Raw genomic sequence first — 51588 nt, 5'->3', positions numbered from 1 at the left:
ATACCAGTTAAGTGAAAGTCTTGGAAATCTGCCCAGCTATGATATTGCCAGGAATTTGGATATAAGTGCAACGTGACTGTTTTGGATAAGAAAGAGATTAGGGAAAGTTGCTTTGATTGATAGTTCCTAATAATCGTGCTCTGAGCGCCGGAACAGAGTTTGCTCTGGTTTTGATTTATCCATTCCCTTGAAGCTTTTTCCATTCCTGCAGAGGAAGGAATTGCTGGGCACTGGCTGCCCTGGCAGCCCCTGCTCGGCCAGACTCGCCTGCAGCGCTCGCTGCTTCCCAATAAATACCGTTATTTGGGATGCCACAAGATGGTGCCAGCAGCCAGGGGAAACCAGGGCAGGACAGACCCAGGGAAACCGGCCTGATGTGAGGTTGTCAAGGGTTAGTTAAACACGGCTCCCGGGAACTCTTCTCTCTCTTTCTAGTAGAGGACGGCAGTTCCAATCTCTTCCAACTGCTCTTAAAATATTTCTCATGTTGCTGCACCGCACTTCAACAGCCTATTTTAGGATTCAGCTCAGGATGCTGTTGGGCAGTTGGCATTCCCTCAAAAATTTAATTTTTATAAAAAGACAAGTACTTCTGCTGTTTCCCCTAGTTTCTAACAACTGTTTAAAATCAAGTGATGTGGAAAATCTAGTGATCTCTGTGTCTTAATCCTTCATGTCTCATTTCTTTTGGATTAATGTTTGGCTGTGACTATTTTTGTTGCTTAGTCATTGCGAAATCAAACCAAATTCCAGTGTTCCTTTTAAGAAATTGGTTATTCTTTCTGAATTATGATGATGGGCTTCTTGAGGGAAAATGTTGGGATCCTGATGACAAGGGGGACCAGAATCTTTCTGCTGAGCAGAAAGGTCACTTCTTAGTAAACTGCTGCCCAGATATTTCCCATCCTTGAGACTGGATATAAAATTAAGCCCTGCACGGACTTAAACTTTAAAACTCATCTGCACTTCTGTTGGGAAGCCTGGAGGTCCGTATAGAGTGGAGCTGTAGTGTTGCTCTTGCCATGGGGTGGAAACAGGGCCAGGGAAATACCCTCTACAATAGAAGCTGGGCAAAAGGATGAGGGACATGGACTGTTCCTCAGCCTTTGCTCATACAGGCTGAAATAACAGGAGCATTGCAGTGGATTGAGGGAAGGCATTATCCCCGCTAATCAGCACATGCTAGGCCATGTCTACATGCTGCATCCAGTTTTGGATTCCCCAGCCCAGGGAAGTCATCAACCAGCAAGGGTGAGTTCAGCAGAGGCCACCAAGTTGTATTCCTGGAGGTGCTTCAGATTAATTATCTCTGAAGAGCCTTTCTCTCTCCACTGATTACAGAGGAAGACTAAATACCTAAAGTTAGGTGATATGAATCTAGTATGAGGTGAATGGCTGAAGGTCATAGGGGGATCTGGACAACCAGGACAGAAAACCTAAGTTTCTTGAGTGCTTAGCAGCTACTCTAGTAGCTGCCTTGGACTCGGTTTTACTCTTGCTCCTGTGAGTGACCAGTTTGCCAGGCCTTTTTCATTGGTTTCCACACATGCAAAAGTTAATGTTCACGCAAGCTTTCATCATAGGTTACTCACTCAATGCATGTAACACCCCGGGGTCTACACTGCCTTCTTTCAAGTGATCCAGTCATCATTTCACCAGTAACTTTTGCACTGAAATGGACTCCACAGACCAGTGGCATCCTATAGACTGATGTGTAGCACTGGAAAAGAAACAGGCGTGATCAGCAGTTCCTGGTCTGTAATTTGCATTTGGGTGTCTTGCTGATTGATGCCGTGGTGCTGAGGTAGCCATGGAAGTCAATATTTCTGGCTTCCAGTGTTCAGCCCCCTAATCCACGCTCATTTTCAAAGGTGGAAGCTGAAGATGCTTGGCAGTGCAGGAAATCAGGCCTCTTGTGCAAGTCTATAAATACAGCTATAGATGCCAGGCTGAAGCAGAGAAGAAAACAGATACAGCTGTCTCTAACATAGCTGTTGTCTTAAAGAATCCTGAAAGTACCGTTACACAAAGCTCTTGTCAGCCACGATTTAAATGGTAATAATTGCAGAAGAAATAAATAACCACCCTAGCGTCTTCTTCGCTCTATCTGCAAGCAACAGGAAGAGAGAATAAAGATTTAAAATATTACTTTTATCTCAAAGACACAAAATACGCAGTGAGACTTTTGCTTTCCTTTAAGAAACCAGTATTCTTGGAAGTTCAAATGGTTGAAAAGCTCTTTGCATTACACAGTCACCTCAAGATGATTTCAAAATTTTAAAATGAATTAAAGCAATGATACTTTTTTCTTTTATTCTGCTTGATTTGCTGTCCCTGCAGTAGCCCTGTACCAACAGAGCGTTTATTCTTGGAGCACAGTCTCCTCCCACAGCGGTGACATTTAGGCACAGCTATTTAAGAACTCGTTGTATGAGGCGCTGCTACAGGTTATATAGGATAACAGAAGAGGTGCCCGGGAGTCTGTGACCTTTAGTGCAATAAAGCAGTGGGATAATAAGGATCAAAATTTAAATCCTGAGAACCCACACCCAGCATGGCTGGTGCTGGGCCCTCAGAGGAAAAGGATCTCTGGAGCTGTCTGTCACAGCTTGCTTGATATGCCACATTAGCATGTCTCCCACGCTGACCCCACTGAAATGTCACAGCCCATTTCTTTGAGGCCAAGCATCCAGTGCTGGTGGCACAAGGTTGTGTTAGCTCTGAAAGATCCCCCATGCATTGGCCTGAAGACAGAAGAGAAATAGGCGTGCTCTCTCCAGCTCAGGCGGTCAGATGGCCCTTTCAGAGCAGCCTCCCGTGGATTTAGTCCAGGTTTTCAAGACCATAATCTGGGGGAAGTTTTGTGCTGTCTTGCAGAGAAGCAGGGTCTCCTCCGAGAGGGCTGGTAGCAACATGTGTGCGAAGCAATCCCGGCTCATCCCTGCGGGAGAGGGAGCTCCTTCCCTTAAGGGACAAAGAGAGTGGGGATGCTCAGAGCTGTGGAGGGAGCTCTGGGAAATACTGTCACCTTCTTCACAGAGTGTAGGACTTGCTTCTTAGATCTCGCCTCTAGCATCAACACTCGTGTGCCTACTTGCATGTGTCAGTGTTTATGTGAAACAGGGCTTCCCAACTCTCACCTCCAGAGCAGGGGAGAGAGATGCCCCAGGAGACAGACACATGGCTGAACATGCTCCTCGCTGATGGTCAACTCTACTGCATGAGCATGGAGTAAGAACCTATGTAGAATAGTGTAAAACTCTTCCAACTCTTACATTAACCTAATTTTTCTGGAGAAAAAAAGGATAGTGATTTTAAAAAGGATGTTTTAGAAGCAGTTAAAATGTGCATAAACCTATGGCCAGATTATCTCTGTAAATCTTGGTCTAGTTTTCAATACGGGGCAATAAAACCTCCTGGGAAACAGGAGCTCAGTGTCCTTCAGCAAAAAACAAACAAAACCTCCCTGAGTTATTTTAGAAACCTGAATACCGCTGCATAAATATATTTTCCCCCTCCAAAAGGCAGGTCACAGCAGCCTTAATTATCAGAGGCCAGAATGGAAACAACATAAAAATAAATCCTTTCAAAGTTTGCTCTCATTACCACATTTGGCATATTTAAACATAAACACCATCTGTGTTTATCATGAAACACGGCGATAACTGCCGTCCGCTCTCACAGTGACACCAGTGTTTATGGAGTGTTACAGTAAGGGGCACATGCAACACTTCCTCAGAAACTGAGCTCCCCTGAAATTATTTGCTCAGCCACCAGCTGCCTGTGTAGACGGGAGGCACTTCTGCCAAGAAAACAATTGCCATAGAAAAAAAACAAAGCCTCAAACCTTACTCTCATGGCAGCTTCTTCTAGCAACCCCGAGGAGGCAAATGACAGAGAAAGTTACTCACAGCAATGAATCAAACCATAAAACACGCTTTGTGCTTTTAATGTTTTAACTCCCACCAGGGGAGGAGGAGCATCTGCAGGGCTCTGGGTCACCCCGCTGCTCTGCACCCTCCCTGGCAGAGCAGGCATCTGCTGCCCCTCTGCCCTTGCAGCAGGTTGGGGGTGCTGCAGGATGGCCACGGAGATGATGAGAGGGCTGGAGCAACTCTGCTGTGAGGACAGGCTGAGAGAGTTGGGGCTGTTCAGCCTGGAGAAGAGAAGGCTCCAGGGAGACCTTATAGCAGCCTTCCAGTACCTAAAGGGGGCCTACAGGAAGGATGGGGAGGGACTTTTTGCAAGGACATTTAGTGATAGGACAAGGGGTTATGGCTTCAAACTGGAGGAGGGTAGATTTAGATTAGATATTAGGAAGAAATTCTTTCCTGTGAGGATGGTGAGGCACTGGAACAGGTTGCCCAGGGAAGCTGTGGATGCCCCATCCCTGGAAGTGTTCAAGGCCAGGCTGGATGGGGCTTTGAGCAGCCTGGTCTAGTGGAAGGTGTCCCTGCCCATGGCAGGGGGTTGGAACTAGATGATCTTTAAGGTCCCTTCCAACCCGAACCATTCTGTGATTCTAAGATTCTATGCTGGGGTGGGGGGGACATGCCACACACATGGGCTGAACTGGGCTTTCTCCTCACCCTTGCACAGTAGCTCCCAGGGAAGGACAGCATGGTGCTTACCCAACTCTGGTGCAACATCCCCAAGAGATCCATGGAGGGTTTCTAGGCGAACAGGAGCTGATGGTGCCAGTGGGAACGATTCCTCTGCTGAGCTTGCTCTGACAGCCATATGTGCTCAAGGGTCTGGGACCCGGATGGTGTCTATTTGAGCTCAGAGGCTGCTTCTGTGTGGAAGTGAAAGCAGAATTAAAAGACAAGGAGGGGAGCAGAAGCAGGATATGCCCCGCCTAAAGCTGGGATGCAACGGTGCCAAGGGATGATGGTTTCATCACAAACTCTTCTAGACACCATCATCTGGCCATCACAGGCATTTGGAGCCCTCCCTGGGACCAAATTGTCCCATGGGTCTGGATCCAGGGGCCGATCAATCTAGCAATGCGTGCTTTGTGAAAGCAAAGCCATCAGCTACCTGAAACACAAAGATACAGGTAATGGCAGGAGCACCTTCACTGCAGTCTGTGGCATCAGGACCCATCTTTGGTTCTCCCTTGATGACACACAAGATTTCGGCAGACTGCTCATATTAAAATCTCAGTGTGTGGTGTGCTTCACCACCCAAAAGAGACGTGTGAATAATTTTGTAAAATGGCAACTATTTTTAGATGATAGAAGTAATTATGTGAAGGTTTAACAAGATCTTTGACACTGAAAGATTAAAAAAAAAAAAAGTAGACATCCAAAATGTGTTACATCACCTAAACCTGAGCAGCCTGGAACAGCATCTGATCTCCGTTGCTCCAATATCGTTTGCCCAAAAGCAGCGAAGGTGAAGAAGATTGATATGGGTGTCATTCACAGCATAACTTGGCTCATTATCTCCCTTCTTGTAGAGGTGGCATTGGGTGGTCTGATGTGTAATAGGAGTACATTGAACCGTGCAAGGACATTTCAATTAAAACTAAAACAAATGAAAAATCCACAGCATTAATGTTAATTTGCTCAATTCCATCCCGATGACTTTATGAGAAGCAGAACTGCAGAAGTTAGCAGAACCATAGACAGCAGTTTCACAGTATAAACTCTCTCATTGGTAGTATGTTCCTAGTGTTTAATTTGAATTTTCCTTTTCTTAATTTCCTCTCATTTACCCTAATTACACTGCCAGTGTGTTTGCCTAAGCAATTTTTCTCTATCAATGGTGTTTACTCTCTGCAGATATCTACAGAGTATTTTCACATCTGCCCACACACTGTGTTATATTTCAGACAGACCCTACTTAGCTTTATGATTTTCCCTTATAAATTGATCACTCCTGACATGGTGGCTTTCCTCTGGACTCTGTCATCCCACCAAGACGGTGGCCTTGGGACCTAGCCTATGTTCCCAGAAGCTGTGAAGGCAGCAAGGATGACCTGCGTGGTAAGCACCCTGGCCCATGCCCAGAGAAGCAGTTTTCAACCTGTGCTTAACTTTAAGCATGTGAGTAATCCTACTTGATTTCCTGAGCTTACACACGCCCTTAAAATAAAACCTTGCTCAGCTGCTGTGCTGGAGGGGGACCAGAAGGCTCTGTCTGTTCTGCGTCAAGCCCATTAAAACAAGGACTTTTCACTCATTTTTCTGTGACATAATGCCTGTCTGTGAATGGAGTTCAAGGGGTGTTTTCTTGCAAACATTTGTCCGATTCACTGCCCCCTATCACTTCAGTGTCTCCAGACGTGCTGTCGTATCTGCGCTTCTCCTCCCTACAAATTTTTGGGCCTTTAACTTTCCAGAACGAGCTCGTGTTCCTCCAAGCCAAGTTACATTTTTGTTATCTTCTCTCCAGCTTGAAGAGAGCGCTTGGACAAGTGTGAGGATGAAGATAACTTTAGTGATAGGTTTACTCTGAGAAAGTATGACTTCTGGTGGAAACATAGGTGAAGTGGGGAGCAGGCAGTGTAGGACTGGTTTCTGGGGGGGTTTCTGCTGGGTTACAGGATTATTTTGTGCCAACTCCAGGACTTTTTCCAGTGGCTGAGGTAGCCCTAATGTACCTCTCCGGTAGAGCTTCCCTGGTATCTGTGAAGACATTGGTCCTTCTCTCCTGCTTCCCCCGCATTCACAGGGTCTCTTTTTCTCCTATATTTTGCCATTTATTTTTGTGAAACTTGTAAAAACTGAGCTCTGGGACATATTGGGTCATGTCAATCACAGTTTGATAATGCAGCAATAAGGAGGAACACCTGCACACGTCCTCTTCTGCCTAACCCATGGTATCACAAGAGCTTCATTTCTGTAGCAAGCTAGGCTAAAAGGAGACTTGCTTGAGGAAACAAGGAGCTACCTCAGATAACTGATGAGTTATGAAGAGTTGTACTGTGCTAATCATATTCTCATTCTTTTTAGAATGGAATGGAATGGAATGGAATGGAATAGAATATAATAGAATAGAATAGAATAGAATAGAATAGAATAGAATAGAATAGAATAGAATAGAATAGAATAATTTCAGTTGGAAGGGACCTACAACAATCATCCAGTCCAATGGCCTGACCAACTCAGGGCTGACCAAGTTAAAGCATGTTATTAAGGGAATGTCCAAATGCCTCTTAAACACTGGCAGGCTTGGGGCATCCCTCTGCAAGGCCTCTTGTCCCTCAAGACAGTCAACAGCACCTCCTGGTTTAGTATGATAAGCAAACTTGCTAATGGTGCACCCAACTCCTGCATCCAGATTGTTGATAAACATATTGAACAGAACTGGCCCTAGAATTGAACCAAGAACACCACCACTGATGGCTGGTCACCAGCCAGATGTAGCCCCATTTGCTACAGCCCTTGGAGCTCTGCCCTTCAGCCAGTTCTTCACCCAGCGCACTGTGAACCCACTCATCCCACAGTTGGATAACTTTTCCAGAAGGAAGCAGTATCAAAAGCCTTATGAAACCCAGACAAATGACACGCTCTGCCTTCCCCTCATCCACTTGGTGGATGATCTTCTCATAGAAGGGTATCAAATCAGTTAAACAGGATTTTCCCTTTGTGAACCCACGCTGACTGTGCCTGATAATTACATTATTCTTTAAATGCCTTTCAGTAATACTCAGTATAATCTTCTCCATAATTTTTCAGATCTGTAGTTCCCTGGGTCTTCCTTCACACCCTTTTTGTAGATTGGAATAACATTGCCTAGCCTCCAGTCAGCAGGGACCTCCCCAGACTCCCAAGACCATTGATAGGTGAGTTTTAAGTGAACAACTGACAAAATCAGGGAGATCTGCAGTGCTGAGTGCCTTTAAAGACTGATCTGCTTTATTTTGATGTCCACGTATGGACTGAGCAGCATAATGCTAGTTCTACAGTTCTGTAGCTTGGGCCATGTTTTCTGATGCAACGTGACCTACAAAAAAGAGCTGAGACTTTTAATGTCTGGTTGTACAGCACTGGTAAGGCAGACAGATGTTGGCGACTGCTTCAAATAGCTGAAGCTTGAAGATGTGACATCTGTGGGGAAAAACAGTGTCAGTGTGTTTGAACTCCAGGAGACCATGCAAGCAGTTGCAACACTCACCACAGCCTTTGTCCGCAGTAGTCAGATAGTAAAGTAGCCACAGGCGCGGTGTAGAGAGCAGGAAGATGCATGGGGGAAGAGTGAAGGACACCCAGAAGTCCTATGTTGAAAAAAGGTGTGTGCTGGTGGAGCTATCCTCCCACCGCAGTTGCAGATGGCATGTGGACTCACCAAATTGGAGAAGCCATCGCTCTGTGCATGGTGGGGAGACCTGGACTTGCTGCTGGCATCACTGGTGGGGGAGCTACTGGGATCCTTGAAATATCTGTACACAGCACAAGCGCAGCCTCACCTCCAAGGTGGTGGTAGATCTGGGCTCTTCCTTCTGTCAGGCTTATCTTATCATGAGTTGAGATTTCAAAAGCCTTGTGTTATTGAGCCCAAGAGTCCAAATAAGTTTGCTTCTGAGATACCTGATTGTTCCTTTAGTCTCTTCTGTGCTGGAACAGATTGTCTCTGCTTTTCTTAAGAGCAACCAAGTGTTAGGGCAGTGCAGAAGAACCCCTGTATTGGGTCTGGCTGAGGTGGAGTTAATGTTCTCCATAGCAGCCCTCATAGTGCTGTGCTTTGCATTGGTAGCTAGAAAGGTGTAGATAACACAACGGTGGTTTGGGTACTGCTGAGCGGTGCTCGCACAGCATCAAGGCTGTATCGCCAACATTCCCCCTCTCATCAGCAGGCTGGGGGTGGGCAAGATCTTGGGAGGGGACATAGCCATGGCGGCTGACCCAAACTGACCAAAGGGATATTCCATACCATATGATGTGTGCTCAGCAATAAAAGCTAGGAGAAAGGAGGAGGAAGGGGGGGTATTCATTATTTACGACGTTTGTAGCAACCAGTACGTGTACTGAAGCTCTGCTTCCTGGGAAGTGGCTGGACATTCCCTGCTGACAGGAAGCAGAGAATCAATCTTCTGTTTTCCTTTGCTTCCATGTGTGGTCTTCTCTTTTGCTTTATTAATCTGCCTTTATCTTGACCCACAAGGTTTTTTTCCCCATTTTATTTTCTGTCCCACCCCATCCTGCTGAGGAGGGGAGTGATAGAACGTCTTGGTCAACGCACCGCAACACCATTGACTGCAACTCAGTGTGAGGTGAACATGTCCACAGCCTCTTCTTCAGCCTTTGAGGGCAAGTGGCACAACACAGCTTGCATTTGCTTGGCTAACCTGCCTTTACCTGCACCTAGGGTGTAGAGCCATACAGTCCATGGGGTCTGTCTGTACATTGGGTCTACTGGGAGTTGAGCAGCACCCAGGCATTTGCTGTGTAGAGGGCTAGCTTCCAGGGCCCAAAGCCATACCAGGCAGCATGCTGCTAAGTATCCCAGCAGGACAGCTACAGGCTGGTGGTCAAAGCCCATGTCCTGTCCCTTTCTAGTTCTCTTGCATAGGTGTAGTCAGAGGCCAAAAGGAGGCCCAGAAGGAGAAGGGCTGTGCTGGAAACTGGCTGATGAAGATCAGGGCAAGGACAGTGTCTGGTAGAGGTGACAGTGTTTAGAGCTAAGCCATAGCTGGAGTAACAAGCCAAGGCACTGTCTCATCCATTTCAGTTGAGCGGCTGAGAGAGGTGAGCCCTGGCCCTTACAGGAGGTGTCAGCCTGGGAGACGCAGGCAGGGCAGAGGGGAAACAACCATGCACACCAGGCTGGATGGACCCACCACGCACACCAGGCTACCAGGCTGGATGGACCCACCATGCACAGGGGGGCTGGATGGACCATTTCTTTAAGAAAAATCGTCCTCTGGCTGGGAGCCCAGATTCTCAAATCTCCGGTGAAGCAAGCCACCCTCTTTCAGCACTGCACATACCTTTCATATTTCTTTCCCTCAAGGAAGTGTTTTGTGATGATTAATGAATTATGAAGGTCACCTTTTGGGTCTTCATCTCTTGCTGAACTCCAAAGAAAACAAAATCCTGAAGAGTTCCAGATAAAAGTGTCATAGCAAATGCATCCAGTTTACTTTATTTATGATTATGCTCACAACGGACTTATTAAGTACATTTTTTTTAAATAAACAGTACTTGAGACTGTTTGTGAAACGCTGGGGTTTTCTGTTTTAAAACATCTGCTGCCTATTTCTTAAGGACCATTTAGGTAACACTAGAGCACGTCCAGATATGCATCTATTTCCTGGAAATTGCTTAAACATTCCTCAAAAATGCAGAAATCCGTGCCTTCGCCACCCCAGGAAAACCTAAGACTAAAACAAATGAGGCTGAGTAGACGTTGGTTGAGAGAAATTCAATAAATCTACCCTGCACATGAACTGTGTTGGTATGTGAGACTGGAAAGCTTGCTGGCAGGAGGCAGAGGAGTTAACTTTAAGTCTGTATAACTCAAAGTAATAATGCATGACCCTGCATAAAGCAGCCCAGCTATTTCAGCAGTGTGCTTTTTCTAATGACATGCCTATTGAATAAACAACTGGACTTGCATCGTCCTCCACAACTGAAGATGTTCTGGACAGGAATTTCCTTTTGAGCGTCTGACCCATTAGATGGTTAATAATTTATATCCTTGGGGAATCTTCTTCCACATGCCACGTATGAAGAGGCACTAGGAACATCTGCAGGATAACTTTTCCATGAGATGTCATCCTTGTCAAACATCTACATGATGTTTAATGTTTTACCCCCTCTGTGTCAATAAGAGTCCGCCTGCACTCTGACATCCAGTGGTCCTATGGACAGTGTTAGACCTCTTCCAGACTGGCTTCTTTTTTTGGCTTTCATTTTCATGGCTGTCTTCTTACCACTTGAAATGAAGTCAGGGAATAAAGTCAGATTCAGTCTTCGAGGTTCAGCTGCTGAAATGTGCTCCTGAAGAGTGCTCCAGTCCCTCTGAATAATGATATACCCTGCCCCAGTTTGCTTGAGCCATGTTGAACTGACTTGAAGGATGCAGCTGAGATTGTAAGAAGCCCCTTTGAACCTTTGCTAAGCTGCTGTCAGGTGGGATGTAGATATCCCATCCCATTCATTTATAGTGCCTATTACTGTTCTTTTCTAGAAGGAAACAAAAGTCCAGTTCCTCCAAGTGCATGCTGGAAACATGCCTAGACTTCACAAGTACCTGCCTGTTATAGATAGCATGATAAAACTCATTGCCTGTGTCTCGTTTGCTGATTGTGGGTCTCCAATAGATGAACAGAGACCATATAAGCTTGTGAATTTTGGATTAAAGCTGTCCTAGAGTACTATTTCCCTCTTACAGAACTACCACGCCTCATTGGAGACTAATCTTGTTCTAGACCTGGGGAAAAGAAGAAAAGAAACAAGCACAAGCGCTGTAACATAACGTGATGTATCAAGTCTGGCCTGCAAGAGAGGCTTGAGAAACACATATAAGGACTTTGATAAGGCCACGGTGGAAAAAGCTTTTCAGATCTTAAATAATAAGCATGCGATCCCAGCAATGAACAACCACCCAGGCAGCAATTCTTTAGGACACACGACTTTAAACTGCCTTCAGAGCCCACAGGTCAGCTTCATAGCAGAAAGGCGAGTTGGTGCCCAGCGGCTCACAGCTGTGCCCACCGCTTGGCTCGCGAGTTGACCAGGGGACGTACTCCCTGCAGCCTTTGCTTGAAGGCTTGAAGGCTCCCCAGCTTTGTGCTTGAAGGTTTTGCAGAGCATGATACGCATGCAAAGGCTAAACTGATAGCCAGATTGGTTTATATTTAGCTGGGGAAATAAAACGTTATCACAACCCCCTAAGGATCATCTTAATTAGTTACAAATGTGTAAATTCAAAGCACCTGGAGTCTAAACTACCTCCTTGTACTTAGTGGTTTTGATCTCAGGTCCTTTGCTTCTTACCCTTACCCTGCATTTAACCAATTAATTGAGACCCATCAGCCTTCTTCCTTGCCATGTCAAAAGAAACAGCTGTACGCCAAACTCTCGTATTCCCGCAGATGAAGGGTTTGTCACTTGATCAGCCAGCTAGCCACAAATGAAAGGTTGCAACATCTGGTTTTACACTGGTGATTGACAGCACATACATTTCTTCCTAACTGGCTTTGTCTCCGTAGTCATCAAACCAGCTGCACAGCCTCACTGCTGCTGAGCTGTGTCAGAGCACCTTGACCTCTGGGCATCACTCCAAACACTTTGTATCCTGGGAACCGCTGCAGTGACTTGCACACACCTCTTGAAAGAGGGTCAGTCTGGATCCTGCGCTGCCTGGATTTGTTAGCAATGAAAATGCACTGATCCTACTGAAGTTTCTTTTCTCCAGTTCTCGTGTGGCTGACAGGGATGCTAAACCTGGGCATGACAACGTGCTTGATTGTTAGTACTAAATACGATGCCTCCAGGCCCCGGAGCTCCTTGTACTATTCAGGAAGGTTATTAAACCTAGAGGGGCCCTAAAGAAATTCTCACGTGCACTACAGGCTAGCAGGTAAGAGGGGTTGCTGTGTCATCCAGGAGTCATTAGAAGAGAGAAAACTTCCTTGATTGAGGGACTTCAGCAGCCTCCTGGCTAGGAGACTCGTGTTTTCCTGGCAGCAGCAACCACCTGCTGATATGACTTCTGTCTCACCTGCGAAGAGAAAATATTGGCCCTCTCTTGGGCGTATGTTTGGGATGGAGGTTTGCGGTTAAGAGCAGAACCGAAGCTGAGATACCAAAGTCTTGGCATCTTTTGGATGCAGGGCAACGGGGTTTCTGCTGCTGCAGGGAGCAGCAGTGGGGTGGGCAATGCCCCCTTCTCAGCAGTGTTTAGCCCGTGGCCTCACTCCCTGGGCTGACATGGCCAAAGCGGCACCTCCCTGCCATGTGTCCGTGACAAAGTAAGCATGGTGCTGGGGATAGCTAGACAGGTGAGAAAGCAGCCTCGGCACAACAGCTGACCTTGCCAAAAAAAGACCCTCAAACAAACCCTCAAACGAGGAGTAAATGTAATCTCTTGATAATAAAATCTCCCAGGAATTAATCAGGTTCATCTGGATTTATGGGGTAGAAAGCATTCGCTCTGCTCTGATTCAGTTAAATAATGATCTGTAGCAGCTGCCATAAACTGGGTGAGTTCACTTCTTTGATTCAGTTATGCCTACGCACTTGGAGTCAGCATCCTTCTCCTGCGCAGAGCTATCTTCAGAAAGTTTCTCACTCCCATGGGGCTGGGGGAGCTTGCCAGCTGCCAGCGATGGGGCCGCGCTGCCCCACGGCCCACTGTTCGCGTGGGCCCTGCCTCCCACCCTGCCCATCACGCACAGATAAACCACAAATACCCATAGGCAACAGCCGTAGCTTCCAATGAAGTCCCCCCTTAGAAACTTGTGCTCTGATGGCTTCAAAACTCTGGGCAATATTTTGGCTGCTGATGTAACGCATCACCACCTCGCGTGTGTTCGAGGTGCCTCCCTCAGCTCCACACCTTGCCAAGAGACCTGCCATCTCCCACCATGTCCTGGGGCACTGAGTACCTTCATAGAATCATAGAATGTGTTGGGTTGGAAGGGACCTTTAAAGGTCATCTAGTCCAACCCCCCTGCAGTAAGCAGGGACATCACGTCACAGGAGAGGACTGTGTCTCTGCACCACCAGCAAGACGAAGGCCGTGGTGAGACCTCACGGATGGGTGGTTGGGACTTAAACAGGCTGAGCTCCTTCTTATACCACCACTGCATTAACCCATGGACCAGTAGGCGACTGCTGTCTGCACTATCACACGGGGAAAGGGGGGTTGGGGAATGGGTGTTTGGTTGGTTTTAGCTTCTATCGCCAAAGTCTCTCTTTTCAAGACTTCCTCCTGTTCTGATTTTTCTAGCCACTTATCTGCGGTCTCAGCCCTCCTCCAGTCTGTGGGGCTGATGGATGGTCACCTCTTCCACAAGTGACATGTACTTTCCTAAGGCAACTTTCACCCATGGAGACGTTCCCTTTACACGCAGACAACTCTTCTCCCTGCTACTAGAGAGAGATCGCCTTAGGGGAAGGTCTGTGTTAATAGATATTGCACACCCCGGATGCAGACAGAGGTCATTTCAATTTGCTAGGTAGGCTCGACCATCCAGGCAGGACAATGAAGTTATTGCTGTCCAGACCTGTCTATTTTGGGTCTTTATTCCTAGGTCCCTGTGACATGTACCACGGGTAAATGTTGCACTTCACAGGCATTTCTGCCAAACTTACTGACATCGCAGCGGTTGGAAGGGGCACTGATTATTTTTGTTGTGCTTTTCAGCTAGGAGTTAGGACGTCTTTCATAAATCTTCAAGGAGGAGAAACGTAGCAGTAAATAGCTTCAGATTCTGGCCTTCTTTTGTTCTTGATTTTAACAGCTCCTGTCCTAATTATAATCATTTGCCATGTGATTTTAAAGCAATTATGAATTGACTGTAATGCATGCAGATTACTGATCTCCTTGTCATGCACAAAATTCATTCACTCTGCCAGCAATTTCAGACACTGAACTTCAGCTTGTGACTCACAGCTTTGCGTAAATGATTCTACAGTAAAACCTGGGAAATAGTAAACCTTCGATAAACATTTTTTCCTTTACAGATTCTTCAATGTTATTACTCCTTATAAGGACACTTTGCCAGCGGAAAAGAAAACACTCCCACACAAACATGGGCAATTTAACTGGAGACCTTTTATGAGGTAGGTGATTGTTTTATACCTGAGCAGATATTTATTGCGAATTACACTTAGTTACAGCAAAAATACCGTGTGGGCAGAGATGCACTAGGGAAGCTGAGAGCAAAACCTCGCCAGCTTCCTTGTCCAAGAGTCACCGGGTCATTTCCTTTGGTGCTGTGTGCGAACCGGTGCAGCTCCAGTAACACTGGCTGGAGGGTGCAGCCCAGGAGGAGAAGCTGTCAAACACAGATCATTCCTTAAAAATTAGAGGCCCCTCCAAAACCACATGCTGTTCATGAAATCAGGCCAAACCAGTCACAACAATGAACAGGCTTGCTTTGCAATCGGTAAAATAGACTGAAGTCTGATGAAATAACTGAAAACTTCATGGAAATCTACATGTCCTTTCCCAAACTTAGTCAACTTTACCAGATTATTCCAAACAATTTCAAACAAGACTGCCAGGGTCTCCTCTCAGACCATTCGATATACCAACACTAGCACAATTGCTCTCCAGTGTCAGGGAAGCAGCAGATCCACTATACGTCCACAAAGGCCATTCATCTGGAATTTATGGACAGCTAGGAGCCTGAGAAGCCAGCCTGGAAACTCAGGATGTCACTGCCCAAAGTAGTGGCCAAGCATCTGAATCAACAGGGACTGATGGCTTGGCGTAGAATCATTACAGCTGGTCACACTCTCAGGAGAGGGAACCAAACCCAAACCCCTCAGTTGCAGTTGAAGTTGTGCCTTGTACTTTGGGCTGCAGAATTACACCAGGCAATTTCTCTGGATTTTTCATTGGCTGCCCAATACTCCTTTCAGCAGAGTAGTGGTAATAAACTTACTACAGTTTCATAGAATCATAGAATAGAATCATAGAATGTGTTGGGTTGGAAGGAACCTTTAAAGGTCATCTAGTCCAACGCCCCTGCAGTAAGCAGGGACATCTTTAACTAGATCAGATTGCTCAGAGCCTCGTCAAGCCTGGCCTTGAATGTCTCCAGGGATGGGGACATGAAACATCAGGTAAAATTGATTGCTCATGTGGCTCTTCTACAGAGCAGAGACTGACTTCCAGCAGGCAAAACATGTGCTAATTAACAGCATCATCCCTGGGAGGGCAGCCCATGGCTGTGAACATCAAGACCAGCCCCACTGACCAGAATGCCCGATACACAGCTCTGAAGCAACTGTGCTTCTGTGTATCCTGTATAATACTTTTGAAAGCTGTGCTCAGTCTTTTGCTGGTATCAGCCTCAGCATCTGAGCCTTAATTCATATCAAAACAAAGTCCTCCTGGCTCCAGAGAGGACCAAGCCAGGCCCACAATGATGGGAATCCTTTATTTTGTGGAGAGTAAGCCTGCAGCTGCCTCACAAACACTGGAGTTGTTAGCAAACAATTAATTAGTTCTATTTTAGCTCCCCATAATAAAGATCTTGCAGCAGTGCAATAAAGGAGAGGAAACATAAGAGCCACTTGGAAGGGAACAACAGCACTACAGAGTGAATGAAGCCTTTATCGCACAGCGGTCCAACAAAACCAGGATTCCATGCCTGGGGCAGAGGAGCAGCAGCTTGGTAGTGTGCAGCCCTACACCTATACCTTCAGGCAATTACATAAGGTAAGATATCACAGGACCCAGTGTGGTTAATTGGAGGGGACGATTATGGAGACAAAGCGTAGGATGACTCTCTGTTCCACAGATTTGCAAATACTTCACATCGACAAACAGGTCAAAAGATCCTGGCCTCTTCTTGTTTTCGTGTCCTGAGTGAGTGCACTCACTGTCAGGGAGGAGCAAGGACTCAGTGGGGACATGGTCAGGCAAAGCCATGCCTGCAACGGAGCTCAGGCGGGGACCGTGGGCAAGGGCCTGAACTTGAATATAGTTCTTGAGCAAAGGTGAGGTGATACCCAGTGTCCTGATGCTCACCCTGCAAATGTCCCCAGAACAAAGCATATACTGTTTTAGCAAAGGTACGGTCCTCGTGCCTTGCTTATGCAAAGAGGGTGTCTGGAAAAGAGAAGGATAGCAAGCGTGCGGTGCAGGTGTATTACGGGGAAATACCCATGGAAGTACTGGTAGCAAAACAGTGGATGCATGAAATACTGCCATGGACAGCAATTATGGATTTTATTGAGTCAAATGGAACTTGGTGGGACTTGCCAACAAGACAGAAAGTCCTGGAGACAACCCAGGCATTACTGTAGTCATACCATGCACTTGGTGGTATCTCTTTCAACCCTGAAGGCAACTGTGATCAACGTGTCCATGACCTGACACATTATATTAGCCCTCCTTGTCTTCTGCCACATTTCTGACAGCTCTAGCTCACAGTTTTTCTGCTGCTCTCTTCTGAAGATTTGCTAGGAAGGACAGAAAGGAACCCAGGGAACAGAGTAGTTCAGGCTTTTAACACATCAGATTGTCTGTCTGTCTGTCTGTCTATCCATCCAACCATCTATCCCTCCCTTCCTTCTCAGGTAAAGTCTGCAGAGAGGGGCATGGTTGAATTGGGTCAGTCAGGAGATGGGACAGGTGGTCATCTGGGACCTCCCTTGTCCTCTGGCTTCCACCTCCTCCCTTTCACACCAGGCAGAAGTTGAACCCCAGTGGTACTTTAATTAAGCACAAGTGACTCCTACAAGACTACACTCAGCCCAGGCTGTCCATGCCCATTACCCTGTACAAGGGAGCTCCAGTAAGAACTTACTAACTTTGTCTAAGAAAAAGGTATCTTTGCTGGCCAAGGCCCACACTTGTTTTTGTGAAAAACACATAAAAAAGTGGAACTAAAAGTGTAAGAACAAGCACCTGTAAGAAAGCATGCACCTACACTGAGTAAAGGAGAGCCAGGGAGAGTGCTCAAGCACTGGATCACCCGTGAGGTTGTCCGCACTCTGAGCTCACTCCCTGGTTCCAGTTTGGATCTCTTCAATTGGCTCTTTCCAAGAGAAATCTCCTAGAGAAGGACTATCCCCAAGCAGTGTGAACACCCAGAGCAGCATGGTGCTGAGGCTGGGGGGCCGTCTCCAGCAGTTTTTAGTCTCCAGAAATACTAGTCTAGTCTCCACCGTATTTAGCAGTACAGACAAAGCCATGCAGACTTTGGATATTCAATACGTGGACAGCTGGTCAATTCTCAGGCCATTAGCATATCCGTCGACTTACAGATACAAAAAGAGGTTCATGATCACATGAAGTAGGATATGAAGTTCGCTCATGATCCTGGAAGTAGCATAGGGTTGAAAGCCCACAAATGAATCAAGAAGTACAAATAGAGGTGAGGTAATGAGCATAAAAGTCTGAGAAGCAGCAATTCAGTCCTAAATAGGACTTACCAGGTTTTCTAGGCTGAAAGCAAATGTATTGTTCTTTAAGGAGATGTGTGCGGTGTTTCCCATCCCTGACTCCTGAATATATTTTTATCAAGTCAAAAGCAACTTGAGTTTCTCCCTTCTCCACCGGGAACAAAATGTGAGATGAGAATCTGCTGGTGGCAACTCTTTCTCTAAAATCAGTGGATGGATCTTAAATAATCATCATATAACATTTCCTTCTGTTCAGGAGAGATTTTTTAGCAGATGGCTGGTTTGATCTTGCTCCACTGCCCAAAATGTGAAGCCTGGAAATGGCAAACCCCAATTCGAACCCTTACTTCTTTGGTGCCTCAGGCAGTACCTTGAATGTCTTCTTCAGGAACTGAGAGTTGGAGGATTTGGGAAAGTTCAGCTGCCAGCAGTCAGCAAGACCCAGAGGAGCATCTCTTCTGTGTGAAAAATCCTTCCTCCTTCTTCTTTGTATCTGCTTAGGGTTTTTTCCTTCCATCCTTTTGGTACCTTCCCTATAAAAAGGAACATAGTGATGCTTTTCCCACCTCTGTGGCATCTTTTGGATGACTAAGAAGCACTGTGTGTAATTTTATGACTTAAGAGATAAAAAGGGAAGGGCAGAGCTCTACCACTTGCTACTGCACTTAAAGCTGTAATTGTGTGTAAGTACTTGTAAATATCAAGGCCACCTTTGGGAACAACTATGTGTAATGGCTCTTCTTGCTATATTCCATTTGTCCAGTATAACATAATGGCTAAATCAATGTAAAGTGTCATGCATTTTTTTTCTGCTCCCCCTGGGGCTATTCTTTCCTGTTATGCATGTTCAGCTTTGATCTCCAGAAAAATCAATGAAGATTTAGTTGTTCTTGAAGAAAAACAAGCTAAACATTTAAAGCATTTTCTGTCATCTTGGCATGGAATATGTAATCCCTCTCCCCCTCAGGTTGCCAGAAAGAGCGCCCGACTCAGCAGGCTTTTGTGAAATGAGCAGTAGCATGAAAACAGGTTTATACTTAAAGGTTGTTTTTCTTGTGTCTCATTCTTAACCATAATCAGTGAAATTGTTTTTACTTGTATTCTCATAAAAGAACCGCTACCACTTTGCTGTTCCTGAAAAAATAAAGGTAATTTTCACACACACACAAAAAAAAAAAAAGAAAGAAAAAATCTGACCGATGTATCCATCCTCTGACATTCTCTTTGTGTCAAACCCTGACTTTTCAGTTCACTTCTACTCATGGCTGTGAACACAAGAGAGATGCTCATGATGCAGTCAACCAGTGACTGCAAGAAGACACGGCATAGCTCTGAGACTGTATGTGGGAGTGAAATATCTGAAAATAATAAAAAATGAGAAAGCACATTAAGTGCAAACTGAATTTTATCTATGTCTATACAAAAATAAATCTTTACAGAAGATGTAGGAATACATCTGTAATAAAACCTTCATTTCGGCACTTAGGTCTTCACCGTGGCTCTTGCCTCCAGTTCAACCTTCTGTGCTTTTCTAAAGGTCAGATGCCACAGTCAGTAAAATAATGCCTTACCTCTCAAGCAGCCTTGAGAAGTGGTAAGATTTTGTGCTCTAAGATATAATTCTGCTCTTATTACAGAGAACAACTTTCAGGAATGATGCAATACCATCAGAACATCTCTCCGCAAAGCGTATCAGGGGCCTCCGGGGTTAAAGATGTCGCACCCAAAAAGTTTGGCATCACAGTTCTCAGGCTGGTTGCTCAGCGAAGCAAGCGGGGAAGCTGAGAAATCTCGGGCAACCAAAGCAATTCCCTACCATTTTGGAAAGTACTTGGCTCTGTTTTTAGCAGCTCAAATACCAGAGTTGCCTGGATGTCGGAAAGGCAAAACATACGCTTGGGAGCATCAGAGTTTCAACAGGTAGAAGGTAGAAGCTGTGAAAAGCACCTTCCTGGGGCCCCTTGACACATCCCTCTCACTTGATTTTCCTTCCTGTGGGTTGTGCGGAGGTTTGGGAGGTTTTGCTTGGCAAACAGAAGCAGACTGAAGCAGGTTTGACAGTCCAGTTCAACCAGTTGCTTGCGCTTCTTCCGAGGAGGAAGGAAAGGAGCCAAATCCTCCTGCGGCGTGTGTGGGTGTATCGGCATATCAGCCGCGTTGTTACCAACATTACCAATGAGGTAAGATGCACGGTGAAGCCATTACTGTCCTGATCACACCCTCCGTGCCCCGGGCACCCTTGGCTCCCTTGGCACCAAGCCCGGTGTCGGCGTGGGTTATGTGTGGGTCTGGTAGGAGGAAAACAACTTGTAGCCCTGTTTTTGAAAAAAAAAACAAACAAACACAAACAAACCAAGAAACAAAAACAAAACACCTCTCTGTTTATCTGCAGCTGCTTGGCAAATGATGTCATCGAGACTGTTTCATCACTTTAAGTGGAAAATGTTTGTGTCAAGCATCTTCCCCTGTGCTTGTGTAAGGACACAGCGTGGAGGGTGGAGAGCGCTGGGAAGCGACACACATCCCCCCCTAGGGCTGTGGTGGCCGGTGCCATGGTCAACGCCTGCTCTTGGCAGCAGCTTAGTCAGCAGAGGACGGCAGAGGGGAGCTCGAGAACTGAAAACATTTCTCCTGATGCCACTCATCAAACGTGGTGTCCTTGCAGGGTGTTTGTGGTGGGCAGATGAGCCGGGAAATGAGGTCGGAGGATGTGTGGTGTTTGCCTCTGCAGGAAAGCGATGGTGAAACAGCCCACGGCAGCATTTCCCGGTTTGTCTCACTCTCTCTCCCAGCTTCTCTGGCTCAGCCGAGCACCAGCAACCACACTGCAGACATCTCCTAGCACTTTTCTTAAAAGCCACAAGCCAGCTGCAACTTGACTGATGTCTTCGAAGTAATTTGTGGCAAGTTAAATCGGCAAATCACTCCCATTCTCTCCTCATCTGACCAGCGGATATTTCTGGAGAGCAAACTGAAGCAGCCCAGGCCCGTGGGCCACTGGGTCCTATTGACAGAAAGAGGCAAGTCTGGGCTCTGCAGGCATTAAGCCCAGCCCTGCCAAAACCAGGCAGCAGCTACATGTCAGAGGTGGCTCTAGAAGAGTGGTCAAGCACACAGGAGCTGGAAACGTGGTGTTTGAGATTGCCTAATGCAACTGGGGCTTCTAAAGAAAAAAACCCAGGAGATGTGTTAGCAGGGGACGACAGCACCTCCTTCCTGCCTGGCTGGACCATCCATCACCCATTTAGGCCACTGCAGCAGAGACAAACCCAATTACCCGCTGACCCGTCAGCTCCTCCGTTCATCTCCTTCTCCAGGAAAAAAAACCCACAGCAACCTACGCAGCAAACATCCCCAACCCAATAGCTCATGCTGGGTAATGACAGGAGGACAGGGCACCCAGTCCTGCCTGTGACGGAGGGGTGATGACCTCCCTCCTGGCACAAACAGGGGGCAGGGAAGGGAGCCAGCACCGTAGCGACGGGAGCAGGGACAGGGATAGGGACAGGCAAGGGCAGGGAGTGCAGCTGGGCTGCAGAGGTCCAGGAGGTTGTCCTCAGCAGGTCCAGAGCCAGTGCCTCTGCTTGATGAGGAGCTCATCAGAAAATGCTGTGCACACATAGAACAGACGTTTAACACGATGATATTGCACACACAAAAACAGTATAGCTAGGCATTACAGGGATAATGCTAGCAAGATGAGAATATTTATTTATTAAATGCTGGAAAACAGAAAAAAAACCAGCCTTTACTTTTCAAAAGACCTTGTAAACTTTCTCCTGTCCTCCTCCTTTTGTGCTCGGCCTGAGCTGCCACATGCCGGTCTCTGTAAGGCTGGGGACAAGCAGCAAACCCCCCACACTGGGCCGCCACGCAGCCAAGGGAACTCCCTGCTGCAGCGATACGTCCCGCTCAGGTGCCTTGTGATGCCTGGGCTCAGTGTTAGCCTGTGCGCAGGGGCAAATAAGACTCAGAAAGGCTTTTCCAAGCATTACAAATTTCTCATAGGGATGAACCTACTAGCCCCAGCCTACAAGAAGGCTGGGGAGGGGCTGTTTGCAAGGGCATGTAGCGACAGGACGAGGGGCAATGGCTTTAAACTGGAGCGGGGCAGGTTTAGATTAGACATTAGGAAGAAGTTCTTTACAATGAGGGTGGTGAGACACTGGCCCAGGTTGCCCAGAGAGGTGGTGGAGGCCCCATCCCTGGAGACATTCAAGGCCAGGCTTGATGGGGCTCTGAGCAACCTGATCTAGTTGAAGATGTCTCTGCTTACTGCAGGGGGGTTGGACAAGATGACCTTTAAATGTCCCTTCCAACCCAACACGTTCTATGATTCCAAGAGCCTCCCATGGCTGTTCCGATGTCATTGATCCCTGTGGTGCTTATTGAGCTCATTTCAGGAGACAGGACTAATGACCACATCCCACCCTCTTTAGAGGCTTATTTCTCTGAGTCAGGGCTAAAAAGGTGCCAGTAGCTCCCATCCTTCTCCATGCAGCCTCGCCCAGGCTGTGACCCCCAGATCAGGCTCGTGCCCACAATGTTTATGGTTCCTGAAGGTTTCTTTCCTCAGCTGCCTGCTTTGGCTCCCCCGGCTGAGCATGACCCTCTGCCCAGTGTTAATTGATAGCAACAAGGGCCTGGTTCAAATTAGAGCTGTTGCTAGTAACAACTTGCTCAAGACTCAGAGCACAGCCCCGGGAAGATTAAACAAAGCTGTCCAAGTCCTCAGTGAGCAACATTTTCTCCGAGCATAAGGGATGAATCAAGGGTCTCAACGATCCTGGAGGAAGAAAAGGGCAACAAGACAGCAGGCAGGGTGATGCACAGTCACCAGCGGTTCCCTTCCCAAAGCACAGCCAGGACCTGTCTGGAGCTCCAAGGGGGTTCAACCGCTTTCCCAGCTCACACCCATGGATTGCGTGGCCATTTCCTTAAAGTATAGAAAAGCTGGAGAAGGGAAAAAATCACCACAAGCCATCCTCCCTCCTCCCTTCTTCTGTCCCCACATCAGTAGATTGACTTAAAATCACACAATTTAAAAAATAAGCTTTGTAGCTCAGGATGCCTTCTCATTTTCTGAGCTTTTGGGTCACATTAGATCATAGCCCATCACTTTCCTTTTCACACGCGAAGCCTAGAAATTTGCCTTCAATAACAGCAGAGATCTATCTGCAGGAGCCCATGGTTTTTAAGTAAAAGTCTATTTTTAGGGTAGAATAGAATAGAATAGAATAGAATAGAATAGAATAGAATAGAATAGAATAGAATAGACCAGTCCAGACCATTTCAGTTGGAAGGGACCTACAACAAGCATCTAGTCCAAGTCACACCATGGGACTTGTACTCTGAACACAAAAGTACATAACATTAGAAATAATTTAGGAAAATGAGTAAGGAAAGAAGTCTGGCGTGCCTTTGTGGAGGGTTTCTGTTGAGGAAAGCTGCATTTTCTTGGGAGCAGCAGCAGTGGCTACATAAATCTATCTTTATTATTCAGTCAGGAGAAACATTGTCAGTGTTTGTCGGTAATAAAACCTTCTCTCAGTCCACCTGCTCGTAGATAGATGATACAGAGTTTATGGTCACGAGCAGAAAGGAAATATAAGAAATATAAGAAGTACAAGAAATGTAAGAAATATAAGCCTTCTAAGTTTCCATTCCCTTTGGGAAATCTTTCATTAAGGAGCTCACTGCTCTAAAGTGTCCTTAGGACAAAAATTGTTGACAAACTGCAGGAGGCCTCCTGAGGTTTCCCTATTTTAAGTACTGATTAAATGCTGTAAACTCTTACAGCAGTTGTGTTGTAGGGTCTATAATTTCCTTGATTGAGAGTTCATTGTTATATGTATGATACTCATCTCACAAAAGCAACACCATCTTCCTTTCCCTCACCCTTTGCAGTGTGCAAAATACCATCCCAAAACTAGACCCCACCTTGCTTACAGTTTTGCAGCAAATGCCGAGTGTTCACTGGAAACTAAGACAAAGCAGTGAACACCTGTGGGTTAATATTTTTATGATCTGCTTTTGAGGAGCTGTAAAACTCCAGATTGCACAAGCTCACCAAGGAATAGGTTGATTTCGTTAGGAAATGTGGAGGTCTGGTGTTCGTTTAGCTTTTTATGCCAGATCCATCCCCCACAGCAGGCATCTCAACACCGGTGGGGAGAGATTTGTTCTGTTTCATTTTTCCAGATCCCTTTCATGCTCGGCAGTGCACCATCCCGGCGCTTCTCTGGGTGCTCGGGGAAGGCCGGCTGATGGGTCAGTGGGCAGCCTCAGCTCCCCAGGGAACAGGTCCAGAGGAGGGCCATGAAGATGATGAGAGGGCTGGAGCACATCTGCTGTGAGGACAGGCTGAGAGAGTTGGGGTTGTTCAGCCAGGAGAAAAGAAGGCTCCAGGGTGACTTTATAGTGGCCTACTAGTACCTAAAGGGGGCCTACAGGAAGGATGGGGAGGGACTCTTTATGAAGGAATGTAGCAATAGAACAAGCGGTAACATTTTTAAAGTGAGACAGGGTAGATTTAGATTGGATATAAGGAAGAAATTCCTTCCTGTAAGGGTGGTGAGGCACTGGAACAGGTTGCCCAGAGAAGCTGTGGATGCCCCATCCCTGGAAGTGTTCAAGGCCAGGCTGGATGGGGCTTTGAGAAGCCTGGTCTGGTGGGAGGTGTCCCTGCCCATGGCAGGGGGGTTGGAACTAGACGATTTAAGGTGCCTTCCAACCCAAACCATTCTATGATTCTATGATAACAGCCCATTTCTCCAAGGAGCTTGTGCTCTCACAGGCATCCACTTGTGTGGCTCCATCATGTTTGAAGCCATGAAGATATTTAAACCACAAATAGTGAAGGAATGAAAGGCATTTCTTTAGCCTGGAAAACGGGAGGGTTGGGGAGGGCCCTTGAAGATCTGGTCGTGTGGAGAAAGGAGCTGAAATGGGGGGAGATTCACACCTGAACAAAGCAGATGGTACGTTTAAGAGATGACAGAAAGACAGGGCTGAGCAAGGCTCAGGAACTTGTCCAGCTTTGCCAGCCCCAGAGCAGGAACATCTAACCCTACTACCCTCTCCTTTCTTCTTTTTTATATACATCTCTATACCGCTCTTAAAAATTCTGGAGGGTGAAATTTTATGGGACTGCTGTGCTCATTTTGCAGAGCTAATAGTCCAGACTCTCAGAAATTATTTCCAAATTTCTGGCCTAAACCCCCATGCTTCAGCTTAGATCCGTTACTTCTTGTCTTCTCTACAGCTGAAGTGGAGGAGAGAAGACAAGCCCTGCTGAGAGGGAACTGAGCTTTGGAAATACCTGAGGGTGGGAGGGCTCCTCAGCACTAAGCCTGTGCTTCTCAGAAATGAGATGAGATCTGAGCTGGTGCTGTGGGTCCAAAGTGCAGACGGATGGGGGATTGCAATCTGGAAGTGGGATCCCAAGGAGGAACACTTGTGACCTGCTACTCTAAGCCCAGTTGAAAGCATGGGAGGTCAGAGAAGAGTAACTGTGGCCCAGAGGGTATGAAAACGGCAGCTCAGAAGCAAACCATCCCGTTGTGCAGAAAGACCAGGAGTTTGTCTAAGCAAGTATCTTCTTAATTAACTGACATGCAAAATAAGAGATAACAACAGTAGGAAATATGGGGAGTAACAAAAAGGCGCATGCAAGCATTGTTCATTCACTCTGGGATGAAATCAGAAAGGAGAAAGCCCAGCTGGAGCTTAAACTGACTAGGGCCAAAGACAAACACACAAGGTTGTTACACAGGTGTTAGCAGCAAAAGGAAATTTGGAGAAATAGTGGGTCCACTAATGAATGGGGGAGACAACCCACTGAACAGATGATAAGCAAAATATCAAAGTATTCAATGGCTTTTTTGCATAGGTTTTCATTGACAGAGCCTATTCTTACACTTTGCAAGTCCAGCGTGATTTGGAAGGAGAGGGATGACCAATGGGAGGTGCAATAAATGAGAGTCTACTGAGAGAAGCTGTAAGTATTCAGATACAGGTAAGCAGATGGGATTCACCTGAGGGTGCTGATGTGACTTCATGGCCTCTGCCCATCATCAGAAAGTCACAGTGATCAGGGACAACTCTGACAACTGGAAAGTCTCCTGCAGCGTTTTCATGCAAAACCTGAGCAAATGTGAGTTGGATGAACAAATTGTTAGATGGATGGAAAATTAGCTGGACCATTAGGTCAAAGAATAGTAATCAATGTTGTGATGGGCCATCTGGCAGCCAGTGATGAACAGAGGTCCCCAGGGAATGACACAGGAACTGATATTTTTCAATATTTTCATCAGTCACCAGGCTGATGACACAGAGGGTACTTTCAGCACATTTACAGATGGTAATGGATTAGAAACAATGGCATCCATCTCCATTTGGCAGAGCTGGTAGAGCTTCAGTCCAGAGGGACCTTGAGAAACTTGGGGCCTGGGTCAATAGGAACCCCACAGAGTACAAGAGGAGCAGTTCAAACCCTGTGCTTTGGTGTAGGATGGCATCCTACTGCCTCCATAACAGCCATGATGGAAAGGACCTGAGCTTTACTATGAGACTTCAGTGAGCTTTTACTGCAAAACACGCAAACCATATACTGGAGGTGCGTTAGGACCAATGTGACTGGCAGTCAGAGGGTAGCTGTTATTCCCTTTCTACCCAGTTTTGGTGAGGCTGCCCCAGAAATGTTGTCCCATGTTGGGATCCCCACTTGAAGAGGCCATTAAGAAACTGGAGAAGGTCCACTGGAATGCTGCCAAGATGGCCAGTGGCCTGGAGCGCATGACTGTGGCCTTTCAATACTTAAAGGGGGCTTATAAGAAAGGTGGGGACAGGCTTTTTTATAGGACCTGTTGCAATCAGTCAAGGGGCAATGGTTTTAAACTAAAAGAAGGTAGATTAAGGCTAGATATAAGAAAGAAATTTTTTATGATGTGGGTGGTGAAACACTAGAACAGGTTGCCCAGAGAGGTGGTAGATGCCCCATCCCTGGAAACATTCAAGGTCAGGTTGGATGGGGCTCTGAGCCCCATCTGAGCTCTAGTTGAAGATGTCCCTGCTCATTGCAGGGGGGTTGGACTAGATGACCTTTAAAGGTCCCTTCCAAGCCAAACTTTTCTGTGATTCTATGATCTGCAAAGAGATGCCGAGGCGAGGGACGTGGGTTTAGGTAGTCCAGCAAAGAGGTGGCTTAGGAGAGGTCTAAAACCACCCTGCACCTACGTGAAGGGGAATGACAAAGATAACGGAGCCAAACTCTCCACATTAGTGGCAAGCTATACAGTCTCTTTTGCGTTATAAAAATACCGCTCCTATGGGATCAGTTACAGGTATCACATCACTGGGGATACTTTGAACTGCAAGGTAAAAAAAAAAAGAGAGAATAATTGTCATTAAGGTCCTGAGTATCCCAGAAAGCCCAGAAAAGCCCAGGATTGAATGCTATTTCATGTAGACCTGGCTAATCTAGGGACAATTAGATTTAAGTAGAGTGGAAACGGATCAGTCCACAGGGCCTCGGGGCTGGGATTTAGTCATCAGCCTTCTTTCAGCTGGCAGCACGGGCACAGCCACAGAGACTTCCAGAGGAACCCTCCCCTGTGGCTGTAGTTCACATTCCCCGGCTCAGCTACCTACTAGCAGGACGTTGAAGACCAGGGAGGGCACAAGCAGTGAAAGGTGGAGCCCACTGTGTTACCTCCATGTAAATAAGAAGCTTCAATAATTGCCAGTTTCCTTTGTAGAGCTCAGAGGCACGTGTCTGTGCGGGGAGCAGAAGTCTCCTTACCTCTCCTTCTCTGCTGTGTCCTCGTGGAGGTGGACCCATGAAAGTGCCAGTTTCCTCCAGTGTTTTCCCCTTACTGTGCAAGGGGGCAATGCAGGCAGCAAGACAGCTCGTTGCTCAGATTAAAATAACTCGGTTCTTTTTCAGATCTTGCTTATATTTTACCAGCTTTGTATCTGAACGTCTCATTAACAAACGCAAATGGACTCTAACGTCTGCTAAGCAAGCTTGCTCAGAAATCCCTGAATCAATCAAAAGCCAAAGAAAACAATTCCTTGCATCCTAGTGCATGAGTTCTTAGAATTTTAGCTATATTAGGCAGTACTTCTTTGTTCACACAAATTAGCCTAATTGCATGCATATTTATTGTCCGCTGCTCTGTAGTATCTAGGCAAAATCAAAGTAGGCTGTTTCACTACTGAGGTGGCTCTTTTGCATAAGAAATACGGACAGTTTTACATCAAACTAATAACACTATTCCATTATTCAAAACCAGGGCTAAAATTAGCAGTCACCTCAACAATCAGACGCATATTTTATCTTCAAGGTATGAGCCTGAATTAGCACAGACCTCTGCCTCCTATCAATAGCCCTTATTTCTAAATAGGCTCTTCTACGCCAAATCATTGGCATGAGATAGGCACGTGAGACTCAGACTTTGCATCTCCCTGTTTAAATTCTAAAAGGACTCCAGGGGTCATGCTCCATCTGCATCCGTTTGCTATGTGCTGAAAAACTACATAAACCTCCGGAGCTGACATTTTGCATACGTTTTTAATAGCAAATCGCTTCTGCACTTGCTGGTACCTGTTCAAAAGCAAAATGGAGTCAAACCCACATGCAGAACTGCTCCTGCTTGTGCTCACTCCAGAAGCACCAGTGCTTTCTTGAGGTCCTCCTTAAAATGATACGGCATTTTTTCCCATGTTGGGTGGCTGAGGGAGAAGGAACCCCTAGCACAGAGTAGGTGCTGTAGCTCATCTGCACACTCTAAATAACAGCCAAAGCCTTGTTGTGAAACAGCCATGAAACGGTCCATTAGGAGGTCTTTTAATAGGCCATATGTGAACAGCACTCGGACAGATGGAAAAATTCCCTCTTGACCAATGCTGTGTTTAAAGCACTTTACTCTGCAGGGACATTGCCACTTGAATGGGCACCTTGAAGAATGCAATAAACCCAAACAAAGCTCTCCGTTTTAGCCTCTATAGGCTGTCTGAGACATGAAGGGCTGAGAGAAAGGGTAAAAAAAAAATAATCATAGTTGTGGTATAAAATCCTCCAATGTCCCTCCTGCCTGTGCTGATGGAGTGGTTACTTCATGTCTAAAGCCTGGGCCAGCTTTTTCCCAACTCAGTTCCGAGATGGGTGGAGGAAATGTGGCTGCTCAATGATAGTGAAGAGTTATAAAATACTGTAAATCTGGACTTGTCACCTCATTGCTGGGGTGCACAGACCGGGGAGGGGGTTGACCAAGATGGGGACTTCACCCAGGGTGGTTCTTCCCTGTGGAGGAGCAAAATGTTCAGACGTGCCTCCAGCTCTTCATGGGCTGTAGAGGACGCTTTGCTCAGAAGCTGCTGAGGTGTCTCAGTTCAGGTGAGGGGAGTCCCTCCCCCCGGCTGCCGGGCAGGACCCAGGGCTAATTCCTGGGGGCTGGGGGGGCTGTCGCCCCCATCGCTAGCACTGGGCATCACAGGGTGGCAGCCAGGCCTTTTCCTTCCCAGTGGCTAAGTGCAACCCGTCTATTTTCACCCAAATCAGCCTAATCGCATCCATATTTATTGCCTGCTGTTGTGTTACAGGTAGGCAACACCTCCTCAGCTGCTTCAGATCCTAGGGGGCTGCCAACACCATGCTGCTGTCGCTGGCGTTTCTCCATGATCTCTGCACTCCTCGGGTCTGGGTTAGGAGTCTCTTAGGGTTAAAGAGACCTTCAGACTTCTTCATATCAAAAGAAACAGCATCAGTGACAAGTCTGTTTGCTGAGCGTTGTTCAGATCAAATCGTGTTCTTGAAGGCTCCTGGAAGGGTTCAGGGCTGGGAGCCCCAGACAACAGGTGCATGGATGTGCCTGCGCTGGGATTTGTTTGCAGGCGGGGAAGGAAGAACGAGCTGCAGGACCGGAGTTTGTAATTCCCCTTGCTGCCCCAGCCGGGGGAGAGTTTAATCCCCTCAGAGCTGCGCCCAGAAACAATATTTGCTGATATTGGCTTAGCATCCCCAAGGGGAAAATTACTACGAAATGTTTACAAGGACCATTTGAAACCTGAGAAGAGGATGTTTTTAGTAATGGGGAAAAAGCCAAATACCTTACAAGAGAGATATTCCAGCTTTAAGAATTAATTACCCTTTCCCAGTAATGCAGGTTGACTATTAAATAACCTTGCGCAATTTCCTGGACAGATACATTTTAATGGCAATATTGTGCACAGATCAAGAGAAAAATACAGTTCCCTGACCCGTGGCCCTGCAAGCCCAGGGTACCAGGGTACACGGGCAGATGCCTTTGCCCAAGCACTCACCCAGCGAAGGCCAGGGGACAAGGCAAGGGGCTAAAGCAGCCACCTCTACAGAGCAGCTCACACCAGGAGAGCCTCTGGGTGAGGATTTCTCCTATGGGTGGTTATTTCCAGGCAAGGAAGGAAAATATGGATAGCAAACAACCAAGTGCTTTTTTAAAAAACGCAGCTGTAACATCTGTGGAGCTCTATAGTCATTATGCAAACTTTACTCCATAGCTTTTCAGATGTAAAGCGAGTATCATAGGCCAGTGACATGGATGCTCAATTTCTATATCCTGATTTTTCTTTTGGCCATGTGGGAAGTCACAATGTGTATTTATGCTTCTTTCAGTCAGGAGCCTCAAGCAATGAATGTAATAAGAAAACCAGTTATCTCAAAACGATTTTCAATAAAAAGGCATTGCTTTCTCCTCCTTTTTAGGTAGATGGAAAGAGGAGAGCAGTGGAAGAGCACGTCTGAGAAGCAGTGGGGTTTTCTGGAAGTCTGCATTGTCACTAAGTACCCAAACCCCAAGCTGAGATGCTGTTTCGTGAGCCATGCTCTAACTGATAATAAGCTTTTTAGGGATGTCACTCGGAAGGTGTCTCAGGAAGACAGCTCTTTGGAGGATTGCATTTACCTCAGTGCAGTGGTGCAACGACAGCATCACCCCCAGAGATATTGCTCCTAGAAGGACAACTGGCTTTGGATATAGGGTTTAGGAGGAACTGAAGAGATCCTGTTGTCTTACTGGTGTGAATCATCAATGGCCATGTGCCAAGTGCAACAACTGTGGCAAAAGTTCAACTTTCCCTAAAGGACTTTATTCTGAACCTATTCAGATCTTCCTAAATAAACAGCAACTCCACCAAAAGCTACTGAAGTCCCCCAGAACTAAAATTGTTTTACAGGGGGGCCGGGCATGAGATGCAGATTTGTTTCTAGTCATCCATCCATCCATCCATCCATCCATCCATCCATCCATCCATCCAACCTTCGACCACTTTTGCTCCCTGTCTGAAGCTGGAACCCAGCTCTTGCCCACAGTGTGACCACGTCCCTTCTTGTCCACAGTCCGTCTTGTCCACGGTCCTTCATATGAACAAACCACAGAAATACAGCAGCAAGGAAGCAGCCTGGGTCCAGGCCGCTCGAGCAGGGCAGAAAGCAAGGGGGCATCCGTAAAGCCTTTTGAAGAAAACATCCCTATCTCTGTCTAGGGATCTGCGGCTCCTGAACTGAAGCACATGGAACAGGTCGATGGCAGCAGCTATTTTAAAATTCATGAAGTCTTAAAGCATTACTGGATGATTTCGGTGCTGGGAGATAACTAGACAAAATAGCCCATCGGGGGGGAGATGCTGATGCAGTAGCAGCCATAATAGTGCGTGATGCCGCACATGTTCCTGCTTCTGAAAACCCACTCATCCATCTTGTCAGGGGAAATTGTTGTGATTCTATTTCATAGCGGAGGTGGTGGGAGGAAGGAGGCAGACGCATATTTTCCTCTGATCAAGGAGAAAGGCCAGGCCATGCCCCATTTACCCTCCTGAATCCTTCCTGGCCTCTGGGTGAAGGGCTTAGAGACGGGCGTTGGCGAGTATTCAGCAGGGAGGGCGTGAATGGCCACAGCCCAAGAGAAACAAGGCTTTGGATCTCCTCTGCTAGCACATGAGAGGTGCTTTTCCCTCCCTGCCCCGGTGTGCCCCTCTTTGTCCACTCACTCAGGACTGGAGAAAACGCCGGGGCAAAATGAGCTGGGAGCCAGCGGGCTCCTCCCGTGCTTTGCGTGTCCGCTTGGGGTCACACTGGCCAAAATCTTATGGGTGAAGGTAAATCCATGCCAGCCAGGCAAATTCTGACAAACAGCTTAGATGCCTGATTTATGTACCTGTACCCAAAAGCATCATCCAGAATGCCCCAGCTCAGCTGCTGCCTTAGGCTGGAGGCAGGTCAGAGCAGCTCCCCCCCTGCCACGGGCGTGCTTTTGCCAGCGAGATTCCCCATTACATCCCTCAGGGGCCTCATCCTGCTCCCTACATGTGGCCAAGCTCGCCCGACAGCATGGGGAGGGGATGGGGGTGTTTGCACCTCCACCTGAACCTGTGTAGCAAGGAGCGTCTCTTTAGGTTCTCCCCATAGGAGAGAGATGGGGAAAATCACTCTATTTACCCTCCTGTCCATCTCTCCCCATCATGTGCCTGGCACCCTCCTGCCCAAACTCCCCCCCTGTACCACCAGGACAGCTGACGGTGGCTTTTAAAGGCTCACAGCGGGGCAGCAGGAGGCACCAGAGATCGGTGCCTATTGTTATTTTTCACCTGGCCTTTGAGGACCATGGTGAGATGCAGACAGGTCCGGTACACCTTACCCACCCTTTTAGCATATTTTGTGCCCATGTGTGAGCTGGATACTCTTAGCAACTTGCTTGGTGAAACTCTGTACTGGATACGTGAGTAGGAAATCAAGCTTCATCATTTCCAAAGGCAAAAGCTACAGTTAAAAAAAATACCAAAACTGTATCACAGTGGTAATTTCTCTTGGAAACAATCTGTTATCCCTGATTTCAGGACGGTGAAACGTTGCATAAATATCCCGCTTGTGATTTTTCAACTCCGCTTCAAATTTCCCTGCGAATGTGTGTCCCGTGTGGTGAGTTGGAGGCTGCCAGGGATGTGCTTGGTCTCATCAACCCCATCCCTCTGCTCCCCCTGAGCCACCAATAGAGTCCCGGCCTGGCAGAGCACCTCTCACAGCAAAGAAATATTTAAAACGTGTTTTAAACAGTACTTTGATTTGTCCAGGCTGCCACCATGTTCTTGCGCTTCCGAGAATTAACTCAAGAGTTTGGGAGCCAGTTTGCAGTCACAGTTTCAGTCTGGTCCTGCAGGTCTGGAGCTGCCTCCCTTCAGCTCTCCCGTTCCTTCCGGTAGGGCAGCATAGGGCTTTCAGCGAGGAGATACACACGTTCAGAGAGGAGACACACAGGTAACGTGCCTGGACTGACATTCTGCATGTGGCTCTGGATGGGGAACAGTGCTGCTGGCATCCCCTACCCAGCGTTAACACAGGCCTCTGATGCTTTCTGGCAGGGCATCACCCTTAACTTGCTCAGTCACCCTTCCCTTACCACCATCAGGAAGGCTTCCACCTGCACATCAAGAGTGGAGGCATCCCAGAAAGCTTCGCGTCCCAGGGGTCAGAAACAACAGAGGCTGCCCGCTAACTGCAAGGCACAGCAGCGTCCCCGCAGCACAGGGACTTAGGCAGCAGCTGCCTGCCTTTCCTAACAAAAAGGAAAGAAGAAACAGTCTTCGGACTTAACCTATGAGATTAAATAAAAAAAAAAAAAAAAAAAGAAATCTTACTGGAGTTGTGCTTGAGTGGGGACAGCAAGCTCCCCCCTGTACAGATTACTCCACTTCCCCACTTTCTACTCAGCATGGAGCAGAGCTTTATTTTTTACCAATACCATGCACATATTTCAGAGGCATATTTGAAGTGCAAAACCCACATTCCCTGCTCAGACATCCAGCAAACAGTTAAAAAAGCCGTTCTGGTATGGCTTAGAGCTCATGTGAAAGAAGAGTAAAAAGTCTGACCTGTTTCCAATGGCTACAAAATTGCCCTGGGGGAAATAAAGATGAGAAACCTTTTAAATATAGCTATTTTCTGTTAAGGGAACCTACGCATCAGTCCTTCCTATCACACATCTCCAGAGAAAGCAACAGCCATCCCACACACTCCTCTGCTGCGGATTGCTCAGCACTTTGTCCCATGATAATCTGTAGGAGAAACTCAACCCTCCTGATAAATGCTTGGGGCTCAAAAGATTAATTCTGTGCGTTAGATCTCTAAAGCACATCCGAAATTGGAACTCATTCCTAACAGCTTATCACCATTCAGGCAATTACGGGTGCAAGGAAAACAGCAGTTTTGAGGGAGGAAAGCGACCCTATTATAATCAGAGTTCTTACAGACAGTTTTATATTTTCATGTTTAATAAAGCTTTTTTTTTTTCCTCTCTCCATATAAAGCTTTCCATCAAAGGCTTTCCAAGGGTTTTATAAAGGCAGGCGAGTGTTACATCATCACCACTCCCATTTTACAAACAGGAAACTGACACCCCAAAAAAGCCATGTGAGCAGCAAAAAACAGCAAATCCCAGCCCAAAACAGAAATGGAATCAAAACCTCACGGCAAAAATTCCCTTCTCCAACTACCTCTATTTAGTTGCTATGCAGCTTTTTTTTGTGCGTGTAAAAATAACCCAACCAGTCAAACAAGAGAGAATGCCAAGGAAATCGCAAGCTTTGACATACTTACTTCCATACTGCTGGCATTAGTACAAAAATAAAGATTTTTATTAACTAGTTTACAAAAATAAAGTCTATTGAGTTACACAGGATCTCATCGGGGGGGTAGGGGGGGTGGAGGGGTGTTATTTGACTTTGGAAGATAAAGCCTGTTTGAAACGTCTCTTTAGATCTTGCATGTTGGGAGATTTGGGGCGAGGGATGATGGACGACCGCCTCCTGTCCGTGCTGCTGGCGTGCTGTAGTTTGCTGACCTCCTTGCAAAGATACTGGAAGACATCGCAGACGCCCTGGGAGTCGTCACTTGTGGAGATTTCCAAGAACAGGCTGCCCAGTTCATTTGCCAGCTGTAGTCCCTCTTTCGCCTGTACTTGCCTGGCATGAAGGAGGTCTGATTTGTTCCCCACGATAATGACGGGAGTCCTGGCATCTGGGTGGACCTTGCGGATGTGCTGGTAGAGAGGTCGGACAGACTGGTAGCTGCTGTAGTCTGTGATGGAGTAGACCAGGAGGAAGCCCTCTGCCCACTTCACACACCGGGAGAGGGAGTCCAGCACCTGCACGCAATCTTCCTGCACCTGCCGTACCACGGGGAGCACAAATTTGGCATCGGGTCACGAAAGTATAAAGCCTGTATCATCGATAGCACCGTTAAACACCTCCAAAAGGAAGCCTGAGCTCTGGCTTAGGAGACTAAGCCTGGCCTTGGGGGAAGCTGGGGCCCTGAAGCTGAGCCTTTAGGTGTCAGGGAGGAACCGACCGACCCGAAGCACGAGACGAGCCCATCGACCCGCAGCATCTCCCTACCTGGATGCACCCCGGCGTGTCTTGGATCTGCACGGCAACGTGGTCCCCCTCCAGATGGACCAGCCTGGAGTAGAGGTTGCCTGGGGAGCAAAGACCCGTCAGCCACAAGCCGCGGGTGTCCCCACCACCCCCCGCCCGCCGCCGCCGCCGCCTCACCTGTGTTGGGCTCGTAGTCCCCGATGAACCGCTTCGTCAGGAACCGCACGATCATGGCTGAAACACAGAGCGGCCGCGTTAGGCGGGACGGACGGAGGGACGGAGAGGGGAAGGGAGGGAAGGACCGCCCCGCGACTCACCGCTCTTGCCGACGCCGCGGGCACCCAGCACGGCCAGGCGGACCTGGGCGCCGGGGGGCCCCGGGGCGCACTCGGCGATGGGCGCCAGCAGGAAGGGCTGGGACATGCTCGGCCCGCGCATGGGAGGGGCGGCCCGGCGGACTGGGGGCTCGGCTCGGCTCGGCTCGGCTCGGCTCGGCTCGGCTCGGCTCGGCTCGGCTCGGCTCGCAGCACCCGGCGAAGGCGGCCGCCGGCGGCTTTTAAAGGCTCCGCCGGCAGCGCCGTGGGCGGCCCCGTTGGACGTACCGCCCCCCCTCCCGCTGTACCGCCTTTCCCCCCCGCTGTACCCTCCCCTAGCCGCACTGGCCCCCCCCGCCTGTACCGTCCCCCCAGCTGTACCGCGGCCCCCCGTCTGTACTGCTCCGCCCACCGTACCGCATCCCCCCCGGCCGTCCAGCCCCCGGCTGCCCCCCCGCAGCTGTCTCCCCACTTGCCCCCCAGTTATACACACACCCTCCTCCCCGCTGCCCACCCTGGTTAGCCCCTTCCTCCCCCGCACCTTCCCCAGCCCCGGGGCGAGGGGTGGCCCCCCCCCCGTGGGCGCAGGCGGCGGGGCACAGCCCGGGCAGGCGGTGTGACCCGCAGCGCCGCTCCGGGGGTGGGCGGCAGCAGCCGCCCAAGCCCCGCCGTGCCTGGGAGGGTGCCCTCCGCGCCCCGCACCAGCCCCAACCACCGCCAACAGGCTTAACGCACCCTCCTCGCGGCGAGGGACTCGGGTGACGAAAGAAGGGAAAGGATTTATCCTCTTATCTCGGGCTATTCCCTTTCCCACACCCCGGAGCATCCCTCCACAGCCAGCGTCAAAATTCCAGCTTGTGGATCCAGCAACAGCCAGCCCTGACACCAAAGCGGTCCCCACGCGGTCTGGATCGGGCCCTGGGGGGGTTTAAAGTGGAAGAAAGTTTGGGAGAAGAACAGCGCTCCACCACCGGACGCCATTAAATGAGCCCCAAGCCCACACCTGGCTGTGTGGGCCACCATAGCCCCGGCTCCTGCAAGACCTCTCTGTGTAAGAGTTTACAAGATAAATAACCCATTCAGGGGCTGCTTTGTTTTTATTGTTATCAGAGAGATAACACAAGCCAGCAGGGAACAACATGGAAGATGCCCACAGGTTGGTAACTGGAAAGGAGCGGGATGGGCCTGTGGTCCCACAGTGCAGTGCCACCGAGGGATGCAGCCAACACGGGAGCGGCAGGGCTGATGACCAAGGGCAGCCCAGGTGACCCTGGATGCCCACACGCGGGCAGATGAGCTGAAACACGAGTAGTGGGGCTGTGCAGTGGTGCTGCTCTCAGTCCCCTTCCAATACAACCCTCAGAAGATGCACACAATGACAACAGGTCATGTTTTTCCTTGCTTTCCTCTTGTCCTCCCGCTTACTTTCTCCTTAGTTTCACACGAGGGGCCAGGTACCCCATCTGCTATGCACTTCTTTGGACATCCTCAGCATCAATCCCTCCATAAACTCAGAAAAATCAGTCCTCCATGAAAACTCAGAACAAGGGCACCAGGTAACACTGCCAGCTCTGCTCTACCAGAGCCAAGGTGCTCCTGAGGAGAGCAAACCCTCAGCACCGTGGGGTGGGAAGGAACTGCCCGCCACTTCCCATGGGCGCAGAGGCACAGCTCAGGCCCCGCACCCCACAGCGGCCAGAGGACCGGCCACCCCCCCAGCTCAACGTTCTGCCCCGCTTCAAGATTCTCCCCTCATCCCCCAGAAATGTTCTACCTGATGATGATTCCACACTGCTCTTTGCTGAAGAGTTACACACACTTCACAGTAGTTAAGACCACGCTAATTAATATCAGTTAAAGTACTGCCTGCAGAAAAGCATGGTGGAAGAAGTGCTGTTGATTACTGCTGTTACTCTAGCGTCTAAGAATGCCTACGGTATTATCAAGGACACTTCTAACCTCAAAAACTGATTGCCTCTAAAATTTCTACTTCACTTCCCATCATGCCAGTGAGCCCTTTTTTGTTGTAAACAAGATTTCTCTTCTATCACCGAAAGCCTTTGGTTTCCAGAGGTTCATGCTGTTGTCATCTGCTCCCATTGTCATGCACCATCACTTGTCTTTGGCCTTGCACACAGTGCCAACACGGGCTATTTTTATACACTTCTTTACAGAAGAGCTATGGGAGTACATTCAGTGAGCCCTTGAAATGAGGGCCTTCCAGGCAGATGATCACTCGGCACTAGCTGTGAAAGCAGTATTATTAAACAACCACCATCCCCCAAACTTGCCTGTTTCCGGGCATCTGTAGAGCTCATGCAGCCTTGTCTGCTGTTGAGAGCACCCCCAAAGGGCAAACGGTGATGGCCATGAGCAGAGATGACAGCGCATGAACCTAGGTGGGAAACGCTGTGAAGGGACTCATTTCCAGGGAACAATGGGTTGTCTCTCCATCAACACCTGCTCTGGTGCAACAGGAGCAGTTCGGTACGTTGAAGCAGTTGGGGCTCAGGTTCCTCACATGTGGGGGCTCAGATTAGCTGTCCCCATTCTGCAGGCCAAGCCACCCCTGGGATGCACAGGCCTCAAAGCCATTCCAAGGAACCTTTGCTTTCTTGGCTGGAAGTCCTCCTTGGAAGCACCAGGCTATACTTTCATCCATCCCACGGTGATGGCCCATGCCACCATCCCTATGGTCTATCACTATCCCCTTTCCCACAACAGCTCCACTCAATCCCACTCACACGGAGTCCCAAGGACACCATAGTGCTGCCTGACCCACCTCCCTATTCCAAGGTCCGGTAGCATTCAACAGCAGGTTCTTTCGGAGGAGGGAGTAGGCCTACTCCTGTGGCTGCAGCAGGGAGGACATCCTGAGAGCCTCTGGAGCTCCCTTCTCCTCTAAGAAACAAAATGCACAGCATTTCCCTGACATTGTGGAATTGGCTAGAAGTTTTAGGCTTAAGACTGGCAGGACCATGTGAGATACGGAGTAGCAGGCACAAAGCTTTTCCATGTGGAGGAGCACTGGCGGGAACCTTTGCTGTGAGTTGGCAGGGCTTCACCACTCTCCTACGAACTTTCAGGAGCACAAGCCCATGTTCAAGACCGCAGCTATTGCTTACACTCCCCAATTCCTGTTGGTTAATGGCTAGACAGTTTGGAGTGGGCATGGACAAAGAGGTGACCGAGGGCCCAGGGGCCATCACCCGAAGCCTCTTCCTCTAAATAGTGAGGAATAAAATCAGCAACTTCGACCAGAGCTTTGTTTCCTGGGTTTTTGAGCTGTACGGGTGCTGCTGATGGGAGCCACATCCCCACCCAGCACCTGAGCCAGGATGGTTGTGATTATGTAAATCCCAGCAGCTACAACTTGATTCCTATATAGACCTTGGCAGTACATCCACTGAGGCAGATGCATGGACCTGAAATGCTCATAATCTGCGTCTTCTATTCCTCCACCCTCAGAATCATAGGGGTGACTGTTTGCCCCCTGCACTGTGGGAGACACTACCCACACCCCTGAGTCCTGAGCCGCTACCCAGCCAACGAGGAGCCCAGTTTATCCATGTCTTCTCACCACGCATCCTGAATTACAGATCCCACTGTATCTTGCAAGGACGGAGGGAGCCTGTCTGCCTGTGCTGGAATATGGAGGATCACATCCTCTGGCAGGTGTCTGCACACCTCTTGGCACCCTCTGGACCAGTTGGGACACCCCAGCATAGCATCTGTGTTTGGGATGCCAGCCGTCCTTTTGATCATGAGGGCCATGAACATGCTGAGCCCAGGATTGCACTGAGAAGGAAGGACAAGAGGGTGAACATCAAGATTGTTTCCCCTATTTGACACACACAACAGGAAGATAACAAAAGCATGAACTGTTTGTGTGTCCTCATGGCAGCTGCTTACCGCCTGCCCCCCAGGAATGGGGCTGGAGGTGTCTGCATTTCCCTCGCCCTGCTCAGGCATGCGTGCTGTCCCTGCTCCCTCCCAGGGTCCCCAGCCTGCAGCTCTTTCGGGCAGGCATGGTTCCTCCTCCCCAGCCCTTCTATTGACCCTTTCTGGCCACACACAGCATCTAGCACTAATACTGCCTGCACAGCCCTCAGGAAACCTTAGATCTTCGTGTCACTGACACTCTAAAAAAGATGAAGCTGACAGCTCTGGAGAAGGCCTCCTTGCTTCTTCTCTAAGAGACAACAGGAGATTTTGGCAGGGCCTTTGGCAGGGAACCGGCTGTAACGGTTCGAGGCAGTAAAACGTGGTAAGGAGGAGACAGCTCAGCCCCCACCTCCTAATGAGGCTCCGCGGAATGGAGACAAAGCACTACACTGAAGTGTAATGGCTTGTGCTAATCCATAAGGACTATGAAGACAGTGGTTTCAAGGCTGAAGATGTCCTCACAGGCAGCTCTTCAACAACTTTTCGCAATTCACAGATCTCCCTCTTTTGTCAGGACTGTGTAAAAACAGGACAGCTAAACACATGGGAAGCAAGCTTCAACAGCAGATACCAAGATGTGGAAATATCTGAGCCGTGCTTCTGCAAAACTGAGATGACCAAGAAAACCACCACTGCACTGAGAGCAAGTAACAGGTAGTGGCTACAAACCCAAGACAAATTACATCTTAGTTAATTTGTTCTCTTTTCAAATATTAAAAACCCATAAAAGGCTACTCTCTTCCTGTACAAACCCAATTTCATTTTCAGTCATTTCTGGGAATCCTGACCAAGGAAAGCATTCCCTCCTTCTCCTCCCAGCCCACACACAGCTTCCAAATATGCACTTACGAGCATCTACTGTCGGCATAGTGACCTTAAAAACACTGAGACTAAATAAATTGAAAACCATTGCAATGCACAGCGCCTCTGGAAGCGCAGCTCTTAAATGAGACCACTGCATGCTGTCCAGTCTTATTATTCCAAATTGTTGAAGATAAATTCAAAAGTTTAGAACTACCCACCACTTACAGTTAACCATTTCATCATGATGCTCTAGCCAATCTGCTCCAATCTTGACAGTCAAGTACAAAGCAAACACAGAACCAAAATAACTTAGGAAAGCATGCATGAGAAAACTTAAAATACCAAAGATCATACCCAGTAAAACCTCCCCCATAACTCCTTCAGAGGCAAAGCCTAATGGAAAACGATGCTCATCCTGTGGGTCAAACACCAATTTTAAATTGCTGTGGAAATCCAAAAGCCAAAGAAGTTACTAAAGGTCTAAGGCTCAGTATACAGATCTAACTGCTCCAAGAAAACCCCACTTGATCATAAAAGCTAAGTGCATAAGCTGCAACACTAAAAGTTACAATGAACCTTAACGATGATGAACCTTGAGATTAATGAACCTTGCTTCAGGTGGTGCTCCTACACTCCATGTCCAATTCATACAGTGAAAAATACAGTACTAGAGTCATGTACCAGTCTATGGATGGGTAAGCTTTGTTCCATCTTCTTCAAGGCATTACCAAAGTCATTCCAACTATTCCTGCTCCATCTTCTAAGATGGGAGCTTGGAGAAACTTCAAACGCAGTGCCTGCTCACTGCGACTTTGAGCCTCCAGTGGCTAGAGCCTGTCACCCTTAAATGTCAGGCCAAGCCAGACAATGACTTCAACGTCCAAAAACCACATTCCATGAGAATGGGAACACCCACCATTGAACGTTAGGTAGATCCAATCAGACATTAATCCCTTCATTTATAAGCAATCTGTACATGGTTTGACACTTCTGCATAAGGCACTTCAGAATTAAGAGAAAAAGCAAACCTCATTATCTCTCAATTTCTTACTCCCAAGCCATCCTGCAATTAACTATTCAATTATTTCCAACAGTCAATACCTACAAAGTGCTTGAGGTCACCGTCTTCTCTAGTATTTTACTCTCTTTACATGTAGGCATTAGTTTGACAGCACTTAGTTGAGCTAGCTAAGCAATGCCTTAAATCACGCTCAGAAAGGCAGAAGGTTATTTATCCATATCCATAACACAGTTAAGCCTGAGCTTACGGATGTTCAAACCCACCCAAGCAGGTTACCTTCAGCAGTTTCTTTAGCAAGCTTCACACTCTTTCAAACAAAGCTCACAAAAATAGCATTGGTTAGCAAGCAGTCAGCACAAGGTGTTCTTCCATTCAAGAAACACCAGGCAGGTAGCACTAGGTTTTTGTGAATTATCAAAAAAGTCAATGGGATGAGAGGAACGCATTAAACATCCAGGTAGATTTTTAGATTCAACAGACACACGATAAACATGCAAAATGCAAGTGTTTGGGTACACCAGCCAATTCAAATGATGAAAATCAAATTACAAAGGCCGGCAGTTTTGGCATCAAAAGCCTTGTTTCTAAACTACTACTATTTCCTAGGAACACTTATTGGTCTGGGGATGTTAAAAAAAAAAAAAAATCCTTCTTTTGCAGGTCACAACAGTCAAACACCAAAATCCACCCACAGCCATTTCCCAAGAGGTTGCTTTCAAAAAGTTTCCACAACTCTGGTATGAATCTGAGGCCCCTTAGCCAAAAGCTTGTATCAATGAAATCTGAAGCCCATTATCTCTTTTCCAACAAAAAAATTAAACCTTCAAGTGACACTGTATAATTCTTGGTATATGCTCTTAGTTTGATGGTGAAATATTCCATTTTCTCTCCTATTACCTAATGATCACCACGAAGCATTATCAAATTTCAGTGTTCCCAGGAATTATGGTCTATATAGATGACTAAACTGATCAGCAAAAGCTGCAGATGATTTAAATGACCAAGCACCACGTAAGGCAAGTTAAATAAACAAACCTCAACAAAAGAAAAGTTATCTAAAGCATCCATTCCGGAAAACTTAAGGAATCAACCACAATCACATACACTTGTCCAAAACCAGATCTTTAATTTATTTTTTTAAAACGTGCATTATGCCATGAATTCATAGGGAATTGGCTCCAGCAGCTCTGGATCCTTGCCATTAGTTCTCACAAAGTGCGCTTCTCTTGGTGGAGCAGGCTGTAAACAGGAAGAAAAAAAGAAAACTCATGGCACTAAAACTCAAAAGCAACCTTACAGAAAATTCATTTTGTTAACCATTTAACATGTTATTATATAAACATTACAGCAATTTTACCATTCCTAGTCTCTTTAAATTTGATTCAAAGAATAGCAGTAAGAAAATGATTTGCTAGAAAGTGTGCTTGACTTTCATTGCTGAATGAAACAAGTTACACTTTACCCTCCACAGTTTACTAACCCAAATTAGCACAAAGTGATGTACCCTGCAGTTGCAGAAGCAACAGCCATTATCGCCTCTCTAAAGTCTAGCTATTCATTCTTTTCTTAAAGGGTTACAACAGGAACTGTTGCAGCTAAATTTAACCAAACCAAAGACAACACTGATCCTAGAAATCAGCCAGAGCTCCTGCTGCAAATCAGTAACAGAACAGGAAGCATCCATAGCCTTGTTCACAGCCAAGGATACAACTTCCATCCAGGAACAGTGCAGTTCTGTTCAGGCACCAAACACACCAGACAGCTCAGATGCAGACATACTGATGCTGCCACTCCACTCTTTAAAAAAAAGTAACCTCCCGCAAAAAGACTGTGAACACAAGTGAGGGTGGTGGCATCAGACACCTCCACCACAGTCTGCCAGAGACCTGGATTTTTCAGGATGCTGTAAGCAGCTTCATTCACATGAGGTGGGGTTTTTTTGGTTTTGTTTTTCACAGAGAGACGGAAGGAGCTCAGTTTGCAGCATAACACTTATTTTGGAAGAAAACAACATTTTACTCAACTGGTTTGGTTCTAGTTGTTTTGGGGTTTTTTTTGTGAACTGAATCAACGATGTGTCAACTACAATAAAAATATTACCTGACGTTTCAGTTGAACCCAAATGCCTTTTTCTTTTGCTTCCTTTTTCTTCTTTTCATTCTCCTTCACACGCTGCAGAAAGCTGTCTCTGCTCTTGGAATGTTTAATATGCTCAATACGCACATTAATTCTCTTGGCAAGAATCTTGCCCCTAAGAAAGGAAATCAGCTTTTATTCTACTGCGCTTGAAAGAAGGCTACTTCAAAGCTAGTTTTAGAACCTTTACATGAGTAACTCCATAAGCTCAATTACAAATAATTTTTCTTTAAAGGGCAATCACTCAAAATACACTGCTGCAGATGCAAATCAGATAACATATATAACTCAAAGCTTATTAATATATAACAATATGGTGACAATTCAGGATTAAGATCATGGAGAACACGTAATTTCAACCTTGTAGCATACAAACGAAGAACTGCATACAAACGAAGAACTGTATACCACTGTACTCCAGTCCAGTTACTGGAAAAAAGCCCAACTTATCCTTTTCTGACTAAACTGTACGAAACCCAGCTGAATACAGCTAAAATTAATATTTAGAAAGGGCTTCAGTACCAATGTGAAAGTCGGCTGAAAATCCCATTAGGTATGCTAGAATAGACTATTTCAGTTGGAAGGGACCTACAAAGACCATCTAGTCCAACGGCTTGACCAATTCAGGCCTGACCAAGTTAAAGCATGTTATTAAGGTCATTGTCCAAACGACTCTTAAACCCTGACCGGCCTGGGGCTTCGCCCACCTCTCTAGGAAGCCTGTTCCAGTGTTTGACCACCCTCTTGATAAAGAAATGCCTCCCTGTGTCCAGTCTGAACCTCTCCTGGTGCAGCTCTGCACCATTCCCACATGTCCTGCCACTGCATATCAGGAAGAGGAGATCAAGATAACATCACTTCCAAGCGCTGCTCAGAAAAATAAAAACTGTTTCCTCTGACAGGATCCAAGTCAAATGAGCATCATTTGCTTGGGTTATAAAAAGGATATACACTTTACCCACCTTGAATGACCAATCAAGACAATAACTGTCTAACTGGCAAAGTGAAAGGCGGGTGGAGTTACAGATCAGGCTTCTCAAATACAAAATTTCAATAGAGAGAATTTCATTACTTACTTAACCTGCTTGTTAACAATAATGCCCACAGCGTGCTGAGTAACATTATATACCCTTCCAGTCTTGCCGTGGTAACACTTGTGGGGCATACCTTTTTGAACAGTACCCATACCCTGTTAAGAGATAAAAGAAGAATAAAGTGTAAACTTGAAGTTGGAACAAAAAATTAAGCAAAATCAAAGACTTTTCTTTCAAAAGTTATTTAAAGTACTCACTTCAAATTATTTGAGACTGATTTAAAAATACTATTTTACTCGTACATTAGAATTTATAACCATGCATTTTACATCTGAAGACTACCAAATTTTGCTATGACAATTCTGGTTGCTTTCAGTGTCGGTGAAATGATTGATCACTTTGCTTTCAGCAAGCAATCAACAGAAGACAATCATCATCAAGCTCCAGTGCGTCAAGAAGTGTTAATTCTGAACAGTACAAACAAGCAAATTACACACCATCTTCTGTGTCATTGTTACGAAAACTCTGCATTTCAAATCTAACTAAAGGAATCAACAAAGTAGGAATCCTTGGTGCAAGGCTTTCAGACTCACTAAAATTTAATTTTGAAAGTACAGTTCATTTTAAAGGACAAGTTCTAAAAAACACCAAGCATGGGAAATGCTGCTTCACTTTTTTCTCCTGTACATCTATGATATATGCTTACTTTATTTCTTGTAGTTTTAATGTGACTTTGCAATCACCTTCCCTGTACATACTTATTTTAACTGTAGTCCTACAATAATATAGACACACAGAAATAACTGTCAGCTACGCCATCATAAACTATATCTCTTCTGAATAGCAGGTGCAAATCAGGCAAAACAGAACATCTACTAAAATGACACCTGGGGTTCCTATGAAAGTAGTGCTGGTAGGCACCAAACAGCAAGCAGAGTATTAGATATGGCATCTTTCACTCACTTTTTTCAGCTGAATACACATTAATGGAGCACAGCTGAGTATATTAAATACACACACACAAACCCCCCACATAAAACAGCATGTGACACTGAAGCATCGTTATGGTTCAGTAGCACTGTCATTCCATTATTGCTTCAAAAGTGAGCAGCAGGTACTTGTGTTGACACACATGACCCGAGTAAAAAAAAAAAAAACACCACAAAAAAACCAAGACTACCTCAAGAAACTGGAGGCTATAAAGGATTACACTGCTTTAGCTTTTAATTACATAGCACTGCAGAAAGTACCTTGATATCAACTATATCACCCTTCTTGTAGATGCGCATATAGGTAGCCAGAGGGACAACGCCTGTTAAGAGACACAAATTTGAATACTTATGAAGCTCAAAATTTCACACACACACAAAATGGGGTGGGGGACACAGATCATGCATTTGATAAAGTTTTCTTAAGAATACCTCAAATTTAAATTCAATTTCAAAAACGTTAAGCTAAGAAAACAGCTTTTTTTTTTTAAGCAGTAATTACCTCTTCACACGCTCCCAATTTTAAATAAATCCAACTAATGAAAAATTAATAGCATTGCTAATGCAGAAGCTGAAAAGGCATTACCACTATTTACTATTTCATTCTGCACACAGTTGTTATCCCCACTCATTGCTAAGAGGCAAACCACCCATTTTAAGTAACTGTTGAAAATTTTTCTTCACTTCATGTTCAAATAAATTTTTAAGCACTGACAGAATTAGCATTGTTACCAATGCATAGCATAAGAGCTAAGAGTTTACTCGCATATCATTTTACAGTTTTCAGCCCAAGTTGTCAGATACCCTTTGACAGAAGCCATTGTTTTACAAATGCTACTTACTGACGACATCCAACAGGTCAGTAACTTAATGCAGCGTTATTATAAGGTATACTCACCATGCTTGCGAAATGGCCTTGAGAACATATAACGTGTCCCCCTCCTCTTCCCCTTTGTGTTCGTCATTTTGACTGATTACTGTAAAAATAAATGCAAATTATTCAGAACTACAAGTTCATCCACTAAAAATATGACTGAGCATTTTTCAGACATTTCAGAAAAATTAAGTCCTTAATCTTATTCAGAAGGACACCACCTCCAAATTGCTGGATCAATTCAAGCAATATTGTTAGCTCAGAAATTCATATAAAGCAATATATAGAGGACCGCAGGGTAACTCAGGTTAGAATGGATGCTAGCAAGTCACCAGGATCAACCTCCTGCTTAAAACCAAGATCTACGATGAGATCGGACCAGGTTGCTCAGAGCTTTAATCAGTCAGGTCTTCAAACCCTTCAAGGGATGGAGAGACACTACTGCACAGCCTCCCTGGGCAGCCTGTATCGAGGCCTAGCTGTTCGCATGATGAGAAACTTTTTCCTTACATCCAGCCTAAGTTTCTCACTTTGACTTGAGCCAGTCGTTTCCTATTCGGCCATGTGCGCCTATTCCCTTCCAATCCAAACCATTCTATGATTCCATGAACCGCCTTCTTGGCAAGGGTGCTGTTAGGGGTCCCCCAAAGCCACCTCTGCTCTAGGCCGAGTAAGCCCAGTTCCCTCGCCCTCTCCTCACAAGGCATCCAAAATGCAAGATACCCACTACCGGATTTATCGCCCACCATAAACCGCGCACACCACGCAGTCCGCCAGCCACGACGCACATTAGCGAGCCCCGCCGCAGCCGGCGGCTCCCGTTCCGGTGTCCACCCCGGGGAGCTGCCTCGGCCGCCCGGCCTGCGCAGGGCTTCGCCCCGGCCACCGACAGCCCACGGCGGCCGCGGGGACGACCGGGCCCGCCGCCATGTGCCGCCGACTCGGCAGATCCCCGCTCCTCCGCTCCCGCATCCGCCGCCAGCTCCGCCTGCCTTCCTCCCTCTCTCCTTCCCTCCCTTCATCCCTCAGCAGCCTCCCGGCCCGGCCTGGCCCGCCGCACCGCAGCCTGCAGGCCGCGGCCTCCCCGCTCCTTCAACCACCCCCCACGCCCCAGCAAGGCCATGCCGCCCCCAGCCGGAGCCGGTGGCCTCCGGCCTCCCGCCCCACCGCCAGCACGGCCCGTCAGCCTTCCCACCGCCACCCAGAGCTGCGGAGGCACCTGAAGCCGGCGAGCAAGGCTCCAGACACCTCCCGGCGTGTGTGCCACAAAATGGCGGCTACGGGCGAAAGGAAGGGGGCGGTGCCGCGGCCGCCCTTAACAGCGGGGCCTTGGCGGGGCTGCCCGCGCCGCGCCTGACTGAAAGTCCCGGGGAGGTGCCTGCCTGCCTGCCTGCCTGCGGTAAATCTGGTGAAGGAAGCGTTCTTCCGCTCAGTTGTACAACCACGGAACTCCCTCGGAGAAGTTTGACCCTTTCACTAAAGCAGGGATAAATGCGTGTGGTTTTTTTTTCATGGTTGCACTGTGAGATGGGGCTAGGAGAGGTTTGGTGGCGGGAAGACGAGGCAGGTGCCTGTCAGGGATCCTGAAGGGCGCGTTGTGTGGTGAAGTGGCTGGCCCGCTCTCCATAAGGAGTTGTGTTTGGTTATGTAAAATACAAGCAGCCAAGAGGTTGGTTTACGACATTAAAGAAGTACACCGAAATTTCAATGTGCAGTAATGTGAGCCTTCTGCTGCTGTGTGTCAGAGCTGCCTGACTGGAGATGCAGGTAGTCCTGGCCAGGAAAGCACGGTGGGAGAAGCAAACCAATAGCAGAAGCGAAGAGGCAGCTCAGGTTTGGGGTTTCTTCTTATTATAATGCCATAATCTCCTGATTTGCGTGGCAGATGTTTCCACAAAGATAGATAACGTATGGATTCTGAACAAGGAGCCTTTATACAGTCACAGGTTGCATCAGCTGTGCAGCGCCTGGAAGTGAAGCGGAGCGGTGAGCAGCTTCTCGAGCTGATGGCGTGACTCGCTCCCTGTGTGCATCCTCAATATTGGAGCAGACGGGAATCGTCATGGGAAGCGGATGGCAGGCGGGAGTGAGTCAAAAGAGGGCCTCCCTCCCCTGAGCTGAACACGCCGGGGCAGCTCAAAACTTGTCTCAGCGAGAAGTTGGCCTACTGCAGGAATTTTTGTTTTGAATGAAAGAAGCACTTATTTAATTGGGGAGAGGGATGATTACTTAAAGTGGCATATAAAAACATATTTGATCCTCTGACTAACCTCACAGTTATTCTAATGTTGTCTTGCAAAACTTAAGCCCCATTTTAAAGCTAGTTTAATATTTATGGATTGCAAGAATGGATATGAAGGATTAAATACACTATCAGGTTCTGCCTGCAAAGCTAGCTGTCAGGGCGTGTTATGGCAGACAACGGCCCTGTCTCCACATGAAATCTCTTGGAGTAAAGTGTTACACTTAGAAAAAATGTGTGTGTATTCCAGCTCTGCACCGTGAAAAATTTAGAATGTACAGCACCTGATACCTATGCAGAGAAAATCCGTATCATTTAATACACATTCAGCCTAGGTACCATGAAACTTTTCCAAGCATGAAGCTAGTTATGAGCCTGAACAGCTCTTAGATGGGACAACATATTGGCAACAGATATTGGCAACAGAGAGAGATTTCAGGGAGGATATTGAGCAAAGTAAAGACAGGAAGCCAAATCCTAAAAGGCATTATTGAATAAAGGAAGGTAGGCATTTTCAGTGAGCTGAACGCCCTACCCTTGCCAGTGATTTACATAGAGGGCAAATCTTCTCCACATCAAGCAGGAAGGAATGGGGAAGAAACTCCACATGTTGAAACTCTTGTCTACACATAGAGCGTGTAAGCGTAATTCATAAGGCAGCAGTAACTGTGAACTTAATTGAACTCTTCTTTGTTTGGAGCCAAGTAAGACATTCAGGATTTGCTACTTTTTTTTTCCTGAATAAATTGCAGGACGGGTTTATTAGAAATTTCAATAATGTTTTTGTTCATAAAATTTACCTTCATTAGCACATTCCCAGCGTCCTTCTTTAGCTCCACATTTCAAAGAAACAATCATGTTTCACAGTTGGTCTCCATTGAATCATTCACTGGGTACGCTGTCTAGATCTGATCCAGAAGTCCATCCTATCTACCAATATTTGACACACGGTTTCACGGAACTGTATCCTACTGAGCACTCGAAGACTGCAGAGCCTTTGTGTGTTGGTCACAAAAGGATTTCTTAATAATGGCTGTCTCGAGCGGATAAAGGTGCACAAGTTGTGGGGTGAGTTCTGGTCTGGAAACCAGAGCTAGCAGCCAAGCAGATGTGGGGGAGACCTGCAGGTCTACATTCCAGACTACAGGTGTTTCCCTTACTCCCCTGCCTCGTCCCCTCACAAATCCAGCCTAAACTGCTCTTGCTTGATCAAACTGCAGTTGTAGGATCCAGATTCCCATTTCTCCTCAGCTGTACAGCAAACACCACATCTGGTTCTGCTTCAGAAACACCGCATCCTCAAGACTGGGGTGAACATGAGGGGCAATGCCCAGCTTAATGTGAAGACCAAAAGCCCCATGAAGGTCGCAGGCTTGTGCTCCACCCATGAATGTACTCTGGAAATCTTCCTACACCGTGGTAGGCTGAGTTTCCCTCCTGCTCTTCCTGGCTTGGAGGCACAGCAAGGCAGGGAAAGCAGCTTGAAAGGGAGGGCTCATTAGAAGTCAGAAGAGTGAGGACTAGATAAACATCACTTTGTTTTTCAGAGTAGAAAGTACCATGCCAAAAAAAACCAAACCCATTTCCAGTCCCCAAGCTCCCATAGTCAGGATTCCGGTATCTTCTCTGGGAGAGACCCATTTTGTTTCTGACTCTCCTCTGCAGCATCTGTCTGGACAACAGCTCTCTCTAAAGAATAAATGCGCTATGACGATTCCGCACATGGGGTTGTCAGGAATCCTTCACTGAAATTTTAATGCACAGTGGGATCTGGCTTGCTCCTACGCTCAGAGGACCAAGTGGTACACACAGAGATCTCGACTGTGACATTCCATTTGTGTTAGGTTATTCAGCAGGGGTGTGGAAGGAATTTAGATTAATGAGAGTTTGTAAAGGGCTTTGAGGTGAAAAATGAAAAATATTCCCCTTCAGTAGGGTGTAGGTCTCCTGTGTCTCACATAATGCATTCATTACATGAAAAAAAAGATCGCGCTGATTATGACTGGAGCAAAATTTTAACAGAAATAACTGAGAATAGGTATTAAATACAGAGGATTGAAATCTGCAGTTCCCCTTGTGGTAACGCTGCAAAACCAAGAGTCTAAATTGTGAAGTTAATTGGTTACCCCATGGCAGGCTCCCACCCATAGAAGTGCAGCATCTACCCTGCACTTTTGATCAAAAAGTTACTGACCAAAGTCATCTGTGTCGCCCCTTAAGTTGACCCTGTTCCATTGTTCACTCTTTCCAAAAGGATCTTGTTATGTGCCATCTCAGAGTCCTGCTTCTGTCCCCTTTCATGGTCTCTTTAGCTCCACGACGATTCAAGCTCTAACAACCTTTTTATTTCTGGTAGTCAGTTCAACTCCTCATCCACAAAACCCATTCTGTAAATATAAGCCTGAGCCTAGCTTCATGGGAGTTAAAATAAATAAAATTTGTGTTTAAGTGACCAGTCGTCTCTGAAAAATGACTATACAGACAAACTCCTTGAATGGGCTCACTATGGAATCACAGAAGTGCCAATACGGGTGTCTGCACTGACCTGCATCACCAGTGAGGTGTTCCACGGAGAGAGGAATGGAAAATAACGACAGTGTGCCTTTGACAGAAATGAAAAGGCAGAAACTGCATAGACCAAGAATTGTGATGGGGCCCAGCACATCACACATGGGTGAAAGTTTTTGTTACAGTAATGCTACTTATACATTAATCGCTAATTCAAAATGTTACTAGGTACAGGTAGATTGATACTGAAGCCAAACAAATGGCCTTTTTTCATCAT

General features: G+C 47.0%; 2 protein-coding genes and 2 non-coding genes across 4 annotated transcripts; all 4 read right to left on the bottom strand.

The window, feature by feature from the left end:
- Positions 1-34320: 34320 nt before the first annotated feature.
- RASL11A (RAS like family 11 member A) lies at positions 34321-35962 on the bottom strand. The gene is made up of 4 exons (XM_063339614.1): positions 35762-35962; positions 35622-35678; positions 35466-35545; positions 34321-35236 (listed from the first exon to the last, which is right to left on the bottom strand). The coding sequence occupies exons 1-4, from the start codon at positions 35880-35882 to the stop codon at positions 34784-34786; spliced, it is 711 nt and encodes a 236-aa protein (XP_063195684.1). The 5' UTR covers positions 35883-35962; the 3' UTR covers positions 34321-34783.
- Positions 35963-42629: 6667 nt separating this feature from the next.
- Positions 42630-47931, bottom strand: RPL21 (ribosomal protein L21). Its single transcript, XM_063331726.1, has 6 exons — positions 47781-47931; positions 46586-46664; positions 45949-46010; positions 44741-44853; positions 43629-43779; positions 42630-42767 (listed from the first exon to the last, which is right to left on the bottom strand). Exons 2-6 carry the CDS (start codon positions 46650-46652, stop codon positions 42678-42680), a joined length of 483 nt encoding a protein of 160 aa, XP_063187796.1. The 5' UTR covers positions 46653-46664; positions 47781-47931; the 3' UTR covers positions 42630-42677.
- LOC134510499 (small nucleolar RNA SNORA27) lies at positions 44549-44681 on the bottom strand. The gene has a single exon (XR_010069637.1). It is a non-coding gene; the product is annotated as a small nucleolar RNA SNORA27 (small nucleolar RNA).
- On the bottom strand, positions 45066-45141 carry LOC134510484 (small nucleolar RNA SNORD102). The gene has a single exon (XR_010069622.1). It is a non-coding gene; the product is annotated as a small nucleolar RNA SNORD102 (small nucleolar RNA).
- Positions 47932-51588: the final 3657 nt, after the last annotated feature.

This window comes from Chroicocephalus ridibundus, chromosome 1 (genome assembly GCF_963924245.1).
Source record: "Chroicocephalus ridibundus chromosome 1, bChrRid1.1, whole genome shotgun sequence".
Classification (NCBI taxonomy): domain Eukaryota; kingdom Metazoa; phylum Chordata; class Aves; order Charadriiformes; family Laridae; genus Chroicocephalus; species Chroicocephalus ridibundus.
Note: the sequence above shows the minus strand (reverse complement) of the source record. Positions and strands in the feature narration are given on the sequence as shown.

Bases quoted from the DNA above. Each gene is read 5' to 3' on its own strand.
- RASL11A (XM_063339614.1), bottom strand. From the start codon at position 35,882: ATGCGCGGGCCGAGCATGTCCCAGCCCTTCCTGCTGGCGCCCATCGCC. The intron at 35,679-35,761 runs GTGAGTCGCGGG...TCTGTGTTTCAG, and splicing joins CCGCGGCGTCGGCAAGAGCG to CCATGATCGTGCGGTTCCTG. The intron at 35,546-35,621 runs GTGAGGCGGCGG...TTTGCTCCCCAG, and splicing joins GGACTACGAGCCCAACACAG to GCAACCTCTACTCCAGGCTG.
- RPL21 (XM_063331726.1), bottom strand. From the start codon at position 46,652: ATGACGAACACAAAGGGGAAGAGGAGGGGGACACGTTATATGTTCTCA. The intron at 46,011-46,585 runs GTGAGTATACCT...GTCTCTTAACAG, and splicing joins AAGGCCATTTCGCAAGCATG to GCGTTGTCCCTCTGGCTACC. The intron at 43,780-44,740 runs GTAAGTAATGAA...TTCCTTTCTTAG, and splicing joins ATTGTTAACAAGCAGGTTAA to GGGCAAGATTCTTGCCAAGA.